The sequence below is a fragment of the Mixophyes fleayi genome, chromosome 12 (genome assembly GCF_038048845.1).
Source record: "Mixophyes fleayi isolate aMixFle1 chromosome 12, aMixFle1.hap1, whole genome shotgun sequence".
In the NCBI taxonomy this organism is placed as follows: domain Eukaryota; kingdom Metazoa; phylum Chordata; class Amphibia; order Anura; family Limnodynastidae; genus Mixophyes; species Mixophyes fleayi.
Genome location: NC_134413.1, coordinates 65,343,370 through 65,407,021, shown reverse-complemented (window position 1 = coordinate 65,407,021; position 63,652 = coordinate 65,343,370). Strand labels below are relative to the sequence as shown.

The following is a 63,652-nucleotide window of genomic DNA, read 5'->3' as shown; positions in this document are numbered from 1 at the left end:
AACACATTGGGCCTGATTTATTAAGGAAAGAAAGTTTTCTCCTTGACAAAACCATGTTACAATGCAAGGGATGCATATTAGTTTATTATTTTGCACATAAGATAAATACTGGCTGCTTTTTCATGTAGGACACAAATAATTGATAGCTTTATTTTTGCACTGAAATTTAAAGTTGATCTAGGACATGCCCTTCCCCGACTAAAAATCTGTCCCCGCATTTTAAATTTAGCTCCCCCTCCAATGCAACATGGTTGTTTCCAGGTGCAAAGTTACTCATTTTTTTGCTTTACTTTCCTTAACGAATCAGGCCCAATATTTACTATTTATAAAAATTATTACAATGATAACAGTTATTTTATGATCAAAATGATTTTATATGGTCTGATGTGACCTTATATTGTACATACGGTTGTGCAGATACTGCAGTCTGTTCTTGGTGTCTGCTTACGGCAAGTATTGTGTGGGCAGAGCATACTTTCACCCAGATTCAAATGGAAACTTATCTTGAGATGCGTTTGTTCGGAGCTATGCACAAGTCTGCCTTGTTGGAGTAGCGGTCAAGCAATCCACCCAAGCTGGCGAATTGAACTGGGGAATCTGCATTACTGGGCAAGAGATGCAGATGGCTCCTTTCTCTACCACTTGTCTTGTCCCAGAACTTGACGGCATGACTCCTGTCACATCGCAGGCGCGCATGCAAGAACTTGCGAGCCGCTTACCTCCCCTAGGAAGTGACGTGCCAGACCTTCCATGCATAGTTGGCCTACGTGTCGGGGGACCGAAGGCCCCGATGCGAACCTCCTGGGAAACCTTCAGCCAAACCTCAAAATCTGTGAATACGACAAGAAGACTTGGTTGCCCATCATTTTTGGCCTGGAATTCCTCATCATAATTTAGCCGCGTCCCGGGCTCGGATGTCATGTACATGTCATGTATATTATTTAAACACATCTATGTACTCGCAGCCTGGTTTCCAAAAAACAGGTTGCGAAAACATATTTGCCATTCAGACAGTTATGATAGGTCTTGTAACTGGAATTGCCACCGCCCACTCTGGTGTCCACAACGGACACAACTGTCTTAGCCCTCTCTGTAATGGCAAACATGTCCATGTAACGACCCTATCACACACTGACATACGCACCCCACTAAAAGTGGCCGTACAAGCACAGCGTTCTATTTCACGTGCAATAACCCAGAGGCCCCAACAAGCAGACAATTCATGCTGCTGTACACGTGAGTCAACCTTTGCGACAATATCTTGTGCAAACTCTTAACCAGCTGAATCCATCAAATCCATGCTAGCACTGCAACAATAGGAGAAAAATGGAAAAACGTAATTGATAGAAAGCACATCATCCTCACCCAACCGGATGAAGCCCTCTACAGAGCTGGAAGCAGGCTCCAGACCCAGATGATCTGATCCCAGGTACCTCGAGCCCGGTCCCTGCTGCTAATGGGCCCATCGGCGCCCTGATCGTGTACCGTGGAGGCACCTGCTTGGGGAGGAGTTACCACAGCAAATAAAAAGCAAAACATTGAACATTAGCAAACTAAGCATGCACCTGGGGCCTGAGAGGTTAGGGGGAAGCTAAAGAACTTGTTTTATGTTATATTTGGTCGGTTTGGTTTTCAGGAATGTCCAAATACATGTAGCTTCTAAGCCTTTGCCAACCACCTATTCTCAATGTAAAAACAATAGAACAAATGGCTTAGAATAGTCTGGATGACGAATAAGCATGTGGGATGCACCATTGCTAAATTAGAGAGCAGTCGGACTGAAGCAATTGTAAATATGGCCCTGAGTTAAGCACATCTAAGTAACCTCAAAATACTGAAATTATGCAAAATGCCGTAAAACAAAACATGGATAAATTATCACATCTGGACAAGTTTTGACCAACCCCATATGCAGCAATTTACACAACTTTTAAACCTAATACACATTTAATCTGCTGAATTCCAAGCAGTTCATACAAAGGCATAAAATATATTTCCGTTTACTGAGCCAAGGAGGCATGGCCACACCATGCCCCTCCAGTTCCACACTATGCTCCCCAGCCCAATTCCTGGGCCACACTGTGCGTCCCCTGGGAGCATCCAGCGGGAGGGGAGGAATACACTATGCCGTCCAGCTCTATTTGTTGGATGCACTGTAATCCTATATTCCATAATAATCGGGGCTGGGGAAGCAGGTGGGGAGCTTACTGTATGTCCACCAGCCATTATTGTTGGCCATGCTGTAGGCCTCTTGTTTTCTTTTTTATTTATTTTCTAATCAGGGCTAGAGGAGCATGGGGGGCTACACTATGCCCAGCCCCAGTCGCTGGCCTTACTAATTAACACCCATGCTTTTAAAGAAGCAGCCCACAGCGGGGGCCGGACGGAATGCTGCACTCCCTTCAGCGACCATCCAGGCCACGCCAGATGCAACCGAGAGATGCAGACGCATGCTCGCCAGGAAGTAGAGTGGCGGCTGAGAGTAGTGGACACAGCGACAAGTAGGGCCCTCCATGGGACCAACCAGGGCACTAGGGACAATGGGGACAATGGAAAAATACAACAGGGCACAAGGAAAATGGGGAATGTGAGCGGTGGAGGGGAGAGGAGGTGACATGCAGGGTCTAACTGGGGGGGGGGAACAAAAGAAAAGAAGAGGCTTTGACATTCAGAGACACCACACTCATCCACCCCGATTTGTCCTGCAGACTAGAGGCGGAACACCATCAGCCAGGGAAATTTATAATGTGGCCCAAGTGACCTCCCACCATGACACAGCAATGGGCGTACACAAAGCTCACTGTGACTGCTAACTTTAACCCCTTAGAGAGGGACACATAAAGTTATGAACACACCCCTCAGCTTTTAATTTCCCTCTGGCTTAACTCAGCCCTCAGTTATAATTCCTGTAATCAATAAATGCATGTATTGTGAACTGAAATCTAGTCTACCTCTGGGGGATAGTGGTGTGGTTAGCGGTGGGCCAGCTAGAGATAAAGGGTAACATGGAAGATATAAGGGAGATAATTTGGAAAGGTTTATTTTTATTTTATTTTAATATTATGTAGACATGAGGGAAAAAGTAAGTACACAAAGGAGACAGGAGGGAGAGGTGAATTGACAGAGAGGAAAGGTAATTGGACACAGGAGAGGTGGGGGAGCCTTGCATCATTTAATATGTTTTATAGTATCCAATATAGTGTTAAAATGCATCTAAAATTAATTTCACCCTATCAAATCCCCAAATCCAGGCCCCCAGATGTTCATTTCAATGTGAAAGTGGCTAGGCGTAACTTCTTAATTAATCTCAAATTTGATTTTGTTTGTTCAAGATAAGATTGCGGTTATATCTGGCCCATTACAAATATATTAAATTATTATAATTATTAATAACCTTCATTGGACAAAGTACTAGGCCTGCTATGTAATAATGATGTTTCAGTATCTGTATGTGCTTAATATAAACCTCCAAGGTCAAGTCCATATGAAGGTGGGGTAGAGGTGTGTTTATTTCCCAATGATGGCCCACGTGTGGTATTGCATATTTCCCATTGCAACCTGACATTATCTGGATGCCTCTATGTACGTGTGAGACAGCGATATCATTTCTAAATAAACTAAGGTGTCATATTTATTCCAACAGGGCCACTCCCCCGATGTGCCAAGAACGTTGCCAATCTTGGGGGCATTCCAGCACTAAAGCTGGACAGTAGAACAGAGCCCTCAAATTGGGACTTTACATTAAAATGTATTTTTTCCCATTTGCATTGGCCACTCTACCAAATCGCTGTCACCAACGCCAAGGAAACCGGCAAGAAAGAAGCACTTACCTGCACTGGATTGATGGTGGGGTGAGTGCCTCACTATATTTTTTCTCTATGCCCTCTTCATTGGCTCTGCACCAGCGGAGGGTGGCAACCATCTCTCAGATGTCTAGTAGGCTTCTGAATAAAAAGCAGACCTATTGGAATCGCTAGAAAGCTGGCAATTGTCCTGGAGAGGACTTATCTGCTCCCTAGTATGCAAGGACATTATGTGGCTGCACCTCACAACCCCACTAAAAAGCAAGTGTCAGGGTTTATTGGGGTGGGCTGGGCTTCATTGTGCAATTTCCTAACTACTTCATTGTGTGCGTCGTATAATCAGGGCCACCGACCTTCTCTTTTCCTACCCTACCTCCAGTATCTCCCAAATGCAAAGTAGAAAAGTAGGCAAGTAGCATTGTGTAGGATGCGTGTGCAATGTGTTCACCACGACATTAGTAAACTGCCTCTGATTTAGGATCTACTGATCTTATTTCCGTAGGAAGCACAGTGGCCTAGTGGTTAGCACTTCTGCCTCACAGCACTGGGGTCATGAGTTCGATTCCCGACCATGGCCTTATATGTGTGGAGTTTGTATGTTCTCCTAGTGTTTGAGTGGGTTTCCTCCAGGTGCTCTGGTTTTCTCCCACATTCCAAAAACATGCTGGTAGGTTATTTGGCTGCTATCAAAATTGACCCTAGTCTCTCTCTGTGTATGTTAGGGAATTTAGACTGTAAGCTCCAATGCGGCAGGGACTGATATGAATGAGTTCTCTGTACAACGCTATGGAATTAGTGGCGCTATATAAATAACTGATCATGATGATCATAACAAAAGCTTGGTCTTCCCATATTCTCACTTTGTGATAGTGATTTTTCGTGCTCTGTGTTGTATACTGATTGACAGTATATAATATGTTGTATTTCCCGTCACTGTACGTTAAGCTCTAATAAGGTGGTTTTACTTGTTTAGACAATATTCTGTGTATTTTGTCTTTTGGTCATTTGAAATGTTATAAGGAGTTTCACGGTCATAGGATATATGAGTGTCTGCTCACGTCCCATGCTGAGGGCACCTTCAATCTACACTTCTCCACGCCACCGGAGCCCACGTAGCGGAGTGTAGGGATAACGATAAAGAGACATGATAATTGAATTACAGTCTGCTTCAATGAATTTCATCGGAAGAGGTTTTACAGGACTGCTGTGCAATGCTAGGGAGAGAACGTAACCATTTCTTCTCTGGTCTGTGTTAGAGCACTGTGGAGACAATGGAAGTTTGGCTTTACCAAGCTAAACCAAGCCTTCCTCTAACATATTCTGAAATTAATTATATTATGTTCAACATGCAAGTGTTAAATGAAAACCAGAGGGGCAGCGATTGATGGTGACGATTACTTATTCATATGATTGACAGTATATAAAAACAATAGTAATAATAATAATCAGTGTGTACCAGGGTTGCCAGTATTTAAAACATTTTTCACCTATTTTTTAATATAAATTACTGACATATAAAATGTAACCAAATTTGTGGTTTATTGTCAGGAATATGAGATTAAGGATTTCATAAGCTTCTCCCCCGTGTCTCTCTGTCTGTCTACCCCACCCCTTAGATTGTACGCTCCTTTGAGCAGGGTATTCTCTCCTCCTGTCTTCACTACTGTTAACTCTGCTCTCCAGCTACTTAGCCCTCCTCCTTGAGGACCCTCTTCCCCCCATCCCCTCTCGCTCCCTCTTCTCCCCTTGGGGGTCTCCCGGTCATCCGTGCCTTCCCTCTTGGACTCCGTCGTTGGCGGACCTTCCCCTCTCCCCTCCCCTCTCTAGCTGTGCTTTGAGCTCACTGAGTTACTGTGCTTATTGTTTACTGTACTGTGCTGTCTCACCTCGTATTGTAATTTCGTTTGTCCCTGTATGGCGCTACGGACACCTAGTGGCGCCCTATAAATAAAAATTATTAATAATAATAATAATAATAATAATAAGCTGTAATAGCTCTAATGTAGTATATCTCCTGGAAAGTGCATGTGATCTTTTTTATGTTGGGTGGACATCACACCCTTTAAAAAATAGGCTGGCAGAGCACATTTGCAATATTTGATAGTCTTTTGACAATCATTGGGTGTCTACCCATATTAAGATATGTCACGAGTGCTCCACTATAGCTTTAAAACATTTCTGACCCATCAAGAGAGTTGAGAATAAATTAAATGGTATAACAATTAAAATTTTTGGCTTCGGGTGGTCGGAATCAGGATTTTCAGTTAAAGTGTTTTTTTTTGTGGATGAATGGATCATAGGTTTTTATTTCAGTGATTTACATTCTTCTTTTGTGATTCCACTTTTTACTTTTATTTTTTTTTACCCATTGGTTTATATCTTTTATATATAGTTTGTTAATATATTCCTGTTCCTGCATTATTTGAGTTTTATGCGATAGTATGATCCATTCGGTCAGTATGTCAGAGACTGTACTATGTATATTTTAAAATGGGCTAAGCATTCGTATATATTGCTTTTTATTGATATTGGTTGAACCCAAAAAAGATTGATGCCTTCGCTGTATGCAGGTCAGGCTCGTAGGTAAACCGAGGGCGGGGGGGGGGGGGGATATACCTATACTTATATACCTATACTAGTGCCTGGAAACCCCTCTTCAAGCCTGGGGCACTGTATAATTGAGGTGGCTGGACCCTGCCCCCGCTTCACATGGCTCTGCTTGAAAAGGGAGAGCTGCGTGCACCTAACATTAGTCCACGCAGCATTGCCCATGTATATTACGGGGATAGGAAGAGTTGGAGAGCACTGTCTAAAATTATAGCCACGCCCCATGCATGCTGGTCACGCCCGCTGGCAGAGCCGGATTTACACCTCATGGGGCCCTAGGCAAGATATCAGTTTGGGCCCCCCCTTCACACACACAGTGGCCCCTCACACACACATAATACACGCACACAGTGGCCCCTCACACACACATAATACACGCACACAGTGGCCCCTCACACACACACATAATACACGCACACAGTGGCCCCTCACACACACACATAATATACGCACACAGTGGCCCCTCACACACACACATAATATACGCACACAGTGGCCCCTCACACACACACATAATATACGCACACAGTGGCCCCTCACACACACACATAATATACGCACACAGTGGCCCCTCACACACACATAATACACACACACAGTGGCCCCTCACACACACATAATACACGCACACAATGGCCCCTCACACACACATAATACACGCACACAGTGGCCCCTCACATACACACAGTACACACACACAGTGGCCCCTCACACACACATAATACATTTGGTCACCAAAACAGCTCTTATATCCATCAGGCAGAGCCAGAAAGGATTTAATTTTAAATAAATCTGACCACTAGTAATAGAGAAATCAATAGAAAGAAAAAGAGGAGAATGATCTGACATCCCCCTAGCCCTATACTCCACCTTGCTCACCACTGGTATAAAAGAGAACAAGTTAAAAGATCCAAATCTATTCTAGAAAATGCATTGTATGTCATAGAGAAGCATGAAAATTGAACAGTATCTGTGTTTCTCAGTCGCCAGATATCTATCAAACCTAATTTATTTATCAAAACAGAAAAGACTGAAGCTGACTGAGTACAATTATTTTTCTGCTCCCTCCATCTATCCAAGTTTTTGTTCATTACATTGTTAAAATCACCTAAGCAGATAATGGGAACCTGCTGAAACATTGCTATAAATTCCACAATTTTTTTATTTATTTCTTTAAATATTTTCACTTGTCCCCCCCAGCTGGGCCCCCGAGAGCCGCTAGGCCCTAGGCAGGTGCCTAGGTTGCCTAGCGGTAAATCCGGCCCACTGGTGGTGTGGTGTGGAAACCCCCCTCTACAAATCCTGCATTTGCCCCTGAGGCTGGGCTGGGGGGCACGGGGGCATCTGCCCACCGGGCCGTTCCCACAGTGGGCTACTTGGGCTGGGTCACTGGGCCATCTGCCTTTTTTTCCCCTTTAAAATGTTTCTAATAGGCTGCTGAGTCAAGTCTTGCCCCCTCTGCATAATGTCAGCCCTCCCCTGACTGTACGGATGTGACAGATACACTTTACCGTGGGTAACAGAGTATTTTTATAGCTTCAGTGCAATAAAATCATAAACAGGAATCCTCAAATAACTTTCTATATATATAATAAATTAAATTAACCACCACATCTGGCATTTTGGCAATGTAATTTGGACGCGGCTCTTTAATTTGAGTTTTAATACATTGGACCTTAATAACGATTCAGTGAATAAATTACTATTACAAATTAATAAATACTTCGACATGACTTCAAAATAAATAGATTTATACTCAGCCACACAGCTCAAGCATATACCAAAGACCAATCAAAACGCTGAAAAACATTGAACCCGTCCAGCTGTATTAAAATGTATAATAAGTCCCAATTACAAGCGTATACAACAAATAAAATTGGGAGAATAGGAAGGGAGGTTACCAGTAGGATGGGACAGTGCAACAGCTGTATTTATACTGGTGCCGGCTGACCACATGACTAATCACATGACCTGCTGACACCAGTCTCAATATTTAAATGGCCAATCAGCTGCTAAACACTGCAGCTCACACTGCTTCTCAAAGGAAATCTGTGGGGGCTAATGCTGCATCTCTACTGGACAAACAAGGTCCGATTAGGTTTAAGGGAACATGTCCTTAATGTAATACCCGGCTTCCTTCACAATGAGACCCAATCCCCAACCCCTCCACCCATATTTATGTTCCTGTGTTTTCAGAACTCTAAAAGGGTTATCATCATTTATTTACATAGCGCCACTAATACCGCAGCGCTGTACAGAGAACTCACTTACATCAGCCCCTGCCCCATTGGGCTTACAGTCTAAATTCCCCAACACACACACAAACTAGGGTCAATTTTGTTAGCAGTCAATTAACTTACCAATATGTTTTTGGAGTGTTGGAAGAAACTGGAGCACCCAGAGGAAACCCACACAAACACAGGGCGAACATACAAACTCCACATAGATAAGGCCATGGTCGGGAATTGAACTCATGACCCCAGTGCTGTAAGGCAGAAGTGCTAACCACTGAGCCACAGTGCTGCCCAATGGCAATCTTTGTCACTCATTTAGTTGTTATGGAAATCAGAACCGTATAGCAGAACAAGGGCTATTGAGGATGATGAAGATGTGAAGAGGGGGGCTGTCAGCCTGTGCCTCTTCTACTCGCTAATCCTCAAGAGTCCGCCTAAGGATAATTGTCACAATTTTCCACCACCCCCAAAATTTTGTTCCCCCCAAAAGTCTAGCTTCTTAGGATGCAGCCTGGTCAGCCTATTGGATAATCAGGTCCTGTGGACACAGCCTGTGTTCCATGATGAGAGCACGTACGTCCCCATGTATGTTTCTCGTGGAGCCATCATATTATGCTCTTGCTCAACTAGAGTTTCTAGGATGCTCTGTGTTGGAATTAGAAACAAACAAGTCTGAATAGTTCCATGTTTTAAAGCTTAAACCAAAGTGACGATGCAGTGTAGCAGCAGTGCAAGCAGTATATACCCATCTGTTATTACTGCATGCAAGGCTTTATCTCAGCAGCAGTAATTGGGTTAAGGACTCTGTGATATTCATTACAATACACATCAGTTCACTTCCTCACCTTGGCACACACCTACTTAACTTGCTGTGTCTGTTTTCCACTGGAGCGCCTCTGCAATAGTGAAATATGAGGCTCTTTAGGACTTGAGTGATTTAAGAGCTCTGCAGATGTGACACTTACACATTAGGTGCGCTTGAATGCCCTGAACCCGCGGCGTAAGGACATTTAAATCAGCAATCTGCAGAGTTCTGAAGATTTATTTTTTTTATATTTAATTTTAAGTAGTCTGATACCAAAATGCCTGTCAAATGCATTCGCTATAAGAGGATGTAGCTCCTGGAACAGAGTGGGTTTAACCCCTTCTTTGTTGGTTTGTAGGAGGTAATGTCACTTGTCACCTACATACGTATCTGTCACCTACGTTTCTGCACAGGCAATATAAAACGAAAACTGCCTTACAAATAGTGATGTTCACTGACCCCTGTGTTTTGGTTTTGGCAAAACCGCCCTCGCGTGTTTTGGCTTTGGTTTTGAATCTGTATTTAAAAAAAAAAAAAAAATTGCCTAAAAATGCTAAAATCACATAATTTGCCTCTTTTTTTTGTTCCTCCATTATTATTAATTTCAACAATATTAATTTCCAGTCATTTCCAGTAAATTTTTGTCAAGTCACAAGAGTACTGCTACGCGTTTCTGTGTGAGCAATGGCACTGAGCAATGTCACTGGAGACTGGAGAGTGACAGGAACACTGCTACCCCTGTTTCTGTGTGAGCAATGGCACTGAGCAATGTCACTGGAGACTGGAGAGTGACAGGAACACTGCTACCCCTGTTTCTGTGTGAGCAATGTCACTGGAGACTGGAGAGTGACAAGAACACTGCTACCCCTGTTTCTGTGTGAGCAATGGCACTGAGCAATGCCACTGGAGACTGGAGAGTGACAGGAACACTGCTACCCCTGTTTCTGTGTGAGCAATGGCACTGAGCAATGTCACTGGAGACTGGAGAGTGACAAGAACACTGCTAACCCTGTTTCTGTGTGAGCAATGTCACTGGAGAATGACAAGTGACAAGATTACTGCTACCTTTGTTTCTGTATGAGCAATGGCACTGAGTAATGTCACTGGAGAATGGAGAGTGACAAGAACACTGCTACCCCTCCTGTTTCTGTATGAGCAATGGCACTGGATCTCCTGGGGAGGGAGGTACTTATGGCATCCAAAACCCGTGAGATCCGACGACGCAACTATGATGTTTTGCCTCGATTCAGATCCGAGGAAGCCGGAAAGTACCGAAACGCCTTGGCTCGGTACTCAGATTGGCGATGTTCAGGGGAAGGGTCTGTTTTTGGAAAACCGAGCCTGAGCATCTCTACTTACAAGTACTATATTTTTTTTCTAAATTCACACTTATACATGCTTGTATGAAGTCAGTCATCATCTCAGCAGGTATGAATAATATCCATGAATATAAATGAATGCAAAGCCTGTACTACAGGGGCTGACTGGCAAATTTTAACATGGGGGACGAGACTTTGGCTGAGCAGCCTATTAGGAATTTTTTAAAGGAAAAATAAATGCAGGTTGACCCAGCCAAAGTTAACCTACTATGGGACCGGCCAAGAGGTAGATGCCCCCTTGCTCCCTCGGACTGAGCAAGTGCTTGCTCAGTCGTTAACAAAAAACACGAGAAACATCCTGTGACTCTACAACCTGCCATCTTTCAGTGGTCCTGACCTTTTGAAGAAACATGCACCAGTAGACCACCACCGCACCTCAAAACCCGAACGGCAATTAGGAGAAACATCTCTCTATGGTAAACCCTAACCTAAGCGCCAGGTCTTCTCTCTCCATAGAGATATGCTTAGACACCAACTACAGCACCCCCACAGCAAACTGCGCCACAAAAAAATGCCAAATTGACTCAGAAAATGGGAACTCCTGAATCTACAGACAGTCAGCGAACACACAAGATAACCTAGCTCCCACAAGCGCTGACAGTTCAGACCTGTTTGATTCCAGTTAAATTTAGAGCCTGTAATTCTTCGCTGCTTTGTGTCAGTCTTTTCAGTGATTCGGCGATGAGGTGTTCAGTTTCATCCTGCCGGTGTAAGTAGTGTCGGCTTTTACAAGTTCGTAAAAGTGACTACCACCAGGAACAGCGTGGCATAGGTCAGCTTCCATGTGCCATACTACTTCTAGCTAATTGAATAGCCGAAGGAATTCTTTTTTTTGCCTAATATATAACCGCTGAAAACCTAGCGAAGACACTAAGGGGTGTGTCACACAGATACTTTAATGTCAACTTTAATCCACAGCATCTAATCGCTTTGAAATTAAATGATTAATTAATATGGGTAATTTGAAGAGGATGTCACATGACTGCTTTAATCACTTGATTTAAAATGCAGAGAGCAAGTGTCCAAATGGTTCAATAAAAATGCTCTCCGTGTCAAATTTATTATATTTGAGCAGTTACATAGAGCTGTTTAAGAGCTCATTGTAAACTATAAGAAAAGTCCAGCACTTTTCCCACTGCTATAAAAAACAAATTAGCCATAAGAGCTTCTAAAGCTGGAAACACCCTTAATAACACTCATTAACTGTCTTAAATATATACTTTAATCTTAAGCTTCACATGACCAGGGACCATAACAATTAGTCTTCGGCCAATGCAATGCCATGACCTTTCTAGTGATAGTCTTATCACAGGCATTGGTTCTGCTCAAGCTAATGACTGCCCGTCATTTACGGACGTGGTCTCAAAGCCACGTGTGGACTGAGCCAACGTAGATGGGATGTTGAGGCAGCACCAGACACTTGCCACAAAAACCATGCCAATCACGTTTGGAGATTCTCGAACACCAAGAGCCGCTAAGTTGTCCCAAGATGGCATCAGAGGTTTCTGATTTGGACTAACGTAGCAAAGGTAGTAAATTCTGTGTTTACTGCGCACAACTATAATAAAATGGGTAATTAAGTGAAATAGATTAATTATTAACTCTTTAATCCTGTGTAATAGTCAACACAGATGAATATTTGTGTTAGTTGACGGAATCACATGCCAACTAGCTAGGACCAAAAAAATCAAAACAAACAGTTAATGCCAAGATGACCATTGATACAGCTCAGCATGCCTTTGTCCATCTGTACGGGAGAGAATGCAGCTAAGCTCGGAACCTGACCTTGTGACAACGGCACTCTGCCTCCCCATCAGAAGCGGGGAGACAAAGAGGAGGCCAATACCTTACAGTAGTAGGTCATCTGGAGAGCAGCATCCCAGAAGACAAAACATCTAACTTTGCCGGGACCTCCGCCTGCAACCATAATACTGCATGCGCCTGCTGAAAGCGGAAAGGCGCAGATCGGGCGATTGCTATAGAGAGCTGGAGATGCGGCCTATTTTGAGTAGTGCCCATCAGTTGAGGCTGCTGAAGCTCTGTTGTAAAGATACATGGTAATTATCAGCACATATGTTTATTTGTTAAACATATTTTAAAAAATAGGATTTAAAATAAAATATGTGCTACCCCATTCCCTAAAATAAATCCTCAACACCAGTGTTAAAGCCTGTACTGGTTACCACTAAAGCAGTGGGGCAAGCATGAGGTCCTCCTCGAAAAATGACAACCAGTACCAGGCTCTGCCAGGCTGGTCAGATCACGGTATAACCGGAAGAACTGAATCATTTTAATAAATGCTTTATTATGTGAATAACATCCGTTTTAGCCACTTGCACAATGCACATTTGTATCCAAAACTAGCTATGTTCTTTACTTCCAACATATGCAGGGGTCTATACAGCAAGGTAAATATGTATGAAAGAGTGGGGCATCCCACACTTGTAGTACCCCTATAGCACTGGTGCGAGTTCCTCTTTTTGGGGTGGGGATGCCTTATTTTCTGTATTATTGCTCTGCTGTCATCATCATCATCAGCATGCATATTCACAACAGGCTATCAGGACTCGTAATAAATATATCTGGAGATGTCGGCAAGTCTAACCAGGCCACATGTCCAGGGCAGGGGAGGGCTGGCAAATTGTAGCCCACGGGGCAAGACTCAACTCAGCAGTCTATTAGGAACATTTTACGGGGGGAAAAATGCAGATGGCCTAGTGACCAAACCAAGGTAGCCCACAATGGGACCAGCCCAGCGGACAGCCTGCCCCTGGTCCAGGAGGCGTGATCCACTTAAGTGAGCATGCCCCTACTGTGCTCAACTTGCACACAATTGTAACGGATACTACAGAGGGAACAGAAGACACAAGGAAAACTTTCCCCTTACCACCCCAGGTACTCACCTTATCCAGAGAGAAGACTATGGACTAGATGGTACTCACCTTGCGGTGGTACTGACGTCTCAGCACTGAACCCCACACCAGTTCGATCTAGGTGAGAAACCAGACAAATGGGCAGGGACGCAGGATGGCAGTAAATGGGGTGTCCGAGGTGACAGCCAGTAGTAGAGACACTTCACTCTACTCCGATTGTCGACATCTCGTTTTGTTCTGGGCCTGGGTGCGGAACTACAGATATTAGGGACAGGGAAGTATCCTGTCTGAATATCCTACCCCCCGTTATACTGGTGAGAACCCCCACCCAGGGAACGAGAGACGAAACCAAAAGGAGATACTCACAAGGAAATCATCGTCTCCTCTTGATGGTTGTCTGCAACTCTGCGAACTGGCACCTAGAAAGAGGGGCGACACAAAACACAAACCACCCACAGAGATATCTACCGACTACTATGTTCGTCCCACACTAATGCTACCTACAGTAACAACAAACCAGTGCCCTGATCCTAACAACCAAGCTATGTGATCAGATGTGGCTCAACTACAACAGTACTAACACTAGGGGCTAGATTTACTATCAGGCGTGATGCATGGCGGCTTGAAGCCGCCATGCATCGCGGCGGTTTTCCGGCGTGTTTGCATTGCAAACAGCCGGATTTATTAATGGGCGCATATCAGCTTCAATTTGAAGCCGCCGGCGATGTAACGGCGAGATGTAATTCTCAAAGCCGCCGGCGGCTTTGAATAGAACATGGCGCTTTTGCTTTAAATGACGGCGCTTTTGTGTAAAGGCGTTTTTTTTGAAAATTACACCTGTCTCCTGGCCTGTTACTATTGGCTATTTTCAAACTCAGGAGATTTGACATCACAAGCCCTATATAAACCACTGGCCTGACACTTTTTTCTCTGATAGGGTTTAGAGGAGTTTGTGAGAGGAGTTTGGAGGATAGTGGTTTGCTGAGAGTTGGTGAGAGTTGGAGTTTGGTGGATTGGTGGAGCGATATCTGATTGAAGTGTGAGTAGTCCTGTGGTATTTTTCTGTTTTGTACATTTATTTTCTCTTTTATTTTCTGTATTGTTTTTTTGGTATTTGACTTGTCCTTTGTCTGTGTTACTTGTGTGTGACTGTGTTGAGAGTGTGTCTGTACTTAGTGTAGTTTGTCTTTTGTGTTTGTAAGTCTTTCTGTGTTTTGTGTGTTTGACATTTATTTGTCATTATGTCCAGAGATAGGAGGGGAGAACAGGCTGAGGAGAGGGAGATGGAGGTTGAGGGGTCAGAGGAGGGAGATTGAGGGGTTGAGGAGACAGGTCAGGGCAGGAAGACCAAGACAGGGAGGAATGTGCGCTTCTCACATGATGAGAATTGTGTGTTGGTGCACAATATCGTTCCCTGTTATGAGGTCCTCCTAGGCAACCTGGCAGCCCGGACTCCTCTAAGGCGGCGTCACCAATTGTGGGGGCGTGTCTGTGATGCCGTAAACGCGGTGGGCCCACTAAAGAGGACAGTGGCGCACTGCCGCAAGCGGTTTTCGGATATAAAAAGGAGGCTGAAAGAGAAGATGGCCCAGGAAAAGAGGGCAACCAGGCGCACGGGTGGTGGCCCCCCTCTTCGTATTGAGTACACAACGTACGAGGAGGAGCTGCGACAGATAATGCCGGCAGAGATTGTCGAGGGGATAAACGTCCAAGACACGGATTCGCCCTCTTTTGGACAAGTAGTTGGTGAGTTATTTGCATATTTTACTCTAACAGTATTTTTTTTTTTTTTCTCTTTTTAAAACTGCTTTTCTCTTTGCAAACGTTTTTTCTTACATTTTTTTTTTTTTTTTGTTTTTCAAAGTGTATTTTTGCCTCTAATAGTTTGTAAAGGACACGGGCCCCTACTTGTTCACTGTGTACTGCAATAATCGGTGGGGTAAGTTGATGTAAAGCTAGATTATGTATCAGACAGCAAGCCAGGATAATATCAGACACCTTAACAGGTGCATACATAAGCACACCACCAAATATATCTAGGAACCTGGTTTACATGAGTACAAACATTGGTACTACGTCCACATCAGGCAAAGATTCCAGATTCATACGCACTTTAAATGCATGTGGAGTGGCCGGTAAACCTTTACATCAGTAAATAGGATTCAATAATACAGGATGGGAAAAAAAAACAAAAAACCTCAAATTACATGCCAGTTTCATCATTTCCCATATACAATCCTAAAGGAGGAAACTTTGCACAAAATGGCTCTTTCTCTTATGTTAGAAATGGCTAAACAGCACACTGTTTGAACAATCTCGCTGCTCATAAGCAGCGCTTTCATTTTGGTCTATTGAATGGCGGTTTTCCGGCGGCTTTATAAACCCCCTAATAGTAAATCCGGCTGTTTGTATGTAGAACATTGTTGAAACCGTCATGGCGCTTTATACAGAGGCGGGTTTGGAAACATCATTTTTGGCCGTTTGGACGGCGGGTTTAGCCTTAGTAAATCCGGCGATGGCTAAACCGCCGCCAAACCCGCCGAAAGTCGGCGGGTTTACAAACACGCCTGATAGTAAATCTAGCCCTAAGTGTGGTGCACTACTCTAGCCCAAACCCGAAAGTTACACAGATACCAAACAGGACTGCAGACACGGGGAATACAGATACTATAAGCCTACCTTGAATGGGGGCCTGACTTCTGAGTCCTGGAAGGGAAGATACTTACACAAAAACACACAATACAGTACAGTGTTATGCAATAAACTACAATGACATGGACCGCACACTATGGCCACCTAAATATACTATAATAGAAAGCAATGGGAAACAAACCAGGAGCAGTCTCACAATGGCCAGTACCTCTTAACTAGAGATGCTTGGGCTCGGTTTTCTGAAAACCAAGACAACGCGAACTTAAGGGATCCGAGTAGGCTCGCGAGCTGGCTCAGTACTTTTGCGCGTCTTCAGAACTGAATATAGGCAAAACGTCATTGTTGTGTTGTCAGATCTTGCGGGTTTTGGATTCCATAAGTACCTCCCTCCCCAGGAGCTCTAGCGCCATTGCTCACACAGAAACAGGGGTAGCAGTGTTCTTGTCACTCTTTAGTCTCCAGTGACATTGCTCAGTGCCATTGCTCATACAGAAACAGGGGCAGCAGTGTTCTTGTCACTCTCCAGTCTCCAGTGCCATTGCTCATACAGAAACAGGGGCAGCAGTGTTCTTGTCACTCTCCAGTCTCCAGTGACATTGCTCAGTGACATTGCTCATACAGAAACAGGAGTGGTAGCAGTGTTCTTGTCACTCTCCAGTCTCCAGTGACATTGTTGAGTGCCATTGCTCATACAGAAACAGGAGGGGTAGCAGTGTTCTTGTCACTTGACAAAATTGACTGCAAATTAATGTTATTGAGGTTAATAATAATGTAGGAACAAAAAAAGAGCCACATTATGTGATTTTAGAAAAAAAATAGGGATCATCAGTGAACATCTCTACTCTTAACTGCTATTGGCCTGCTGTCAATCTATACTCATAGGCATATTGCCTAAATTAAAAGGGCCACAGGCTAATCCTGAATTTAAATGCTGCACAGGCTATTCCTGAATTCTAAAAATTGGGCCACAGGCCTGCTGCTTGGCTAAGTAATGCCTGATTAGTTTGGTGCTACAGGCCTTATGCCTGTTACTACAAAATGCGCCCTGGAGCCCGAAGCTTATTTAAATTGCACCATGAGCCTAATGACCAACTATACTCTGGTGCCCACGGGACTAGCACCTGACACAAGGAACCAAAAGGTCTTACTTGCACCGGGCATCACCACAGGTCCCCTGACTAACTCCAGTCACCTCCGGTGATCAGCGCGGTCCTCTTTTCTTCAGGGAAGGGGCTCTCCTAGCCCTGAAAAGGGCTCCTTGCCGTCGACTGCGGTGCTCTTGCTCAGGGTCCTCCGCTGATGTTTCTGTCTCCACATGTCTCTTGATATCCTTCTCTTTCTGGCTACATCACGTCGGCGCAGAGAGGTGCTGCGACGAGTCCTGATTGGCTCACCACGGTGCCAAAAATGGCTTACTGTCTTAGCCATGGATTGGATGGCAGAGAATCGCTACTGGTTCGATGGCACCAGCACTGGAGGGCCGTAAAGAAAGGGGCGCTTACCCGCAGCCACCCGACAATCAGGTATGTCTTCCTTTTACCTTTATTTCTGTCTTTGTCCTCTTCACAGGCTCTGGGGGGGGGGGGGGGGCGCTCTCTCACACACTCAATACACCTCTTTAGGCATACAGGGGACACAATTGCAAATGACTTAAAATGAATTGTTCCGTGTGTTCTGTTTTTCAGTGCTGGAAGCCATAAGAGAAGTCAGTTGTGCATCCATCTGTGGATCCTTCACCCTTTGTTGGTGCACACATATTCGGTAGATCTGGAAGCCCTGGTTTAGGCTTCCAGTTCTACCTTAAACAAAATAAAACAAAAATACTAAAAATATTTAAAAAGTAAAATAAAACTAATAATGATGCAGCCATTAAGCATTGAAAAATGCGTTAGTAAATAAATCATTTTTTCATGTCATCTATTTGGCTATCACAATCTTGAGATGGAAAGCAAGAGAAGACAAATAATGGGCCGAACATAAGTGTAGATGGGCTTTAGTAGTTGCAGATATAAGTAGATGCAAATGTATTGACATTCTCATGTGACTTTGACCCCTTATTCAAATGAGTGGAACCTTAGTAATTATTGTTTGTTAATCACCAGGCATTAATATCCTACTTTACAGAAAACATTACGATGGTGGATGATGGTGGAGGGGTTTTGTGATGGCCAGATCTCCCCCATTTTGGCTCCAATAAACTATGCAGACCCCTCATTTGAAAAACAGATAGTTCCACTTAGTAGTTGATGTATGGTGAGCACCAGACAATAACCCTTGTACAGAAAAAATAAAGACTTCCAAAGATGATTGAAGAGGCCACAGATCTCCCCCATCCTAGCTACATGAAACTATGGGGACACGTCATTTGAAAGAGTTGTTATTGCCTGGTGATCACAGACAATAAAATCAGAAAGTGTTCAGAAGTCTAGAGATTGTGGTGGTTATACTGCCCAGATCTCCCCCGATCCTGGCTTTAGTAAACTCAGGGGTTACCCATATTATTCTTACACAACATGTTGTGCATATAATTCAAGACAGTGCAAACTAGAAAAAAAAATGCATTATCATTGTCAAGAACAGATTTTATTATGAAAGCTTATGTGTAGAGTTTTGCTGTTTTGGAAAGATGAACTGATGCCAATGCAAGAACCACAAAGTATTTATTGGTGGCGTTTAGAAATAAAATACACACATTTGCTTTCAGTTCATTTTCTTGCAATTTCAATAAAAAAAATGGCATTTTTTTTTTTTTTTTATCATTTTGGGAATATTTTCTTTTGCCGTCTCAGGAGCGGGTATAGTACGAGTTAACGATAATGTAAACACCGACAGTGTTTACACCTACATAATTATTATGATAGTGAAGAAAGCGACATGTAAAAAACAACTAATCACCTGTAAACAGACACACTGAAAATCCGACGTGAGAAGAGGGCGACACTTTCAAATGCCGTAACCTGCACGCGCTACTTGGATTTTTTTTTTAAAAAAAGTGGCAACACATGAACACATATCATTATGGTAATATTAATTGTATTCCTAACCCTAACCCCTAACCCTGACCCCTGACCATAACGCCTAACCCTAACGTAAAGGTAATACTTACATGGGTCGGTGCGTTTCCGCTTTAAAATCCAAAATGTCCAAGTCGCGCTTGCAAGTGACGTATTTTACTGCAAAAACCACATCATTTAAACATAGTAATTTTTCTAATCTCACTATCGTATTTCTGACTTGTAATACTAGTAAAAGGCCACTAGATGGTGACAAATGATTACTTTTAAAAGCTGCAAAGGAACAACAGTGATAAATTGTAGTCTGCAGGTTTCAGTATCTGTTTCATCAACTTCTACTTGATATCCAAATCTAACCTCATAACTTTTTTGCAAAATGTGACGTTTTATTTTTATTAGCAATATACTGCAAAAGAGATTGGCCGGAAGTCATAGATATTAGAAATCAAAGTATGGAGAGAGATTGTGTTTTATCAGGAGTTCCCTAATGAGTCCAATATAACTAGTCAATCTGATGATGTTTGACCCCAACTCCAGTATTATATAGCTCGATAGGGACAGCAGCAAATAGGGCTACTGTAATATTAGATCGCTCCTTATATTCACTTCACTATGCCCTGAGGTGCATGGCCAGCCGGCTTACCACCAATTCATTATAAGTCTAGCAAGACAGCCTATTCACGTGATCAGAGCCAGATTAAGAACAAATGGGGCCAGACTGATTAAAGATCGGTGGATAACATTCCCAGTTAAAGGGGCTTACATCTAACAAGGGCTAACTTATGACCCACACTTAAAAAGGCCTTAAATAAGCCTGATAGGCAGCTACCAAGATAACATAAATCTATATTTTAAAATAACACGAGATAAGAAATATACCCGCACTCGATTAAACCCGTATTATACATGGTACCAGCTACATGACAATACAAATACCCTATATGTATACCATTCTTGCCAACTCTCCCGGGATGTCCGCATTTTGCAAGAGTCTCACGGACTCCCGGGAGAGTGTGGAAATCTCCCGTAGCTGGCAGAATTCTGCCGAAGTGGGCAGAATTAGGTCCAAAACGCCGCAATTCACCGGAAATTGTGGCGTTTTGCCCCGCCCCCTACTGTCAAATGACACATTTGCGTCATTATGTCGCGGGGGCCAAAATGCTGCAAATTTTGGAGCCCCACCCCCATTACGCCCACCTCACCCCGGCAGGCTCCCAGAAGCAAACTTCAGCAAGTTGGCAAGTATGATGTATACAAAAATAGATAGAATAGAAATGAATTGCCTCTTTTTCCTTTGCCCCCACTGAAACATCTTCAATTTCCCAAAAAACTCCTGTCTCTCACAAAGGCTAATTTTCATTTAATCCACTGCCCTCCTAAAAAAAAGGGTCAGATGACCCAGCAATCAATAAGGAGAATGATATTGTTACTAATCCTTTACCTCTAAGTTTTCTGACTCTGTTGATTTTATTTGGTGTGGGGGGTGAGTGGTAATAAAGATTTAATCGATCTTAATTTATGTTTTTGCCAGTACCCCCTTTGAGGTCCGCTTCTGTCATCAAGCTTTAAATCCAAGTGAGGAAAAAAAAAACAGATGGCGCCAAAGCGGAGACGCGGCTTTGCTCTGACTGGTGGGAAAGCCACTTTGCATTGGTTAGTAGTAGAGAGACCCCACATGGTGTCTCATCCCTAAATACAATGAGCTACAAGGATACTGTTATGAATCCCAGTGTATTCACGAAGAGCAACAAAAGTGTAAAGCAAAGTGTCTTTATTCAGCTAAATACACAAACAAAGATTACTCAGATCCACTGATAAGAACAGGTTCCTAAGGAGACTGTATAGTAAAAATGGCAGGAACAGGTATTATAAGTTTTACCCCAGTCCAGAAGGCACAAGGCTGTCCAGGAAAGCAGACAGAGTCCAGGGATAAAGCAGTGATCAGACAAACAAATCCAAATAGCCAGGCAGAGATCAAGCAAATTAGCGAGGTCCAGAAGTCTGTCCAAAAGGTCAGGACAACAGGCAAAACAGCGTGGTCCAAGGTATAGACAAATGATTCGGGGTCTCAGGCAAGCAGGCAAGGCTCAAGGTACAGGCAGGGGTCATACACAGAAGTGCAGTCCAGCAGGTATATACCAAATAGCACAGGAGCAGGTTAGCAGCAGCCAGGAACAAACGGATGAACTGCACAGAGCACAGCTAGAGGCGGGTACTTAAAGCAGTGCAACAGGTGCAGTTCTAATCAGGCATAATGCAAGGAGATTAACTCCTTCAGGCACGTAGAAGAGTTCAGGAACAGAACAGCAGCACCTCTGGTGGTATGAGGCACTGGTGCTAGGTACAAACAACAGACAGGGTTGTAACAGATACAAAGCAGGGCCATCTTTTCCATTGGGCACGATGGGCAGGTGCCTGGGGGCCCCACGGGCAATCCTGCAAAAGAAAAAAACTGCAAAAAAACCTTCAAGAGTCACTGAGCAAGTACATCTATCTCTATATATCTATATCTATATCTGTATCTCTATACATCTATCTATATATATATATATATATATATATATATATATATATGTAGGGGCCCCGGTGCACTGCTTTGCCCGGGGGCCCATAATGTTGTTAAGATGGCCCTGATACAAAGTTGACGTCACTCTACACTATGGTATGCTTGAAGCGTATCTTACTCTCTAGCCGTATAACAACATACGTAATTTAAGTGGGATGCTGAGTCTTAAGATATCTTAAATTGGGCAGTTCAGGATATCCCCCGTACCTGCATATTGCATTTTACACCTGCATTTTGTGTCCAACTTTACATGAGGTCTGACATGTGACGCAGGAGGCGAGAGACGTGCGACATGAGGCGTCTATTGTTACCTTAAACCCTGGCGGATGTGGTGAAGGGGGCATCCATGGTAAATATAGTTTCGTTTTTTTAACTCCACCCAAAACGACATTATAGAAACATTCACACGTTACACAGTATTTCAAACTTTTAGTAACCCGAAAATCCACAAGATGATGGCCATTGATTATGTATGGGAAAGAGATGCTTTATTTAATAAAGGCAGAAACAAATCAAGATATTTTGTAAGATAAACGCCTGGTTCATCAAGGCACGTATCTGTCAGTTTTGAGCTTATCGTACACAAAATTACTGCCCAGAACAAGGACATACGCCAGTGAGCGCAGCCCTGCCTCGAACGGAGAGGACAGTTACTACAGACTACGATTTTGGGGAGTGAACGGGGCGGGAAAGTGGTGTTTTGCCATAGTCAGTTTACAGTAAGGATGTGTCAAACTCAAACACATGCAGCCTCGTTCAAATCCAGCTCTAGTCACAATATGAGAGCTGCGGTGCGTGTTGTTGGGGCGGGGAGCCAATCAGCGCTCCCCAACCGGCCATATAAACAGTGGCGCCGCCGTGAATCAATCCGGGCTCGCGGGAGCGTGATGATGCATCTATTTAAGATGCCCGGGAGTTCAGTCGTCGGCGGCGATCAAGCGGAGAAGACCTTGTGGGATTGCGGCAGAAGAAAAAAGAAGACAGTCCAACAGCAGAGACAGAGATCCCTTGTCAGGTCTGAGAGCTACTCTGTCCATTGAAGACCCGGCGGCGCATAAAAGAAGAGAGGTGTCCCGGCGAACGCTCCTGTAAGGCCAGAATAGGACGTACGCCGAAGTAACCAGAGGTATCCCTGGACCAGGTAAGGCCCCTGGGGCACCGCCTCTCCCGGGCCCGTGCCTGAACTCTAGACACTCTTATTTGGCATCAATCTTTCCCCGGGCACAAGGCCCAAGCCACACACCAGGCACAAGGCCTGAGCCGCAGTTAGGGGTGGTCACTGTAGGCTATTATCGGGCTTAGGCCCATAGCTCAGATAGGGGGCTCAGCCCTAGAAGCAGGGCACAAGGTCTTTAGTCAGTTAGTCCTGGGCTTTAGGCGAACTGTGTAGGTAGGGGGCTCAGCCCCACAATAGGGCACAAGGCCTTTAGTTAGGTTTAGGCGTTAGGCCCAGAGCCAGGTACGGGGCACAGCCCCACAGGCAGGGCACATGGTCCTCAGCCAGGCAGGCCCCTAATTAGGGCAGGGCACTAGGCCCAGAATTCTTCTAGAGCACGCAGCAGTCAGGGCAGGAAGGTATAGTGTGCATTGTGTACTGTATTGTGGTGGGCCTGGTGGTACTGTATTGTTGTGTGCATATGTGGGATGTGGAGTTGGGTTGTATTTCCTCTCCAGGAGCAAGAAGTCAGCGTCCCATTGGAGAGAGGCTCTGGTGTTTGGTCCGTTCTCGGGCCCCACGCTAAGCCTGGAAGGGGCAAGGAGAAAGGGCAAAGCACCAAGCCAGAGGAGAAGCCACATGGTAGTCCTAACATCCGTTAAGTGCCCGTCATACCCGTAGCTTCCAGAGGTAGTGGTTGGGTTCCTCGCTGGCATTGCAACACAGCCCTTGTGAGTTCCCGGGGGGCTTCCCGTGGTTCCATGTGGGTGGCTGTTCTGAGTTCCGGCAGGTTAGCCTGACGGTTCCAGGATAGGCAGTGTCTCGTGGGGTAGAGTGTGGTTCAACTGAGTTCCAGCAGTGCACTGGCGGTTCCAGGTGGGAACCGCCAGACTCAGCGACGCTTTGTCGGCAAGTGTAGCCCTGTCACTTAAACTGCTGAGTGGCCCTCACCACTGGTGAGTAGAGAGTTTGGGCGAGAACATCCTCTGTCCCGAATACTCGCAGTCCCGTGTCCAGGCTAGAGTAACACAGTCTGACGACAGGCGGAAACGAGCAAGTGTCTCTGTTCCTGGTCGTAGCCCCGGACAGCCCCTTCCCTTCCCCTTGGGGGTACGTCTCTCTCTTTTGTCTTGTCTGCAGGAGGAGGGGAGCAAATGCCACAAGTATGGTGGTGGAATTGCTGCGGCCTGAGAGAGTAACACCTTCCAAAGCAGTCCATCGGGATCAGGTGAGTACCTTCAGTTTAGACCAGGGGAACCACCCTGGTAGGTACGCAGGGTAGCGACCCTCACATTTTGGCATAGGCGGCAGGATCCCGACAGGAAACTAAAGAAACATTTACAAGAATGGATCTAAATATACACGTGGTGTTGACTATGGGAGAAATGCCTCTTCCCCGCCCCATTCACTCCCCGAAATCATAGCTTGCAGTAAGTGTCCGTTGTGTCCACACACGCAGCGGACAAGGCTGCCTTCCTGGCTGTATCTCCTGGTTCTGGACATATGTGTAGAATGATAATTGCATACGATAGGCTCAAAATCGACAGATACATGCCTTAATGATCTTGAATCTGTCCTCATGTGCCCTTTAGAACAACTCCTCTCTCCTATTAATTATCTTGCCATAATGGCTCTCTCCTTCTACAACCATATTTAACACAGCTGCCCTAGCTACTACCCGCAGCCTCTGCTGTGCCAAACCTCAGCCTTTGCTTTCCAAGCTGGACCATTAACTGAGTAAGTACTACCACACTGCTAAGGACATCTTAATCTAATTTTCCATCTTAATCTAACGGTCGGGCCAGACACGGAAGTAACGTCCCGGTCGCCGAGGACAGCCGGGACACTGGGGAGCACAGAGAGCGAGCCGCGTTGGCTGTGACTACCGCCGCGGCTCGTAACATGACCCAGCCTGCTTTAGCCCACACACCCAATATGCATCGCACTCACCCCTCCTGTTTCGGCTTTATCCTTCCCCATTAGATTGTAAGTTGTCAGGGGCAGGGCCCTAACTTCTGTCCCCAGCTTGCCAAGATGTGCATTCTTGTATGTTCTCTATTATACTGTATTTTTGTTCATTAATTAGTTTAGTATTCTGCTGGAAGAGATCTCAGTCTAATGCTGAGGTTCTGCACTTTAAAATCATCCTTTCTTCATATAGCTCTACCCTCCCTCTTGCAAAACAATCCTAATTTAAGTCTGTCATTTCCACCCAGTTAGCCAAACGACATTGCATCTTTTCCACCTTTAGCTCCCTTCTTTACCCACCACCACCTCCTTCCATCGTCGCAATATTGCCAGGATATGACCTTTTCTTAAAATAGATGTTACTAAAACTCTTATCCACCTTTTCATTATTTCCGGCCTTAACTACTGTAACCTCCTTCTGTTTGAAACCCATCTCAACCTTCATCTCCTGCATTAATCCATCCTCAACTCTGCAAAATATATTTTCATCTCCTGCCTTCCCACCTTTCAATTACCTACACCAGCTCCACATAATCTACAGAATCAAACTCTTCACTCTAACCTATAAAGCCCAGAACCCATCATCCTCCCTTAGGTCTCTGACCTCATCTCATATATATATACTGCCTCCCTCCCAACCTCTCCGTTCTGCAATCAACCTGCCTTTGTTCCTCACTAGTTACCACCAACCTATGGAATGCTCTTCCATTCTCAATGAGATTCTCCCCAGACTTTAACATTTTAAAAGCTATTTAAAGCCTACCTCTACATCAAAGCCTACCATTCTCCCACCTATATCCTCTCTTGCTGACCTGTTAGGCTGCCTGGTCAGATAACGATTCTGCAGAACTGATAGACGGAGGTTTTCACCTATAGCAGGCCAGGGGATAGCTGAGTTGGTAATGGAAGGTCAGACGAAAGCCGAGGTCAGGAGTCATTTGCAGACTAGAATAGTCAGAAAACACACCAAAGGTCAGGGTCACAGGCAGAACAGCAGAATCCAAGGTACAGGCCAAAAGGTCAGGGTCACAGGCAAGCAGGCAAGGTCCAAGTAACAGGCAGAGGGTCACAACAGGTAATCAGCAATCCAAGAAACCAGAGCAGGTCAGCAAAAGAACAGAACAGAAACTCTATACCCGGCAGGATAAGCCCTCCCTGCCTTAAATACCAAATGCAGCCAATCAGAGACTAGCTCTGGAAGTACCCACAGCCCCTGCCTAATAAATAGCTAGGTTCATAAATTAGCCCACGCGCCCAGCTTCCCTGCAGTGGCGGGACGCTGCGCTGAAAGAATCAGCGTGCGACCGCTGCCTTAGCAACGATCGGGCCAGACCCGGAAGTTACGTCCCGGTCGTTAAGGAGACAGCCGGGACACTGGGGAGCACAGAGAGCGAGCCGTGTTGGCTGTGAATACCGCCGTGGCTCGTAACATGACCTCTATTTTACTGTATTTTTGTTAATTAATTAGTTTAGTATTCTGCTTGCTATTCAATTACATTTATATATAAAGAGAGGTGACCTGAGCTCGAAGCTGTGGCTGTAACACAATTGCTTAGTTAGGGTAAGTGGCTGAAGTATGGAGGTATATTGCCTCTATGATTAATACCCTATAAAAGGACTTTCATGGTGGTGAACATAGGTGAATGTTGTAGTGATTTAGGGATAGAAACAATAATCACAAAGGATGAATTAAATCAAATGTGAACCATTGTCCACTGTATATGAATTTGTTAAGTCTTGCGCCAAGTTGCTTAACGATGCCTCTTAGATGGCTTCAATCTCAGGCAGGTCACGTGTTGTGATGTCTCCAATAGAGTTTGTGTGTTGATATGTATACATTATCAATACCAGACCACGAACAACCCTCTAGTGGTATAATATAAATTTATTTTGTTTCGGATGTTCGTACAAATAGGTTAGAGCATGCCTCCAATAGAGGATCATTAAATGAAAATGTCCAAAGGAGGTCTGAAGTCCACAAGGAAGACAGCCCTCTTATGCCTTTGGTGAAAAGCCCTTTGTATCCATTCTCTGTCTCTCAGAAATCCTGGCAATGAATTATTCCCGGAGTCTACCGGAGTTGGTGGAATCAATATAGTTCCTTATCTGTTCAATACTCACCTGAGCCTGCGTGACATGTGTGTGACACAGGGTTAACCAAAAACAACCACCTGGTCTGTCTAAAATGATTACATGGGTTGGGTACGCTTGACCGATGAGGAAAAATCCGACATCGACAAGCCCTACAAAGAACATCCGAATTTCTACAAAACCGATTTGAAAATAAACAGACTTACCTTGAAGCCGACGTTGGAGATCTCCGATTGGATCACCATGCTTACAGGAAGTTATTCCGATTGGAGAAGTGTTCGGCACTTCAGCTTGACGTCATTGCGACGTCTGTCTATATAGAAATTTTAAGCAGCAATGTGGGGACCCTTAAGGTTAAGGGTTACACTTAACCCGACATTGCCGCTTTAAATTTCTATTGACAGACGTCAAATTGACGTCAGCTGTAGCACGAATGTGCTACCCTTTCTGTGGCTCTCTGTGAAATGGTGCTAGATCGCCATGGAGGAAGGTAATTATAGAATCCGAAACTCGCAAGACCCGAGATCCGACGACGTAACAATGACGTTTTGCCTCATTTTCAATTCCAAAAGCGCGCGAAAGTACCGAGCCGGTTCGGCTCAGTACCTGGATCTGCTAAGTTCGGGCGTGTTCGGTTCTCGGGGAACCGAGCCTGAGCATCTCTAATATGTACTGCAGTGATAACCAGCAGATATGTGATCATTTGATAGTCCATACAGGTAAAACAGAGAAACAGTCTTGTGTGAAGTGTTACAGAATTCAATGTCCACTTATTATATATGTTCTATGTTCATGTTTCTGTAAATATGTTGTTATTCAAGTATACAATGGTTGGTCCATGGGTCCTCCTGAAAACACAGCTCCCCAACATGTGTTCCTTCTGTCCCCCACCTGTCTAATGGCAACAAAGCCGGGGGAACTTGAAAAGTGAGTGGAACTGAACCAAAGTGTAGAAGCCATCTGATTGGATGCCCAGGACTGGAATTTTCTGTGAATAACAATAGATTTTATGTGAGCTCCCAGCAGTGGTACAAATAAATGCCCCTTGGTCCAGATTCACAACCCCTTCACTATTCAGAATATATCTACACTAAAGATTGACAACCTGTGGAACTAAAAGTACCGGCATATCCAGGCAGGGCATATTGCCAATGCATGCATTTAAGCTAATAAAAGGTGGTAGTGTAGTCCTCCACCCCAACTCCTCCACTCTGTCTACAGCCAAAACACAATGGGGAAGCATGAGCGGAAGGAGCAATCACAAGCTGCAGTCAAGAGATTGCGGCTTGTGATTGGTCCTCACATTTACCCTCTCCCTTTGCCATTTTAAGTTGGCGAACTAAATTGATTTTCTGTCCCCTGGTGCTGCAAGATTTTATTTTAAGAGTTTTGTGGGTAAATTTAATAAGCCACGGATTTGACAAAGTAGGGATGTTGCCTATAGCAACCAATCAGATTCTAGTTATCATTTATTTAGTACAGTCTACAAAATGACAGCTAGAATCTGATTGGCTGCTATAGGCAACATCTCCACTTTTTCAAACCCGCAGCTTAATACATTTACCCATCGGTGCTCTCTGAAAAGCCATCTATGAATAAAGAATAATAAAAAATATGTAGAATTATTCTCGGTATATAGAAGACATGAAGTGGTACTGTACAGTCAGCCAGTAATGTGCAGCAGGGCCGGATTTATCGCTAGGAAACCTAGACAACTGCCTAGGGCCTAGCAGTCCCCAGAGGGCCCCCCAGAGCAGACTGTGAGCGGGGTAGGTAAGGAGGAGGGGCACTCCCCTCCTCCTGCCATCCCCCTCTGTCTGCCGGCATAGTAAAAAAAAATTGCAGGCGAGTTAATAATGGGAAAAAAAAACAGTCACCTGATTGTGCACGGGGCTCCCGCCAGTCTCCTCTCCTCCTCACTCCCACTGAACGTTGGGCATGGCGTTATCATGCCCGACGTAATTTTCGGTGAGGATTCAGGGAGGAGCAGCGGCAGCGCGACAAAGAACAGAAAAGAAGAGAAAAATGAAATAGAAAGGTAAGTAAAATTATTATATTAAGTACATATTGTGTGTGGACAGGCATTGTATTTATATTATGTGTGTGTGAGGGTGTGAAAGTATAAAACAATGAATAATTATTAAAAGTACAAATATATGTGTGAAATACCTTAAAAAAAACTGTAACTACAGATATGATAACTACGCCCTTGAAGAAAAACAAGTGTTTCCTATGGAAAAGACAATAACAGGATGCAAGACTAAAAATAAAGGGCCTGGAAGTCATTACGTAGTACTGGATAAAGGATATTGCATTATATGTATTTATTGTTGCAAAGCAATATTTGCTGAGCTAAAGAGATTTCCTTGTATGTACTTACTGCTGTAAAGAAAGATTTGTTCTTATCTGTACTTGTTATCAACCAGTTAATGCTCGAGCTGAGGTATAAATAAAAGTGTAGTCTCTGAACACCCTCAGAGCTGGTTCTGAAACTGTGTAACGCCTGCGGGGAACAGTACAGACGCACACAGATAAACTTACCTTACAAACGATGGTCACCTCCCGTCCGCTCCGATGCACCCCAGCCGTTGTTCAATCCCAGCAGATCAGCAACCGACCCTCTGTCACCTCCAACCACTTCCCTCTACGGAAGAAACAGGAATTACGGCCGTGCCTACCAGGAAAGGGCTGTCCGAGACCACGGCAATGAGCGGAGACACTCTAGTCAAGCTCGCTTGACGCCACCTCATTTTTCTCTTGCCAAGGACACGGGGGACTACGAGCACTTGAGACCAGGAACAGTCCCGCCTCAAGTACCCCACCCACCTCTCGGTGAGGGCCTAACCGAAAGACAGAATAAAGCGTTTACTCACCGGGGCACTCCAACTTCCGGTCCTGTTCTCCTGCTCCTCCCCGACACCTGTGGATGACAGATAACACACAGCCTCCCTTTACTCTACCAGTGAGGCTAGGATGTACACCCACAAAACTACTTACTACAACAGGCGACCCGACCCTAACAACTACTAATGGCCGGTAACGCAACTTGACTATATATATATATATATATATATATATATATATCTCTAACTGAGTGTGGTGTACTACCAGGACCTACTCACTGTATTTTACAGGGAACACCAGCCGGTGTTCATGGTCTATTCCGGAGGGCTGTTCCTAACACCCTCACCCAGGTCGTACCAAGAAGACTGTCTTCTTGCTATGGGGTCACCCACGGAATACTAAGGACCGGCTGCGCAAGGCCCAAAAGAGGCTCACTGGAACAGCACACCACCGGAGTGTCGACTGCCGCATGGAACCGGCGATCGTCGCCGCCGGAACTCAAAACGACTGCCTCCATTCAAGCGGAACACTTGTCCCACTCCGGAACCGGCAGAGAACCTGCCAGAAATGAGGACTGGAACACTCAACCAGAACCATGGCCGCCCCAGGAACTCAATTGAGCTGTGCCGCACTGCCAGTGAGATACTCAATCACCCCCTCTGGAAACCAGCGTAACCCCAGGGACCTACGGGATGGGAAAACTATGGTGTGTTCTTTCCCTGGCTATGTGTAAGCTTTTAACTACACCTTGTCCCCACAGTACAGGTCAATGCAGGAAAACAATCAGGAATCAAGAGCCTACCTTTAATGGGGGCCTGATGTCTTGAATGTGTAAAGAAACACAGCACAGCCCCAAACACAATACACAAGGCAATATTCGCCGCACAGACGGAATAATACTCTGTTACAGTATGAGGCAGGCTGACCACGCAAGTACACAGCTGCTATCTAACCAGCTGGTTAATACAACACTAACAGGAGCCTTCTGCTCTACTGTTGTCTTCCACCTACTGTACTCACCACACACACAGGACCGTGCCCTGCTCTACTCAGAGCTCTCACGCCACTGACTACAATCAGGACCTTATGCCCTACACCATGGGCCTCTGTGCCCAGCTGATTACAGAGCCTTGTGCTATGACTATGAGCCTTAGCCCCCTCTCTGCCTTGGGCTCTGAGCCCACTAACTAGGGCCTTGTGCCCTTGTACCTATGGGTTTCCAGTCACACTATGGGCACTATGCCCCCTGACTAGGCCCTATGGCCTCTTCTGACAATGGCCTTTAGGCCACTAACTAGGGCCTTGTGCCCTGTCACCAAGGGGCACTATCCCCTACCTTACTAAGCCTTGCGGCCTACCTAACTATGGGCACTAGCCTACTACCTAGGGCCTTGTGCCCTTTATACACTTTTGGGCTTTAAGCCCCCTAACTACAACTAAGGGACTTGTGCCCAGTTCCCTGGGCCTTATGCCCCTAACTTGTGCCCACAGGCCTTGTCCCTGACCTAAATTGAGTATACTTACCTGCTCTGCGCAGGATACTCAACTTGCCCCGCAGCCTTCTTTCTCCGGGTCATCCAGACACTCCAGCCGGCGGCGCCTCTTCTTTGCTTTGGCGCGTTGTCTCCCGCAGCTCTCTGGGCAGGGGCGCTCTCAGCCCTTACAAGGGCTCCCGGCCGGCGTCTCCGGCGCTGTCTTCTTCTTGTCTTCTGGGTGGGGGCGCTCTTAGCCATTACAAGGGCTCCCCGCCGACGTCTCCGGCAGTGATAGACAGTGGTAGCTCCCTGCCCTGCCACTTCCGGCTTCTTGCGCTTGATCCGCCGCTCCGGACGTCCCACAACGTCCTCTTTTCACTGCTCCGACGAACTTCTGCAGTAATGGCGCCGCCCGGTGGCTTATATAACCGCTGGCGCGACATCGTCACTGGGTGCCACCGCGAGCGCTCATTGGCTCGCCGCAGCGCCAATCTTTTGAACAGCCAAACACGGCTCACTAATCCGGCCGCCGATTGGCCAGCGGGGGAACGTGAGCCCTGATTGGCTCATCCTCTCTCCGCCGACAGGACCTGCAGAAAAGAAGGAATACTCACCGCTGGAACGCTGGATCGGTGAGTAGCTCCTCTTCTGTTCTTTCTTCGCCCTCTTCATGGGCACAGCAGCCACGGCCATCTTCTGTCCCTTCAGAGACACAGCGGCAGCCTCCGGATCCATTTTGCCCTCTTCACGGGCACAGGATCCGGAGCTTCTGGGCACATCTCTACATTTCCTCCATCTTTTTCCATTGTGGTCCCCACAATTGATGTCTTCCCCTATACGTCCACCTCCAAGGGTCGCTTACCGGCTTCCCTGACTCGCGTCGGTCGGATCCTCCTCGGTAATGCCTTCACGCGCAAGATCCACACCATTCTGACAACTTCCTCACCCAAAGCCGGTATCCAGGGGGTCTCTTCCTCGGCGTTCACTTGAACCTCCCACTCGTCCGATACCTCTTCGGTGGCTTTGGAAGCTTCTTCAGAAGGTGACAACATCTACCACTCACCAGCTGCACTCTCCTGGTTACCGTCTTCTCTGTACGGTACCTCTTCAGCAGCTCTCTCTTCTGGGGTACTGATGGCTTCCATCCTCTCAGGTACCACCAGGCAGACATCTTCACATGTCTCCGGATATGACGCTTTCCAGTGGAGAGTCTTCTCAGGTCTCCCTTTGTCTTCAGGGACCAACTCCTCCACAGCCACGGACCAGTCATCTTATGTTTCCGACGTCTTCCATACCCCGGTTCCAGCATCCTGCTGCTGCGGGTATTCGGGACGCAAATCTTGCTTGGGCGGGATGATCACCTGCGATCCAACAGTCAACAGGCTCTGCCGATCCTTCCCTTCAGACTCCGACTTCTCTGGAGACCATTTCCCGAAGACTTCCTCATCTTCCCACTCGCCGAAGACTTCCTCGTCTTCCCACTCACCGGAGACCTCCTCGTCTTCCGGGCAGTCTGGAGGAAGTGTCCGGATAACCCACACTCCCAGCACCGCGTTTCTTCCACTTGTCGCAGCTTAGTGCCACTGTTCTTCTTCTCCTAGCGCCCGACTATGCCCACGGGCCTTGTGCTTGACCTAAGTTGAGTATACTTACCTGCTCTGCGCAGGATACTCAACTTTCCCTGCAGCCTTCTTTCTCCGGGTCTTCCAGACCCTCCAGCCAGTGGCATCTCTTCTCGCTTCGGCGCGTTGTCTCCCGCAGCTCTCTGGGTGGGGGCGCTCTCAGCCCTTACAAGGGCTTCCCACCGGCGTCTCTGGCACTGTCTTCTTCTTGTCTTCTGGGCGGGGGCGCTCTTAGCCCTTACAAGGGCTCCCTGCCGATGTCTCCGGCAGTGATAGACAGTGGTAGGGTAGCTCCTTGCCCTGACAAGGGCACCCTGCCACTTCCGGCTTCTTCTGCTTGATCCACCGCTCCGGACATCCCACAGCGTCCTCTTCTCTTATATAACCGCCGGCGCGACGTCATCACTGGGCGCCTCAGCGAGCGCTCATTGGCTTGCCGCGGCGCCAATCTTTTGAACGGCCGGAGGTGAGCCGTGATTGGCTCATTCATCCTGCCACTGATTGGCCAGCGGGGGAACGTGAGCTCTGATTGGATCATCCTCCCTCCGCCGACAGGACCTGCAGAAAAGAAGGAATACTCACTGCTGGAACGCTGGAACAGTGAGTAGCTCCTCTTCTGTTATTTCTTCACCCTCTTCATGGGCACAGCAGCCAGGGCCATCTTCTGTCCTTTCAGGGACACAGCGGAGGCCTCCGGATCCATCTTCACCCTCTTCATGGGCACCAGATCCGGAGCTTCTGGGCATTGTGTGTGTGTGTGTGATGGGCCAGCGTATTTCTATTGTGTGTGTGAGGGGCCAGCGTATTTGTATTGTGTGTATGTGTAAGGCGTAATGAATTTTCTCACGGAGGGGGGGCACCAAACCAGTTTCTTGCCTAGGGCCCCATGAGGTATAAATCTGTCTCTGATGTGCGGGAAACAAATATGTATATATATGTTTATCAGTGGTTTCCAAATATTAACACATATTGGGTCATTAGAGAGACAGTAGAGAGTTAACATCCAAAAATAATAAACAAAACACTCACAAAACAACAGGCCCTCCCAGGATGTCATTGTACAGTATATACACAGACCTAAGTTAATCATGGACATAGAAAACTGCTGAGCCTGATGGTACAGAGTAAATATACTGAAGTTGCAATGAGCTCCGACAATAAGCCTCGCCTCCTAGCTAGTGAGTGGAACTCTTCTCTGCAGCCTTGTATTCTGTATCACACTCTGTGTGTCTGTCTGTTCAGTCCTCTGTGTGCTCATCAACTACTAAGATGCTGCTTCTGCCTTCTGGGGACCTGGATAATTTGGAGCTGGTGGGGACTGGAGGATTTGGACTTGTATATAAAGGAAGGAGCCAGACGCTCAAAATGGACATTGCCCTAAAGATGATTCAAGGGGCTCATGGGTATGTTAAGTAATACAAGCTTATTTTTAATATTCTTAATTTTTTTTTAAATAACCATAAACTGTTTTTGCATAGTTAAAGTAGTTACATAGCTTTTTAAAGCTACATTCATTTTCAAGTACTGAGAATGTTTTGTTTTCCATTGAATACAGTCGACTAGTGGTGCGATTACTCTGCTCATTGATTAACAGCAGAGGTGGCTTTTGAGCTGCTGGTGAACTACAAGCCCCAGCATGATATTCAGGTTGCCTATTTGTGACCTACGCTATTGATGCGTCAATCAGGCTGCTGTGCATAGCAGCTTATATGCGACTTCTTTTTAACACGTATTGGTCTTTAGATTCCTTCCTAGCAGGCACATTTTCCACCTGTGCACACTAGTCATGCGTTTACCAGAATTAAACAAGGTTTGGTTATGCATCTTAATTGGGGTTTTGAGAGTATAATACAGTTCTCCAGTTGCATAAACAGAAGGTGGGGTGGATTTGGTATACACAGGTTTGTGCAATAATTGGTGGGTTTACTAGGCATAGAAATTCCAAGATTAGTTTGGAAATTCCCTACACGGGAAATGCGTGTAAGCATTTGGGATATGAGAATATAATGGGGGAAGGGGAAGGAAATAAAGCAAGTTTCACTTTCATGTTGGGTACCTTCACGTTGCCAAAACATGACAGTGAGACAACAGGCTGGTGTAGTTATAGGGCAACGTTTGATACGTCACCAAGCCCTGGATTTAAGGGGGGGGGGGGGTGCAGGACAGATGTTAATAATGAATTGAGTACACAAACTAACATGTGTTTTTGTGACTGGATCAATTATAAATGACTTATGGTATCAATTTATTGAAGGGAAATAGCGCAGGTCGCATATTTATATAATTGCATAGGCACTTATTTTTTTATATATTGTGATATAGGAAATCGTTATCTCTGAGACCAGGCTAGAAAAGTTGTAGTGAAAAGGGCACTCCTTAAACAGTACACTATTACCCCAGAACCTATCATCTGAAGTTCCGGGACTTTACAAAGGACTCATGAGGAGTTTGTCAACCTGCTGCGGGAGTTTGCCAGGAAGTGGGTGCGCGGGACAGGTGCCCAGACCGTGGATGAGATAATAGACTTGATGTGCCAAGAGCAGTTTCACTGACGGTGCGCACCGGAGGTGAAAGAATGGGTGCTGGACCGGAAGCCAGGCACCCTGGAAACAGCCGCACAGCTAGCAGATCAATATGTGGCAGTGAGGCCACATTGGCAGAAGCGCCAGGCTAACTGCCAACCCCAAAGGACTGTACAATCAGGGGGACACCCCTCTTCTACTCACCCCCAAAAGCAAGTACCTAACCCTTCAGGTACCATTCGCCAGCCACCACCCCGGCCCATCCCTGGGAGTTATCAGAGATCATCGGAGCCCAGGCTGGATAAGAAAAAATCGGTCATTTAAGGATGGACTGTCCCACAGCCCCAGCACCCCAGACTCGTGCCCCTAATCCGAGTCCTGGGACCCGGCTAACTTGCTTAACTGGTGAAGGTGAGCCTGTAGAGACTGTTTCCACCCCTGCCAGCCCAGTGGAGTGTGGCGTGTCTGAAGGTGACTCAGCGGAGAGAGTCACCTGTGTGTCCAAAAGACCCCCCAAAAACATGTGGAGAAACTTGCAGCCGGTCCAAGTGGGACCCCTGCAGGGTGAAGGGCTGAGAGACTCAGGGGCCTCAATTACTGTTGTGCGTCCCCGTCTTATTGATCCTGCTGCAGTATTGCAGGGTCACACTGCCAAAGTTACTGTGGCAGATGAAAAAGAAGTGCCTGTAGCGAGGGTGTTTCTGGACTGGGGAGATGGCCAGGAGTTGCGAGATGTTGCCATTATGGATGGCTTCCTAACTGATGTGATTTTGGGCAACGATGTTGGGGGTGGAATTGTGACCGCATTTCTGAACTCTATTACCTGGAGCCAAGCTGCTAAGCTACAGTCTTCAGGATCTACACCTGCACAACCCAGCTCAGAGGGAAAGACCACATCTGCTATTTCTTCAGGAAACAGTCAGCCCTTTGCCTCTGGAAAGACTACGTCCCCTAGCAACGCTAAGGATGTTGTCTCTTGCCAACCTGATCTTGTGGGGGTGCCCGGTGATGCTCCTGTCCCTAGCAGTATGCCAGCTTCAGCGGTGAGTACAGCTAACCACAGTGACCTCCCTTTGACTGACGCCACTTTGACTGACCCTAGTCACCCCATCATAGACCCCCCTGCAGCGTATCCTGACTTAGACGATAGTGAGGGCCGCAGGGAAGAGATCAGGGCAGTGCAGCTCTCTGATCCCTCACTGAAAGGCATGAGGCGCCAGGCTGGCGGCAGCCTTCAAGCGAGTGAGGTAGGGAGTGTGACCTGACGTAAAGGGTTGTTGTACAGTGTAGCTAGGAAGGTAGATGGGGATAGACCAGTCTGGGAACAAGTTCAACTGGTGGGACCAGTTGAACTTGAACTTGAAATCTCTATGGAGGGACACCAGGGCAGAGACCGAACACCGAAGCGCCTGACACAGAACTTTTCTGGCCTGGAATTTCTGATGATGTCCTGGCCTACTGTAAGTCCTGTGATGTGTGTCAGCGTCTCGGGGGCCCCAGTGTTCGTGCTCCTCTCAGATCTTACCAATAATTGGGGAACCTTTTCAGCAAGTGGCTGTGGATATAGTAGATCCCCTGCCTGTGCCCATGTCTGACACCTACCCCTTGCCCTGTACTAATGCTTCTGTAGCTGAGTTAGGCAGATTTCACGGTTACCTAGAGGACATTTCCAATTTCAGTAACATTTGGGAAAATAATCTAGAGCAAATAGGGCTGGTGTTAGGGAAGATGGGATGGGCATGTTTGATGGTTAGGGCAGAGAAATGCCAGATGGGGATGTCAGAGGTACAGTACCTAGGTTCTCGTGTTGTGGGAGGAAGGGTTAGGTCAGAACCAGCTAGTGTAGAGACAATCCCAGACTGGCCCCAGCCCACGACACAGTTACATGTACTAACATTCTTAATGACTGCAGGGGACTACAGACATTCTGTCCCAGACTTTAGTACTGTAGCGAAGCCCCTCACAGATCTCACCAAGAATAAACTCCCCAAAATAGCTTGTGAGCTTGAATTTCAGTCATTAAAAGCTCCAGTACTGTTGGCGCCTAATTATGACAAAGACTTTATTGTGCAAACTTATGTGTCACAGTATCAACTGTGAGCAGTACTTAGCCAGGTGGGACCTGATGGGCAGGAGCACCACGTGGCCTATTTGAGCAGAAAACTGCTAAACCAGGAGGTGGGGTATGCCACAATTGAGAAGGAATGTTTGGCCATTTTGTGGGCAGTGAAAAAACTACAACCTTATTTGTATGGACAACGTTTTACTGTGGTGACTGATCATAATCCTTTAAAGTGGCTACAATACGCCTCAGGGGAAAATGGCCGTTTGTTGTGCTGGAGACTTGCACTTCAAATTTGTGACTTTGACATAATTCACAGGCAAGGAAAGGCTCGCAGCAATACGGATGGACTGTCTTGGCAGGAAGAGCCAGATCCGCCGGATCACCTCCGGTAACCCTAGGATACTGCGGACCAGGAGCCAAATCATTGGACATGGCACCCTGGCTGCCGCATGGACAAGGGGGGTAAGGCTGTGACTGGATCACTATTAAATTACTTTTGGTAAAAAATTATTTAAAGCAAATAACGCAGGGCACTTATTTATGTAATTGCATTTGCACTTTTTTTTTATATTGTTTATATTGTGGGATAGGTAATCGTTATTTCTGAGACCAGGGAAGAAATTCGTCTCTTGTCTAACCTTGCTATAGGATATGCCTATTTCTGATGCATATATCTGACACAATGAGCCTGTGTTTACCAAGCCTTTGGTGTATTGTGGTTATCATTCTTCTGACTTCATCTGACCTTATCACCCTGGTACCTTCAACTAGGGTGAGAGAAAATAAACCATCTTGCTTCAAAGACCTGCTTGGAAACATCTTCAATATCGCTGTACTCCTGTGATCTACAGATTAGACCCAAATCTAATCTGTTCTCCGGCTGTGTCTGAGGTTTGGACCCAAGCTTTTCCGGTACCACTGCTCTGCCTGCTACCCATGCAGCCTGGTCTGTGTGATAGGCAAGGGGGGATCCATTCACAGCAACCCGGATCCATAGTAAGAGGTCCGGAGTTACCAGTCCGGGCACACCAGCAACGAGGTACACTAGCAGCGTCAGTGACCCAGAAGGAACGTGGTTCTGAGTGCCATAGAAGGAGCTCAGTGGTGGCAGCATTATAAGCCCCTCCTACTGCGGCAAGAGGGCGCTTTTGGGATAGCGAAAGGGAACGGTGGCAAAGTAAGTCCAGCCGGTTCTCAGCAACAACAGACAGGGTGGCATAGGCGGTCCATCCTGTCACAAATAGTTTCTCGTTTTGCCCTGGGACAGGTCTCTCTGTGCGCATGTCTGATACTTTTGGTTGGCGCATACGCACTAGGATTTTCAGAAAAATGCAGGAGAGAGAGTTCTTTTCACACCGAAGAGGCTGAGAAAAGGTAAGTTACAAACTTCACAGGGACAGCAGTTTAACGTGACTGCTGTCCCTGTTGAGGTTTTTTGATAAATATGAAATATATTACAATCCTTCTCAATGCGATGAGGATTGAAAAACATCTTTCATATTTTGCGGTGCGTCTTAAATATGCCCCATAGTATAGCACACATCACTAATAAGGATCGGAACTCCGGGGAAGGTTTCACGGCATGGTAAGTGACTACCCCTGCCTCGGATACCAGCCGTTGTTGTATATCATTCGTCTGCTGCATAGAAAACACAAACTCCAGGACTATCTAACCAGGCTATAGCCCTGCATCTATTCACGTAGACATTTCAAATACAGCTTTTTACCCATCGGGCAGCTATCAGCATAGGATGGTACTCTTATTAAACTGAGCTCATCCCTTTATTACTGGTGTAAGCTGTTGATACCACTGTATTATATTTGTGGACTATATATTGCTTAGTACTGTTTAACACTACTGAACGTTACACTGCGACCAAGTACTTTGCTATGACCTATTTACTAAGTCTGTTTATCAATATTGTATCATTATTTTGAGTCCAGTTTTATCTAGGACTTAATTTTTGGATATATTTGTTATCCGATTGTAGACAGTGTTATCAGTGCACAGGTTTTATCATGATGTTTGGTTTAATATATAACCTTTAACATTATTGGTGTCTGTATACTATTTACACTTGACCTTTGGCGCCTTAGGAGTCCTTCTTTATCCCTACATTCATTTTGGAGGGTTGAAGCAGACCCCCCACACATCCTTTAGGCAGACTAGCCCCATTGCTATAGGAAGCGCAGATTCCATACTTTTTTTTACCTAGCACACATCACTAGCTGTGCACTTAGAACAACAGGGGTTTAATTTATTAAGCTGCGGGTTTGAAAAATTGCAGATGTGGCCTCTAGCAGCCAATCAGACTCTAGCTGTCATGTATGTGTGTCGCACATGTGGTCTGTCTTATTTATAGTAAGTCTGCATTTCCTTTATATCAAGATTATTGGAATCAGCATTATTTTATCCTTATACCAAACGGCGGAATTATAAGCTTCGGTATAATGACTACCACCCGTGCCCACAGTGGTCCAATGGGCTCACTTGTAGTTATTGTGGTTTTTTTTTATTCCAGCTCTAACTTGAAAAGGCTAATGAGGGATCTGATGAAGGAACGAGATGTGATGGAGAAGGCCAGCAACCCCTATGTCCTCCGTCTGTTAGGCGTTTACCAGAAACCGGAAGGTGGTCTGACTGAGTATGGGCTGGTCATGGAGTACATGCCCCATGGTTCTCTCCGTTCTCTTTTTGACAATATCCCTGATGTCCCCTGGGCTCTGAGGTTCCAGATTCTCCACCAGGTGGTCCTTGGAATGAACTATCTTCACAACCTTGATCCCCCAATTATCCATCGAGACCTAAAGCCCTGCAATGTACTTTTAAATAAGCACCTAGAGGTTCAGGTGAGTGACCTTGATCCTACAACATCATACCTGATAAATCCAACATCGGTGATTTCTAACATGGTGATCGCCTGCCGTGTGGTTAGAGAAATTGATAAGTAAATCAAAATAATTGTTCGTAGAGTGAATCAATGTTTTCATGTCTCTTGATATATGGAGGGGGTGTGAATTTTATTAGTAAATTTAGATTACAGGGGAATACCTCCTACAGAGGACTGTAGATCTGTGTACCAGAGCTTGTCCGTTGTCATATCCAAGGGCAAAGAAAGTAAATATATCTGCTCTGCCTGGGCAGGGACCAACATATGATTATAAAATGATTGTCCACAATATAATACAACCCATTGAACAACATTTATGATACCTTCATATCCTATACATTTGCCAAATATTTCAACAAGGTAGATTTAGAATCGTAATTATTTTAATACTATGGATAGCTGGGGCATCAATCATAACAAAAATTAACACTTTTAAATTTGAAGAGCGAACGCAGTAGTGTTTTTTATCATGTGCAAACTGGATCAAACATGGTCACGCCTGTTCAACTTGCTTTAATTTCACATTTTTGTACAGATTCGATGAAGTGGTTGAGAAAGAGTTTGTGACCAGTTGGAACATGGAGTGGTTATCGTGTTTCTAGGGTCTTTGTCAAGGTATGTTGACAAAAGACCCTAGATGTCTGGGTCAAAACGCGTTGGTTTAGGGTGATCCAAATGGAGCAGCAAACTAATCCACCTGCACCGATAGAGCGGGACGGTCAGCTGTTCTATAACCCGGGTCATTTTACCGCTACACGCTGACCATTGCGTATCGTGCGGGTAGGAGTATATTTGCTATATCGATCGAGGATAACTTGTTGTGATCATATGCGCCTGAGGTATTCACATTTCTATTTTCAGCTAACAAACCCACATGTCTGTCTCCGTCTCCAGTGTTATAACATGAGCTTATCTATATCATACTTGCCTACTTTCGGCAAGTGAATTCCGGGAGAGGGGTGTACCTAGAGGGCGGGAGGGGGCGAGGTGCGGTCAAACACATCATTTTGGCCTTGTCCCCCGCAATGGAAATTATGTTTTGTCATGGGGGCGGGGCCAAAATGACCCCAAAGAATCACGTCATTTTGCCCAGGCAATCGCGGGATGCGGGAGACTTGCCGTGAGACCGACCCGAATTTCGGGAGTCTCCCAGACATTCCGGGAGAGTTGGCAAGTATGATCTATATGCTTATATTATTGCATGTTCACAAGTGTCATTGCAGTAAAAATGCAAAGAACGAAGGAAGAACTAATAAAGGAAGGCAAGTAAGAAAATTACACTTAGACAAAACAAGGACATTTTTACCTGTGTAAAATACAAAGTTAAAAAAAAATGTCTTGTCAAAACTAAAATAGCACACAAAGGCGCCTATGTGCCAAGCGAAACCCGAAACCAGTTTATCGTTCTTTATCGCCAGTTAGCTCTGGCGAAAAACCTACCGACACGGCTAGACGTTTGTCAGCCGAGATCTTTCGCCGCTAGCTTACCATTGCGGTGAAAAGCTTTTCTTACCAGTCCCACGAATTGAGAAATATACACTATCGTGTCCTGTTAATGTTTGATCACAAAAAAAGTTTAACCTTGCAGGGGTACACCATACATCTGCTTCTCTTGGCACAGTTAGGCTCAGGAATGTCAATACAAAATGAACAATAACTCCTTTGGCGCTAAATGTGATGTGTTCAAGAGACTCAATGCATGAGGTCTGCGGCCCCAAAAAACATATAAAAATAGTAAAACAAAAAATTGCGATGGTATCTGGAGACACAAATAAACAATTTAAGCACTGTGAATATTCAAATATAATTTATTAATATAAACACATAAAAAGACTCGCCTAAACAGGTGATACCACTACTCAGAATTTTCAAACACAGGATCTAAAAATATTCTAAGTATAATCAAGAGACCCTAAAAACAAATAGGTGCACCTATAGAAATATTGTTTATATCTGTCTCCAGAATGTCTTAGCTGATCCTTAGAACAGCGTAGACATTATGACGCTGTAACATCAAAATTCCATTTAGTTAGGAGCGTGGAAAAATATATATACCACAGTCTATTGCCGATTAAGCATTTGGAACATACAGAAGCGGGGACAAAGTTCCGTAGATATATAGAACAACAAGCTCTTACCAGATCCCTGGAGTATGAGTATGAGTTCAGCCTGAGGTTTTACAACAACGTCCCGGCTATCAGAGATAGTAGATAGGGTATTAACCCAAAATGACTTCTACCTTGATGTAAACTCCGTATTACCGGAACTGTGTATACGGCGTCTCACTTGCTCGTGCCTTTCGGTTCAGTTCTTCGTATAATTCAGAAATACCAATGGGATTTGCGTGTTCATTGTTTAGTATTATAAGATCCACTGTTTACTTTCAGTATGCCGTTAGGTGTATATACGGCGCCTTACCCGCTTGTAACTTTGGATTCGATTCCTTAATAAGCTCCACAGTGCTGACAGAAAATGAGCGCTCAAAATCTGATGTTAAATTCACTAGCGATTTCCATGTGCCGTTTCATATAACTCATATCAGCCTTGGGTCACTTGTAAAGAATCTGTTCCCATATCGATGCCAATTCAGAGGTTAGAACGAACTGAGTAGCGGTCAGAAAAGAGTTTTAGCAAGACAGCTGACGCGTTTCATTACCCATAGGTAATTTCATCAGAGATAGGATCACGACACATAAGATGTGGCAAGGTCTACTTGGACTTATGTCTATATCTGGGGGATGATGGGAGATGTTGAGAGACCCTGATATGTGGAGTGATATTATCAGGGCTGCCAAGAGGAATTCAGGGCCCGGGTACAACAAATTTATGGGGCCCCCCTCATAGTCGAGTAAGCCCTTACGGCGGCGCAAAAAAATTCAAAGCTATGGTCATACATTCAGGGACGTGACAATGCGCTGTTGGGGCGTGGCTAGCCTTACGCCGGTGCAAAAATGTTTTGGGGGTGTGGTCATACATTTGGGGCGTGGCAATGCGCCCTTGGGGCGTGGCTAGCACATCAAAATCACTAGGTCCTGAATTCACCAGAGCGTCACATATGTCCCAGCACTCCTGACTTTTAAGACATCTAGCACCACAGTGTAGTATACAAAGTGTGTACACAAACAGTTCAGTCTTGGCCTGCACCTTACATTGGGCACAACACTCACCAAAAATTCGCATTGTCCCTACTAGAATCACAACATTTCACACACTGTGCTGCTTTCTCCTACCCGTTCTTATAACTTTCACCACCTGTGACTGCTGCTTTCCGGATCCTGAAATGTTGGAGGACCTATTTGGGGAAAAAAAAATGCCTACATTTAGAAAATTACAGTCAGCCCCGATGTTAAATCAATAGCACCCACGATTAATAATTAGGCCTTCCTCCAGCCCCAACATTAAAATAATAGTATTCACATTTAATAAATAAACCTATTTTCCTTTCTGCAAACAGCCTACCAATACCTATTTTACCTATTTAATAAATTCATAGTCACATTTAATAAATAGACCTCATTCTCCCTAAACTCACCCCCATATTCAATAGCCCCCAAACCACCCCATCTTAAATTAATAGTCCCCACTATTAAATGTGCCTCTCCCCTTTTTTTTAACTCTGTGCTTCTCTCCCCTTTTTTATTTATTTTATGTTTCTCTCCCCTTTTTTAATTATTCTGTTTCTCTCCCCTTTTTTATTTATTGTTTCTCTCCCCTTTTTTATTTATTCTGTTTCTCTCCCCTTTTTTTATTTATTGTTTCTCTCCCCTTTTTTATTTATTGTTTCTCTCCCTTTTTATTTATTGTTTCTCTCCCCTTTTGTATTTATTGTTTCTCTCCCTTTTTATTTATTGTTTCTCTCCCCTTTTTTATGTATTGTTTCTCTCCCCTTTTTTATTTATTGTTTCTCTCCCCTTTTTTATTTATTGTCAGCCTCTCTCCCCCGTTGTTTTACTCCCCCTTCTTTATAGCACTGTCCCTTTCCTCCCCTTGCCTCTCTGTTTCTTTACTTACCTCCTGTCAGCTTCTATCTTTTTCTCTTCTGTCTTCTCTTCTTTCTTCTAGGCTTTGTCTTGTCCGGCGCTCCTCACTGACTGACGGGCGTGACTTGATGACGTCACGCCCGGCAGTCGGTGTAAATGGAGAAAAGGAGAGGAGGGACGCGGCGCTGCGGTCACGTGAGTATTTTTCTTTTTTTTATTTATTTTTTTATTGTTCTAGCTCCCCCCACCAATGAACCGACCCCCCCCCCCGCCGCGAAAAAAAAAAATACATAAAAAAAAACGCAAGATTGAAAAAAAAATAAAAAAAAAAGATTAAAAATTAGAACCGAGGGCCCGGCCCGGGCCCCCTGGCAAGCCCGGGCCCGGGTAAAATGTACCCGCTCCCCCCCCCTCTCGGCGGCGCTGGATATTATTGGTCAAAAGTCTTATATGACGCTTTATCTACGTATCATTTCTGTGGTTAAAGGGCATAAAATGCTTGCAAAAGTAATATGAACTTACCATTGTTCTATTCGAATTGAATGGTCTGTATTGCGCATACAAAATAAATTGAAAATATTCTGAAGAGACTTTATTTTTGGATTATTTCTGAAACATTCATGACGGGGGTTTTGTACTCGTGTTGCCCAAAGAATATTGAATAATCTTAAAGCGATCTGGCTGGAGCAGGGGATTGTATATATGAAAAAGACTTCCTGATAGATTTTCAGAAATATAATTTCTTGTATTGAGCAAGTGTTGGTGGCAACGTGTCTGGCTCCGGATGTTGACCTAAGGTTAATACAGTTCAAAAGACGAGTGGATGGCGATTGTGGGAACGTTTTCTTTCTTGGGTGTAAACAGAATAGTGCCTTGTTTCTGCAGTTCCTGATTTTGTTTATTGATAGAACATACTTGCCAACTTTTTGTATTTGCCTTCCGGGAGCTGCCATGGGGGAGGTGGGCGTTACGTAATGACACAAACGCATCATTTTACAGTGGGGGCGGGGCCAAATGGCGCGATTTCCAGAGAATCGCTGTATTTTAATTCTAATTCTGCCCACTGGAGATTGCCATACTCTCCTGGGAGTTCGTGAGACTCACCCGAAATGCGGGAGTCTCCCAGACATTCCGGGAGAGTTGGCAAGTATGTGAAAGAACGATGGCACAGTGGTCACTCTTGCTGCCTCACAGCCCTGGGCTATGGTTTGAATCTAACCAGGGCCCTGTTTATGTGGCGTATGTATGTTCTTCTCACGTTTGTATTGGTTTCCTCCGGGTGCTCCAGGTTTCCTCCCACAGTTCAAAGACATACTGGAGGGTCATTTATTTTTGACAAAATGAATCTTAGGTGGTCTATGTCCTTGTGGTAGGGAAGAGAGATTGCATCCCCACTGGGGTAGGGACTGATGTCAATGTTTAAATATTGGCTGTAAAGTGCTGCATAATTAACTGTTAATAATAATGAAACGTTTCCAAAATATTTTATTAAAGTTACCAGATTTTGAATTCGGATTCATGGGATACAAGGAGTTGGACATATAGTGCACAGAATTTTGGACCACACTCCATTTTTAAAGGCAAATAATCTCCTTAAATGGACTCATCATTGACAGTTTAGAGTATGTCCTATCTATGGCAGTATACACTATGACCCAGTTTTCCTCACCTTGCTGATATAGAATGTGCTGCGTCTGTGGTGGTGTGGAGTGTGCTGCGTCTGTGGCGGTGTAGAGTGTGCTCTGTCTTTGGCGGTGTAGAGGGTGCTCCGTCTTTGGCGGTGTAGAGTGTGCTATGTCTTTGGCAGTGTAGAGTGTGCTACGTCTGTGGCGGTGTCGAGTGTGCTCCGCCTGTGGCGGTGTCGAGTGTGCTCCGCCTGTGGCGGTGTAGAATGTGCTCCGCCTGTGGCGGTGTAGAGTGTGCTCCGTCTGTGGCGGTGTAGAGTGTGCCGCGACTGTGGCGGTGTAGAGTGTGCTGCATCTGTGGAGGTGTAGAGTGTAATTATTTAGCAGCAGCAACATCCACTTCTATCAAGTTTCTAGCTTTAAATGTATCCACTGCATTGAAGTTCTTGCAAGTGAAGGGCAGACTAACTTGCTACACAGACTGTGTATATACACTATTCTCACTCTGTGAATGGTCTGTTTTCTCTCTGTAATATCAGTTACTAGGAACAGGATGAAACTCGAGTCAGGAGGACAACATGTGGCCCCAATACACCTGTTGTCCACCCCTGGAGTAGGCAGTTTATATTTGTAAGTAGCAAAGCCCGATTAAGGGTTCCATCCGCCCTAGGCTAATACACTGGTCGCTGTCCCCTGCCACCCACCACCAATGTATATACAGTGATCAAAGTGGAAAATTAGAAAAGTTTTACAATGAAGACAGTAGAAGTGACGGTATGACATACCACCGTCTACCACCCCACTTCCACCACTGTGTATGTGTGTATATAATAATTATATATAATTCATCAACCCATTGCAGCCAATTCATTAACCCATTAACACCCTCCCCCCACCAGTAATCTCCCCCCCTCACAGAAAATGTATCACCTCCTATACCCTCTTAATATTTAAAGACAGAACTTACCTTGCTGTCTTCTGCTCCTCTTCTCTTAAGACGCCGGAACTTCTGTCTTCTTGACCGGCAGCTAACAGCAAATCCAATGCTGTTAGCTTCCCTGTCAGTGTGGGCGCGGGCTCACTGCTTAGTGTGGTCACGTGAGATGTGATAATCTCACGTGACCATGCTAAGCAGCGCACCGCATCCGCACTGACAGGGCAGCTAATAGCATTGGATTTGCTGTTAGCTGCCTGCCTGAGCCTAATTGGATCCACTGAAAGTCAGGTCACCCCCCCCCCTCCTTGAGACCAGGGGAGACCCCGATAACGGATCGCCGGCATTTGCAAAAAATAAATATTAATGTGCCCGTCCTGCGCCTCCTCATGACCCAGCCTATTGGCTGAAACCAGAATCATTAATTATTTAATAATCACTTTCACATCTATATGTTTGAAAACCAAAGTTAATTTATTTAAACGTCGTTTTCATTTAAACTATAGTTCATATGTAATCTTCAGTGCATACTTTCAAGAGATTTTAAGAGTTTAACCCTATGATATATTGAGGCTGGCATTGTGACATGTAAATATGTCCTAACACAGTGATTGAGCATGACTGCACTGTACCCTAGTGCAAACTGCTACCTAAGAGTGATGCTTTGTAAGGTGTGACCAATTTTGTAATCAGTCTTCACCTACTGCTTGTCACGTGACAGGGGCAATGTTATAATGTAGCGAGGAGAATGGAGGCATATCACAGACTGAGTTAGAGAGAGGAACGGAGCAGGGTCTCCCACCAGCACAGGTCCTGTCAACCTAGTTTGAGAAGATTGTTGTATCAAACAAAGCACTTCCATCCATCTTTGTTCTTTCTTAAGATCACAGATTTTGGATTGTCTAAGATTGTCGGAGCCACTACCTCTATATCTGCCGTTCTGAGTTTTGCTGGAACCTTGTCATATATGGCACCAGAAGCTCTGGATGATATAAATTACCGACCCAACAAAGCTTATGATGTTTACAGGTGAGTGATAACTGACTGTGACTAGGGGCCTGATTCATTAAGGAAAGTTAAGCAAAAGTATGTAAGTAAGGCAAAACCATGTTGCATTGGAGGGGGAGGTAAATTTAAAATGTGATGGCAGATTTATATTTGGGGTAGGGCATGTCCTAGATCAACTTTAAATTTCAGGGTACAAATAAGCTATCGAGTATTTGTGTGCTAGATGACAAAACAGACAGTATGTTCCTTATGTGCAAAATAATAAATTCATTTGCACCCCTTGCATTGCAACATGGTTTTGTCCAGAAAACTTGAGTAAGAAAACTTACTCAATTGTTTGCTTAACTTTCCTTAATACTACCTTCATCGTACTCTCCAGGAACTGGGAATGCCCCATGTGCAAATTTATGACATTCTATAATTTGTAAATCAAAACCGGTTCACCTCACCATGTAAGGTAGATCCTATGAAAATAACTAATTTGTACTTTGAGTATTTCAGAATAGTAATATACTGGATTTCCAAACTTTAAACTGAATTGCAAAGCTGACATTTTCTGTCTTCTAGCAGATCATAGATCAGTAGAGACTTTCTTTTTGTATTAGAAATATGTAATTATGCCCCAAACTTAATTATTGCAACACTTCCTCTTTCTTACTTTTGTCTGTAAAGTTCATAGAAATTACAGCAAGCTTTGTGGTGCAAGAAATGTGCAAAGATGAACTTGGGGAAAAAAGCATCACTCTTCTCGAACAAGATTTCATTTAGAATGCATTTTTTTTTTTTTTTGCTGAACTTACTTTTCTTAAAAGAGGATGTACACCCCAAATGCAGTAAATGCTGATATCCGGTTTTGACCGTGATCGTCGGAGATTTATCTGAAAAATATCTTGCATGTTCATGTTTTATAAAATACATCTAAACTAGCGTTACCCAAAGTGTGCGTCGTGGCTCCCAGGGGTTCCGCGGCGCTGTCTCAGGGGTACCATGGCAGGAGGAGAAAAAAAACAAAACTTACCAATCTGGCGGCGCCCGTGACCCAGCATCCTCCTCCCTCGTCGCTTCTCACTGAATGTCGGGCGTGACGTCATCACGCCCGACATTCAGTGACAAGGAGAGAGGATGGTGGGTCCCAGGCACCGCCGAATTGTTAAGACAGAAGAAAAGACAGAAGAAATAGAAGAAAGAAGGTAAGTAAAGAAACGGAGGGGAATGGTGATAGGAAACAGCAATGGAGGGGCAAAAGAATGAAGGAGGGGGCAGAGTGAGGATGCAGAGGGGGCAGAGTGAGGATGCAGAGGGGGTAGAGTGAGGGCGTGCAGAGGGGGCAGAGTGAGGGCATGCAGAGGGGGCACAGAGTGAGTGTGTGCAGAGGGGGCACAGAGTGTGTGGGTGCAGGGGGCACAGAGTGTGTGTGTGCAGAAGGGGGCAGAGTGTGTGGGTGGAGAGGGGGCAGAGTGGTTGCAGGGGGCACAGAGTGTGTGGAGATGAAGGAGGGCACAGCGTGTGTGGATGAAGGGGGCACAGTGTGAGTTAGCTGTAAATTGTTCATTGACAGAAATATAATTGAAAAAAAAATATTAAAATATTATTTTCCCTTGGATTTATGTGTATTATTTTTGTATACAACTAAATAAGTATTTCTGTCCTGACCTAAATACTTATTAAGTTTTTTTGACCCAACTACTTATAAAACGGGACTGCTCTGTAACTATTTTGGAGGGGTGCCTTGAAAAAATTATGGAGACTCTAAGGGTGCCGCGAACTGCAAAAGTTTAGGAACCACTGGTCTAAGCACAGCAGCAGAACAGTGCCACCCAGTGTCCAAAACCTGTCAAATACTTTACTTTACAAAGCAACTACATTTGAATAAAACATATTGGAGAAATAGAAAGTCTTTGCTGAGTATGGCAAGGTGATAACTACACATATTCATTACAAGGATTGCATTATGGTTGATATTGTGTGTGTCGCTGATTCTCTCTAATGTTTTCTTTTTGTAGCTTTGGAATCTTAACATGGACCGTTTTCTCCGGTGAAGAACCTTACCCTGGTAAGTCTTATTATGTTGCCACATCCCATCAGTCAATCAAACATTTCTTTTAATCAGATACCAAGGGGTAAATGTATTAAGCTCCAGGTTCCTCAACACCCGCGAGTTCGGCGTCTTCGGCGTTTAAATTTAAAGCGGCGCTGCCTTGTAAAGGGAAACTTCCCTTTACAAGGCAGCGCCACTTTAAATTTAAATGCCGAAGACGCCAAACTCGCGGGTGTTGAAGAACCCGGAGCTTAATACATTTACCCCCAAGTGTCTTACAGCAGTATCTGCATAGGACTGATAACACTTATAGGGAGCTAATGTGTCAACAGACTATAAATTTAATTAGTGGGTTCTGTGTTTGATGTGTTGGGCAGCACAGTGGCTCAGTGGTTAGCACTTCTGCCTCTCAACACTGGGGTCATGAGTTCAATTCACAACCATGGCCTTATCCGTATGGAGTTTGTATGTTCTCCCTGTGTTTGCGTGGGTTTCCTCTGGGTGTTCCGGTTTCTTCCCACATTCCAAAAATATACTAGTAGGCTAATTGGCTGCTATTAAATTAACCTTAGTCTCTCTCGGTGTGTGTTAGGGAATTTAGACTGTAAGCTCCTATGGGGCAGGGACTAATGTGAGTGAGTTCTCTGTACAGCGCTGCGGAATTAGTGGCATTTTATATAGGTGTTATCTGGAACGATGGCTGCCTTGACGATGACCATATAAGGTGGTAATGCAAATCTACATGTATGATTTGCTTAGCACAGCATACCAGTTATGGTTAGATCCCTTAAGTAGAAACAGCTTATAGTATACATTGAAGGCATATACAGGGGATGACACCCCCAGCCCACTGTACTTATCTATGCTTCTGGTGCTGCTGACTTCCATAAGGGTGGGAACTTCCTGTAGAGAGAGCAGGGAAGCTCTTAGTCTCACGAGATTACCAAATCTTGTGATAGTTAGAGCTCCTCGGCTTGCTCTGCAGTCTGTGTCCTGTCCGGTAACTGGGAGCAGCTATCAGTTCCCTTCTCCTAACCAGAAGTGGATTAAGTCGCAGGGGGCCCAGGGTATTTAAGACAGCAGGGCCCCTATTATGTAACATAGGGCCTGATTCATCAAGGTACGCAAACTCATGTTTCATACTTTGAATGACGCAAACCCTTATATTTGCGTTGGAGTTTGAGATTGAGTTGACTTTGAGTGCCGTATCTGCTCTGTTTGCACTGTGTATGTGGTGTTTTATGTAGCTCAAGTCCCGTTTAGCAGATGCGTATGAGTTTGCGTACCTTGATGAATTAGGCCCATAGTTATCATTTTAGACATATACACAGGCAATACAGTGTGCACTACTGTTAGAAGCACACAGCTCTGCCTTTACAAGCAGTACGTTGTGAAGCAGGACATATTCCCCAACTGTCCTTGCAGTCGGACCAAATCCTGACTAAGTAAGACAGTCACCCAAATTCAAGACTGCCCCACCAGATTCAGGACAGTTGGCAGACTGTCCTGCTCTCTCCTACTTGTCTTGGTCACTTTCACCACTTGTAGCAGCTGGTATCATTAGCTCAGTTCATTCTTGTCTTGATCCTGGAATATTGGATGCCCTATTTTGAAAAAAAAATGGGCAAATGAGATTTATAAGACTCCAACCAGCCCCGGTGTTGAAACAATAGCACTCACGTTTTATAATTAGACCTCCCTCCAGTCCCCAAAATAATAATATTCACATTTAATAAGTAGACCTATTTCCCTCCATCCAGCCCCAACATTAAATTAACAATACACCCATTTACTCAAAAAATATTTTCCTCCTTCCAAACAGTCCCAGCAATAAATTAAATAGCATTAAAGTTTAATAAATATAGCCATTTTCTACAACCATCCCCGCAATAAATGTTTCATATTCACATTTAATAAATAGCCCTCCTCCCCCAAAATAGCCCCATATTCAACTGATAGCCCTAAACCACCCCAGAATTAAACTAAAGATTCCTTCACCTCACCTTAAATAATTAGCCCCCACCCACACTCCACCATAAAATAGCCTACCTCCCACACTATATTAAGATCCTCCCTTCACTTACATTTTATATTAAAATACTGCGCGCGCGCACACACATGCACACTGTATTAAAATACTGCGTGCACACACACACACTATAGGAACATTGCCCCACACATGCACACTATAGGAACATGCCCCCACACACGCACACTATAGGAACATGGCCCCACACAAGCACACTATAGGAACATGGCGCCACACAGGCACACTATAGGAACATGGCCCCACACGCACACTATAGGATCATGGTGCCACACAGGCTCACTATAGGAATATGGTGCCACACAGGCTCACTATAGGAATATGGCGCCACACAGGCTCACTATAGGAACATGGCGCCACACAGGCTCACTATAGGAACATGGCACCACACAGGCTCACTATAGGAACATGGCAAAAAACAGGCTCACTATAGGAACATGGCGCCACACATGCTCACTATAGGAACATGGCGCCACACAGGCACACTATAGGAACATGGCGCCACACAGGCACACTATATGAACATGGCAAAAAACAGGCTCACTATAGGAACATGGCGAAAAACAGGCTCACTACAGGAACATGGCGCCACACAGGCTCACTATAGGAACATGGCACCACACAGGCTCACTATAGGAACATGGCGCCACACAGGCTCACTATAGGAACATGGCGCCACACAGGCACAATATAGGAACATGGCGCCACACAGGCACAAAAGAGGAACATGGCGCCACACACACACACACACAGAGACACACACTTACCTTGTTACACCCCCTGCGTGCTGCTCGTCAGACAGACTTTTAGTGATGTGCTGCCGATACAAGTAATCACATGGAATGCGCACCACGAGCAGCAGCAGTAGCCGCTGCTCGGTCGGGCGGTCATGCTGCCAGATGCATCGGCCCAGCTAGCCATCGGCCCTTCTGGCATTTGCCAGAAGTGCCATATGGCCAGTCTGGCCCTGAATATAGCCCCTTAGGGCAAGTTAATTTTGCCACCCTGTTAGTGGAAAGGAATTGATGTATGCGGGCTCCCTTATTTGGATCCACGGCCATAATTGTAGCATCCATCATACTTGTGAATGCTACAAAATGGCGTCTCACATTGGCTCAACTTGTATTATAATTTATATTAGAAGTTATGTAGTACTCTAAGAGACATTGGGTTCTATTTAGGATCAGGGGCAGGGGGCATCTGCGCATCTGCCTCCCGGGCCGGTATCACAGTGGGCTACCTTGGGCTGGCTCACTGGGCCACCTGCATTTTTTTCCCTTTAAAATATTTCTAATAAGCGGCTGAGTCGAACCTTGCCCTCCCCCACCCCAGGCTAAAATTTGCCAGCCCTCCCCTGTTTATGACCCATGTCATATTGTTCACGTTAATTATTGTATCTTATTGCAATGATAAGAAATTATATAATGTGGTTATTTATTAAAGTTAAGAGCTTGTCCTTTGAATAGTCCATAGTAAAGTGACCACAAACGTGATCACTTTATTTCCAGGTTCTGGCTTTTGCACTGTGCATGCACGGCCATCAGGAAATGTATCTCTCTTTGGCTTCATGCTTTGATAAATGGACCCCTTAGTTACAGCAAATTAAATGTACATCTTATAAAAGACCATTCACAATGCACTTTACTCTTCTCTGTGGGTATACAATGTACGACAGATGACATGATTGTGATCTCCCCTCTCACAGGTGTACACGCGGTAGTAATTCAGCGCTGCGTGGCCAAAGGTCAGAGGCCCAGAGTGAATGTTCTAGATGAGTATACCGAGGTGAAAATGGTGCTGGAAGCCAAGGACTTAATGGTTAGATGCTGGAATCCCAATGCAGATGATAGACCCAGCTTCCATGGTGAGTACAGGAGAATACTGATCTATAGAAGACAGTGTGCCTTCTTGTATTAACCGTAACAAGGGGATTGTATATGATACAATGGGGGTCTTTATATTAAGAGAAATGCGGATGAGAAAATGGAAATCTGTTCGAAACTGTTTTGGGGTGTCAGGTGCCTGTTATACTGCTGCCCAGTTTTATGATGTGTGGAGATGACAAGTAGCGGGTCAAGTGGGGCATTTCATGCATCGTGTGGTGTATGTCTCATAATGTTTCAAAGTTTGGTCAAGAAAGCGAAAAGCAAGACTTTATCCTGTAGAATGACATGCTCTAATGAGACCTTGTAAATTTAGGGAGAGGCCACATTTTTACACCATCTTAGAAGTGGCACCAATGGGACCTCTGCCACTAATTTAAGTGGGGCAGATTTTGTTCCACCTAAGTGCATTTTGTAGGGGAGGAATATTAAGTACAGACAAACCACTGTAAATTAAAACCTATATGTAGAAGAGAAGGGCAAGGTTTAAATTTATAGAGGACTGGTTCAAATATAATATTACTCAGGGCTTTTTTTGTAACCCTGATCCATCTGTAAGTGCATAGTGTAAAAATCTCTTCTCCTTTGCATTTTTCTGGGTTTTAGATGGCTCCTTGTTTATCCAGGGTAATGTAGTATAATTTCTAAGGTTATTAGATGTATAGACTGCCAGCTGAGCAATAGATGATGGATGTCCCAGGTGACTCCAATATACTTTGTATTGATGAGGCAAGTTAAGAGTAAGCTTATAATGAAAGTGTCAGATTGTATGATATTTGTATAATGGTTAATGGTTTGTTGTATTCCAATGTCAAGAACAGTTAGTATAGTACAAAAAGGTGTAATATATTTTAAGTACGGAGGATGAGCTTGGGTACTCCAGGGAAAGGGTTCAGGAGCCGGGGAGATAGTCGTCCGATAGCAAGGGGTCAGCAAGGGGAAAGCTGCTTATATAGGCCTGAACATGTGATAACAAGCCCCCTGTGCTGGCAACTCATTACCTGATGCAGGTCTACACAGGTGGACTGAAAAGGATGCAGAAGGTTGTTAACAGAGCCTGTGGCTCGCTGCTCAGAAGCTACACTGCTGTAACCTAATGTTGGCAAGTACCAGCTTCTTCCTGTGAATTGACATAAAAAAACCTTGTGGGAGCAGAGCAGACATGACATGTCAGAAAAGTGGCAAGATCTCAAACCGTGACCCCTGCGTGCTGACCATGAGGCGTTAAGGGCATATAAAACTTGCACATCAGGTCAGAAACTACACCAGCACAGGACCTGACAGAAAAACTGTACCATGCCCATCATAATTTTGTTTGCTTAGGCATAATTGCACAATATATTCTTGAGCTAAGCATTATTTCAGATGCACACTGTAATCCTTCTTATGTTGCATCTGTAAGTCAATATTGTGCCTGACTGCTTAGAAGGATAGTGTTTGTGAGAACTTTCCAAATTACACTCGGTAAGGCACCATTTTTTTAATTGCTTAGCTATTTGAGAATGTAATATTTTGTTTTTGTGTGCTTTATAAAGGATCATCATCATCATCATCATAATAATAATACCTTATTCAATAACAGTAAAAAGCATCTGGCCAATCAGTGGTATACATGATCACTCCTTGTACCAGCTTTAAAGGGGCTGTCCAATTTCAGATTAGATAAAGCCATGTATTTTGCAAGTGTTTAAAGAGGGCACATAGAGGTCATTGGTTAAAGTTACATAAAGATAGAAAACCTCTTTTTTTTTTGTCTGATTAAGTCTATGTGATAATACCAAAACATTAGGTTGAGACCCAAGTGCTGGTATCTAGTGGTTCAGGATCACACAGACAAAGAGAGAGAATGGTTACAACCATAACTTTATTACAAAAGAAGAACCTCAAATATAATCAATTGCCAAAAACGATTATCACACTTTAAATCAAACCCCAAGTGCTCACCACGATTCAAGTAACACTCAATAGCCTCCTAGGCAGTTCTTAACATGGACCAAGCAATGCAAAACCATTACCTGGCCAAGCTGTTGTTTTCACAGTGGTCCTGATGCAGCTGCTAGGACAACTGCAAGGGAGGTACATCAGTGCGTTGAAAGTAAGGCGGTGCCTAGCCAAACTACTAAGGCAATACCTAAGATGTTATAGGAACCACTATACCTTGTCTGCTATTACAGTCTATAGAGTTCCTGATGCTTTGTCGTGAAGATACAACAATGGTACACTGGTACGAAGGAAATACTTATCTCGGGGCCAACCTGGTAATTCTTATCCTTTTAATGTTGAAGACTGGTCTCTAATAGTGCTTGCTGTAGGTTGCAGCCAATCTGTAGCCGAATGGAGTGGTGTTGAGGGTGGTGCCGGAGCAAAGAAGCCTTCTGATCAACTCCCTTCAAAGCTGTGAAATGTTTAAGTCCAGGCCAAGTTGTTTAGCCAACAGACTTCTATATTAACTCCCAGCCAAGCTGTTGCAGCAATCCTCTTCTGTCTTGCTGGTACCGGCTACTTGGCCAAAGCTCTCTACCAACGTAGTAGGAATCTGGGCTTCAGTCCCCCCACTCCAGCAGGCCCACCAGGTGAACAAATCCACAAGCAACTCCGTGTGGAGCAGAGATTCTTGGCAGCAAGATGTGTAGAGTAGTTGTGTATCAGATGCAGGATCTCGCATAGGAACCATGATGGAGCTGGTGAAAGATGAAACTCGCTGTAGAAAAAAGAGAAGAAAAAAAACTATGCCTAGTTCAGTGAATCCTTATACACCATTGAGTCCCCCATGCGGTCTCTTTTAAACTGTCCACATTTTATATATCTAACCCTGCATGGGTAGTCTTAGGTCAGCTTGTCTCAGTATTGGCCAGGATGAAAATGTGAGTTGGTGATGGGCAGGGATTAGGATTCTCCCCAAGTGTAGTTCTTCCCTGCTTTGCTGGTGCCTCCATATCTACAAGAGTCCAAGGAAGAACAATGGTGGTCACATATGGTTCACAATATTGCTACTCCCATTTAATGGAGGGCAATTCCTCATTTAACCCCTTGCTTGCATTTATGACATTGAAGGAGCTGCTAAATTCCTGTGTATGTGATGAGAGGGGGGACCAGGAAATAGGAAAGTCACTATCTTGTAAATACATGATACTGCAAGTTAATCCACCTGGCTATTGTCACACTCACAGTGGATGTACTGGGTATCTGCTATCAGCCACAGTTGGTGCCGGCCGAATTGAGGCACACAGAGTTTAACAAGCTCTCCAGTCTTCACCAAGAACCGCCACGAGGTTGTGTGGACTTTGCTACATAAGGCTCGCAGGTCGAGGCCCTCAGAAATGCCTTCTGGCATGATGGGCGGAAATGAACACAGAAACAGAGAAGACAAGGTAAAGTCAACAATCCCGGATCTGGTACATATGCGAGCAAAGAAGAGGTCCAGAAGAGTAGTCAACAGTCCAAGGTCAGTGTCCAAGCGAGCAGTAGAAGTACCAAACGAATGCCAAAAGCGGGGTCAGGAAGTAAGCCAAGCTCAAACACAAGGATACACTGAGAAATGCAGGGAGGAAGAGACAATTCACAAGAAGCCAGATGCTAGGGTGCCTAACTTGTGCTCTAAAGCTGAACAGTGTTCAGATTTTGCTTAAACGCATGGGCAGCTTTGAATTCCCTACCTAGTGGTCACATGACCGCAGTATCAAAGGTGAAATCCGTTCGCCTGGAGAACAGGCAGCGTGAGCAGAAGAGGACATCGCTTGAGGAAGGAGAAGCAGCGCCCAGACCAGACCCACAGGTATGTGAACTTGTACCACTCATGTCCTATATTTAGGGACATGAGCGGTACAAGTTCACATAAAAATTGTCCACATGGTTGAACAGCCTCCTCCTCTCATCAGAAAAGTAAAGGTCACACATTTTATAATCCTCTCACCTATCTTTCTCTCTGCTTCTATTAGCAAGTGATATATCTCCTAATCCAGGTCCCCCACACTCCTCCACTACACATGTATCAGAACACTACCAAAATCCAACAAACCTCAAGCGCATCACTTGTCACCCTTCTCTTCCAAAATCCTTGAAATATGCCCTTTGGAATGCCCATTCTGTTTGTAACAAACTTACCTCTATACACGACCTCTTCCTTTCAAACAACCTAAGCATCTGGCAATAACCGAAACATGGCTGACACTGCCTCACATGCAGCCCTTTCACATGGTGGCATCCATTTCACCCATACCTCCAGACTGGAGGCAGAAAAGGAGGTGGGGTTGGACTACTTCACTCCCCACAGTGTTAATTCACAGTTGTACCAAATGTCCCATCACTTACGTTCACATCTTTTGAAGTACATGCTATTCGGATTTTTAATCCATTCTTTATGTGTGTTGCTGTGATCTATCGCCCCCCTGGAGCGCAAAAATTTCTTGAGAATCTCTTTGCATGGCTCCCTCACTTCTTATCTGCTGACATTCCTACCATCATCATGGGTGATTTCAACATCCCAATTGCTAATACACATTCCAATGCTGCTTCCAAACTTTTCTCTCTAACCTTCTCCCTCGACCTCTCCCATGGGTTGAATTCCCTGCTCATCGGGATATCCATTGCCTTGATCTTGTTTTCGCTAGACTATGCTCAGTTTCTGATTACCTTAACATGCCTTTCCCCCTCTCGAATCATCACCTTATTAGCTACACACTCACTCTCAGAACTTTAACTTCTCTGCTGTCAAACTCTACCAAGCCTCCTCATACCCGCAGAAAGCTTAACTCAACCATTTTCCAGCACTCTCACAACACCTTCTATCCCCAATCTCTACATTCTCCTCCCCTGAAATGGCAGCACCTCATTTTCACCATACCCTAACAGCCCTTGATCAAGTGGCTTCAGCGAATATTCATACTTCACGTCGAATTTGATGTCAACTATGGCGCACTTAAGTAACACAAAACCTTCAAAAACTTTCCCATAATGCAGAGCGTCACTGGCGTAAATCTCATACCTCTAATAATTTCTTCACCTATACTGCTATCTACCACTCTTATCGAAATGCTCTGGACACTGCAAAACATATTACCAATCTCTCATCTTTGCTCAGGCTTCAAACCCAAAACCTGGTTTAACATATTTTAAATCTCTTATCAACCCTTCCACCCCAATCCCTCAACTACTATTAATGCCCCAGGATCTTGCTTTTTACTTCAAGGACAAGATTGATAAGATCAGACTAGAAATGGTATCATCTTTCTAGACTAGCAATCCGCTCCTACCCAGCACCCTCTGACACACTCTCTTCATTTGATCTCACAAATGAAGATGAATGATCTACTCTCTTATCTTTCTACTCTACCTCCTGTCCTCTTGATCCTATATCCTCACAAATTGGTAGATCCCTGTCTTCTGTGGTCAGTCCACTTCTGACTTAAATCTGTAATCTCTGTAATCTCTTTCTCTCTACTGATATCTTCCCATCATTATACGAGCATGCAGTGATTACTCCTATTCTGAAAAAACAAAATTCTATCCCAAACTCTCTGTCAAATTACCGCCCCATCTCTCAGCTCCCATGCCCCTCCAAGCTTCTAGAGAGACTTGCCTACACGCGCCTTACATGCTTCCTTTCCGCAAACAACCTATTGGATTCTCTTCAGTCAGGCTTTCGCTCTCAACACTCCACAGAGACTGCGTTGAACAAGGTTGTCAATGATTTCATCACTGCTAAAAACAAAGGCCATTACTCTCTTCTAATTCTCCAGGATCTCTCTGCTGCATTCGACACTTTTGACCAATCTCTTCTCATACGAAAGCTAAATATTATATTTATGAGCGCCCAGCAATATAAAATTTTCATACGAAAGCTACAATCACTAGGTCTTGAAGACACTGTCCTATCCTGCTTCTCATCATAATTTTCTAATCACTGTTTCAGTATTATTTATTCTGGATCCACCTCTGCTCCACTTTATTTCAGTAGAAGTCCAACAAGGCTGAGTGCTAAGTCCTCTGCTGTTCTCTATCTATATTACTTCTCTTGGAAAACTAATAAGCTCCTTTGGATTTCAGTATCATCTCTATGTGAATGATACCCAAATTTATCTATCCTCTCCTGATCTCTCACCAGCTGTGTTGTCCCGCGTTACTGACTGTCTTTCTGCCATTTCATCTTGGATGTCCTCTCGCTAACTCAAACTCAATCTCTCAAAAATAGAGTTAATAATATTCCCACCCACCAACAGAAGCTTCCTGCCTGACATTTCTATTTCAGTTGACAACATGACAATAAATCCCACCCCGCAAACTCAGTGTGATCCTTGTTTCACAACTATCATTTGTTCCCCACATGGACTATATCTAAATCATGTTACATACATCTAAAAAACATTTCCAGAATACTCACATATCTTACACAAGACACGGCAAAATCTTTAATTCGTGTATTCTTATTCTTCCGCATTGACTATTGCAATTCCTTCCTATCTGGTATTTCCCTAAACAGACTCAAACCCCATGCAATCTATTTTGCTCACAGCGGCCAGACTGATTTTCCTTGCAAACTGTTCTTCCTCTGCTGAGCCACTATGTCAGTCTCTACATTGGTTGCCTGTTTTTTTACAGAATCCAATATAAACTTCTTCTGCTAACATACCACTGCATCAACAAAACTGCACCAACATACATCTCCTCACTTGTCTTGAAATATTTAACTCAATAACTCCGTTGTGCACAAGATCTGTGTCTCTCTTCCACTCTCATTACATCCTCCCATCCCTGTTTACAGAACTTCTTTTGCACTGCACCCACTCTGTGGAATTCCCTCCCTCGCACAATAAGACTTTCCTCTGGTCTATAAACCTTCAAGCGTTCTCTGAAAACCCACCTCTTCAGGCAAGCTTATAATATTCCTCAACCACCATCTTAACCTCACTAGGTTACCCTATTACCACCCTTTACACAATTCACACAAGACAACAACCCTCTGACCTCAGACCCACATTGCTGTGTGACTGGATCTTATAGCATACAAATCACTTTTTACCTTTGCAATCTGGCTGTACCAATATGCAATATGTAGACTTAACTTCATGTATCCGACTCCCATTGAAATATAGATTGTGAGCAGGGCCCTCTTACCTCTTTGTCTGTTTTACCCACTATTACTTATTACTGTGTTTGTCTCCAATTGTAAAGCGCTACGGAATTTGCTGGCACTATATAAATTGATGATGATGATCTAGTGAAATTTAAAGACAGTTAATTTAGTTAGTCTATGCTATGATAGAGCATTTCATTTGGATTTTACAAGTTTAATTTTTCACTTGCATAATACACTGTAATACTTAATTCTGTTTTGCCTTAACCAACCACCATGTATTTCACTATTGAACACTTTTAAAATGGACTGAGCATGTTTCTTAAGTACACAAAGACAGAATGACTAATGATCATCCAAGCTCAATTGGTGCTTCTTGTTATTGGCAAGTCACACCTTAAAATTAAAAGTACCATGTTTATTTCCCATTGTTTTTATTGCAATACAATGAAAAATGAAAATATTTTCACTAGTATCTAGTGCCTATCTATAAAATGTAATTATATTCTGGTTTCATTATTGTTTCTCCTTCCAGACTGTAGTGAATCTACAGCAGTGATGTTTTCGGCATATAAGGATTCGATTGTCGGCGCTGTTCGAAGTGTACAAGACCTTCTCAAAACAATATCTTCTCCAGATGAGGTACTCAATATTCTGATTCTTAGGGGTATATTTACTAAACTGCGGGTTTGAAAAAGTGGAGATGTTGCCTATAGCAACCAATCAGATTCTAGCTGTCATTTATTTAGTGCATTCTACAAAATGAAAGCTAGAATCTGATTGGTTGCTATAGACAACATCTCCAGTTCTTCAAACCCGCAGTTTAGTAAATCTGGCCCTTAGTGTTCTCTTTAGGAAACTTGCATCTTCTTTAGGGTAATGGCCTCTTATTTTTTTTCTAAATATTTTTCCGGTCACACCAAGATATATTATATTGTCACATCAATGGGTATTCGAAAACCCATATTCACTAATTGTATTTTATTTACTAAATCATAGAAGCGTGTTTGTGTTAATTATGTCTTACTAACTACATAAGTAATTTCTGTGATGGAGAGAAAGTATTGCTACATTTTTACAAGCAAATGTTTAAAATATGACTAAAGGACTTCATTAAAATATATTTCTACCCAAAATAACAAATAAAGGTTTAGGTGCAATTAGGTGAGCTAAGATAAAGATAAAAGGTTCTTCTATACATTTACATAATGGTGTCAGGTGGTATGCTTCTGGGCCATACACAAGAATCACAATCCACAAATGTATCCTTAATGCCTTACAGGATAGAAGGAAAGCAGGACAGTAGGGGTTATATGTAGCAAGCTGAGAGTTTTCCAGCGGGGTTTGAAAAGTGGAGATGTTGCCTATAGCAACCAATCAGATTCTAGCTATCATTTTGTAGAATGTACTAAAAAAATGATAGCTAGATTCTGATTGGTTTTTCAAACCCATCAGAAAACTCTCTGCTTGATACATTTACCCCTAGGAATGTATGTGTATGTACGTCAATGCTGCCCTCAGAATTAATTTCATGTGTCTTTTTTACAGTTATCAGAACCAAGTGCCTGATTCATCAAGATACGGAAACGCATCTGTCAACATCGTATGGTGCGTAGCGTACTTGAAGAGACGCAGACACTTACGCGACAGAAATAAGAATCTCAAACTCGAAAAACACGCCAACTTGCGCTCTTTTATACTTACGCTATAGAAATAAGAATCCGTAAGTCGGAAAACACACCCACCTGTGGTTCTTTAGACAGGGTAGAAGCACAAGCAACGGATCCCAAGCAATTGACGTTCAGCTAAGAAATGTATACGTCACGCCCAATGCGGGAGGTCCGACCAGTATGTTTACACATATCAAAACACAATCTCTGTGGTTATTTTAACAAGATAGCTCTTCAGTAATTATTCATTGTCAAGTGACATTGACGTGGTACACTTTGAACGATATTTGTCGTTTGCTATTAATTAGCGTAATCCACACTTTTCCCCTAAAAGACAGATTACTGAAGGGCTTTATGTGTTTTGGAGTTCAAGTGGCCGTATAGTACGCAAAATGCATGTACATCACTTGATTAAAATCAAATGAATAAAGAATCTATGAAAATGTATGTAGTTGTATAAATCCATCTGTGAAAATGAATAGCGTACTTTTCCATAAGGGATACACACACACACACAGTAGAGTGTATACAACCTCCACAGAGATAAAGGGTGTGTGTTTGGATTAGAACTCATGACTGCCTTTTTGGAAAGTGGGATAGCGAACCACTAACACAAACTGGTATTTGAAAAACCAGGGAGAAGAGCAACAATACAGCATGCGTGCTACACAGGAAACTGATAGTTAATAATACTCTTCATTATTCAGACAAATTACATACAAATCCTTTTTTCATGGCTAACGATGTTAATTTTTTGCACTTTTTAAAAGCTTCCTGGCCCACAGTTCACATGCACCTTATTAGGTGCATGCTTACATTTATTACTAG

The 63,652-nt window shown here is 44.4% G+C and overlaps 1 protein-coding gene across 1 annotated transcript; it reads left to right on the top strand.

Moving 5' to 3' along the window:
- Positions 1 to 34,213: 34,213 nt before the first annotated feature.
- On the top strand, positions 34,214 to 63,270 carry LOC142108652 (receptor-interacting serine/threonine-protein kinase 3-like). The gene is made up of 7 exons (XM_075192468.1): positions 34,214 to 34,492; positions 40,199 to 40,526; positions 47,990 to 48,135; positions 50,118 to 50,167; positions 53,905 to 54,063; positions 61,690 to 61,796; positions 62,703 to 63,270. The coding sequence occupies exons 1-7, from the start codon at positions 34,359 to 34,361 to the stop codon at positions 62,721 to 62,723; spliced, it is 945 nt and encodes a 314-aa protein (XP_075048569.1). The 5' UTR covers positions 34,214 to 34,358; the 3' UTR covers positions 62,724 to 63,270.
- Positions 63,271 to 63,652: the final 382 nt, after the last annotated feature.

What these genes read in the sequence shown, in the direction of transcription:
- LOC142108652 (XM_075192468.1), top strand. Translation starts at nt 34,359, where the DNA reads ATGCTGCTTCTGCCTTCTGGGGACCTGGATAATTTGGAGCTGGTGGGG. An exon ending in ATGATTCAAGGGGCTCATGG is followed by an intron (nt 34,493 to 40,198) that starts GTATGTTAAGTA and finishes TTTTTATTCCAG; the next exon opens with CTCTAACTTGAAAAGGCTAA. An exon ending in TGATAGACCCAGCTTCCATG is followed by an intron (nt 54,064 to 61,689) that starts GTGAGTACAGGA and finishes TTCTCCTTCCAG; the next exon opens with ACTGTAGTGAATCTACAGCA.